Source organism: Triticum aestivum, chromosome 4A (assembly GCF_018294505.1).
Source record: "Triticum aestivum cultivar Chinese Spring chromosome 4A, IWGSC CS RefSeq v2.1, whole genome shotgun sequence".
In the NCBI taxonomy this organism is placed as follows: domain Eukaryota; kingdom Viridiplantae; phylum Streptophyta; class Magnoliopsida; order Poales; family Poaceae; genus Triticum; species Triticum aestivum.
In genome coordinates, this window is record NC_057803.1 from 536,539,322 (window position 1) to 536,611,410 (window position 72,089).

Consider the following 72,089-nt stretch of genomic DNA (forward strand, 5'->3'; position numbering starts at 1 on the left):
TGAGGACTCTCTCTTTTACTTAAAACTTTCAGATCTAAGTGTTTTATTAAAATAGCAAAAAATGACATTCCAATAATAGCACAACTGATGTGAAGAAGCAAGAACTTAGGCTCAACCGATACTAACCGATAATTGTTGAGGAAGAAAGGTGGGATGCCTACCGGGGCATCCCCAAGATTAGATGCTTGAGACTTCTTGAAATATTATATTGGGATGCCTTGGGCATCCCCAAGCTTGAGTTTTTGTGTCTCCTTAATTCCTTTTATATCACCGTTTCCCTAAATCTATAAAACTTCATCCACACAAAACTCAACAAGAACTCGTGAGATACGTTAGTATAAATCAATGCAAAACCTTATCATTCTATACTGTATCAAATCACTAAAATTATTATTTAACATTGAATACTAAATGCCTCTACATATTTAATACTCCTACCCTCAAATAGAATCATTAAACAAGCAAACATATGCAAATATAACATCAATCTGCCAAAACAGAACAGTCTGTAAAGAATGCAGGAGTATTAATACTTATTTAACTCCAACAATTATGAAAATTTACCAAACCGTAGAAAATTTATCAGACTTATTTTACAAAAAAATTCAGCATTTTATCACATTTCGACTTTTCTAGGGAATTTTTTCAACAGCGATAAACTTTCTGTTTTCAAACAGCAACATACAGACTTGCAAAATAAGCATGGAAAAGGCTATACTTGACATTTTTATTGAAATTAAAGATGAAAAACATTATTCTAAATAACATCAAGAAAATCAAAACAAAATAAATTAACGCTCCAAGTAAAACACATATCATGTGACGAATGAAAACATAGCTCCAAGTGAGGTTACCGATAATGTTGAAGACGAAAGAGGGGATGCCTTCCGGGGCATCCCCAAGCTTAGTTGCTTGGATCTTCCTTGGATAATAACTTGGGGTGCCTTGGGCATCCCCAAGCTTAGGGTCTTGTCACTCCTTATTCTCCTCATATCTATGTCTCACCCAAAACTTGAAAACTTCAATCACACAAAACTTAACAGAACTTCATGAGATAGGTTAGTACGATAAAGAGGAAACCATTTAACTTTCGTACTGTCAAAGACAAGATTCATAATTGTTCTCACACAATGACTACTGTATCATATAATTTCCACAATTTATATTGAGCAATATAAGCAACAGAAACTAGAAAACAAGCAGACTATGCATTGAAAACAGAATCTGTCAAAACAGAACAGTCTGTAGTAATCTGTACTCCAACCATACTTATGCTACTCCAAAAATTCTGAAAAATAGGAAAACCTAGGTAATTTGTCTATTGATCTTCTGCAAAAAGAATCAGCATTTTATCACGCTTCTGTTAAAAATGAGAATTGTTTTCCTGAGCGCAAAAGTTTCAATTTTCAGCAAGATCAAATCAACTATCACCGTAAGCCGTCCCAAAGGTCTTACTTGGAACTTTATTGAAAGAAAAGCAATAAAACGTGATTACTATAGTAGCCTAATCATGTGAACACACAAAAACAGTACATAAAAGTGTTGGGTTGTCTCCCAACAAGCGATTTTCTTTAATGCCTTTTAGCTAGGCATGATGATTTTAATGATGCTCGCATAAAAGATAAGAATTGAAGCATAACAAGAGCGTCATGAAACACATGTCAAGCACATTTAAGCTTAACCCACTTCCTATGCATAGGGATTTTGTGAGCAAACAATTCATGGAAGCAAGAATCAACTAGCATAGGAATGCAAAACAAGCATAACTTCAAAACTTTCAACACATAGAGAGGAAACTTGATATTATTGCAATTCTTACAAGCATAAGTTCCTCCCTCATAATAATTTTCAGTAGCATCATGAAGAAATTCAACAATATAACCATCACATAAAGCATTCTTTTCATGACACAAAAGCATAGAAAACTTATTACTCTCCACATAAGCAGATTTCTTCTCATCAATAGTAGTGGGAGCAAACTCAACAAAATAACTATCATGAGAGTGAAAATTAAAATCATAATGACAAGTTTCATGGTTATCATTATTCTTTATAGCATACATGTCATCACCATAATCATCATAGATAGCAACTTTGTTATCATAGTCAATTGAAGCCTCATCCAAAATGGTGGAGTCATCACTAAATAAAGTCATGGCCTCTCCAAATCCACTTTCATCATTATAACCATCATAAATAGGAGGCATGCAATCATTAGATATAACAAATTTCCACATCAAATCTTGGGGGACTAAAAATAGCATCTTCATCAAACATAGCATCTCCAAGCTTATGGCTTTGCATATTATTAGCATCATGGATATTCAAAGAATTCATACTAAAAACATTGCAATCATGCTCATCATTTATACCAAACATTCTATTGAATTCTTCTTCTATCAATTGAGCACAATTTTCCTTTCCATCATTTTCACAAAAGACATTATAAAGATGAATAATATGATGCAACCTCAATTCCATTTTTTGTAGTTTTCTTTTACGAATCAAACCAGTGATAAAACAAGAAACTAAAAGATTCAATTGCAAGATCTAAAGATATACCTTCAAGCACTCACCTCCCCGGCAACGGCGCCAGAAAAGAGTTTGATGTCTACTATGCAACTTTATTCTTGTAGACATGTGTTGGGCCTCCAAGCGCAGAGTTTTGTAGGACAATAGCAATTTTCCCATAAGTGGATGACCTAAGGTTTATCAATCCGTGGGAGGCGTAGGATGAAGATGGTCTCTCTAAAACAACCCTGCAACCAAATAATAAAAAGTCTCTTGTGTCCCCAACACACCAAATACAATGGTAATTTGTATAGGTGCACTAGTTTGGCGAAGAGATGGTGATACAAGTGTAATATGGAAGTAGATATGGATTTTTGTAATATGAACAATAAAAACAGCAAGGTAGCAAGTAACAAAAGTGAGCACAAACGGTATTGCAATGCTTGAAAATGAGCCCTAGGGTCCGTACTTTCGCTAGTGCTATCTCTCGACAATGCTAATATAATTGGATCATATAACCACCCCTCAAAGTGCGATGAAAAATCACTCTAAAGTTCTTATCTAGCGGAGAACATAAGAAGAAATTGTTTGTAGCCGTTCTTTCCGATCAATCTATCCAAGAGTTCGTAAAAACATGACACCAAGTTATTCTTTCTGATCGATCTATCAAGAGTTCGTACTAAAATAATAGTAAGTTATTTTTTCCGATCAATCTATCAAGAGTTCGTACTAAAATAACACCAAAGCAAATTCAGATTCATAATACTCAACCCAACACAAAGAACCTCAAAGAGTGCCCCAAGATTTCTATCGGAGAAACAAAAGACGAGAACGTGCATCAATGCCTATGCATAGATTACCCCAATGTCACCTCAGGAATCCATGAGTTGAGTGCCAAATCATATATCAAGTGAATCAAAATAATACCCCATTGTCACCACGGGTATTCATATGCAAGGCATATATCAAGTGCTCTTAATCCATAAAAGTATTCAATCCGATAAAACAAAATCTCAAAGGGAAAATTCAATTCATCACAACAAGATAGAGAGGGGAAAACACCATATGATCCAACTATATAAACCAAGCCTGCGATACATCAAGATCATGAAATCTTAAGAACACGAGAGAGAGAGAGAGAGAGAGAGAGAGAGAGAGAGAGAGAGAGAGAAAGAGAGATATTAAACACATAGCTACTGGTACAAACCCTCAGACCCGAGGGTGCATTACTCTTCTCATCATGGTGGCCGCCGGGATGATGAAGAAGGCCACCGGTGATGATTTCCCCCTGCAGCAGGGTGCCAGAACGGGTCTAGATTGGTTTTCCGTGGCTACAGAGGCTTAAGGCGGCGGAACTTCCGATCTAGGGTTACCCCGAGGGTTTTTGGAATATTTGGGAATTTATAGGGTGAAGAGGGGGTGCGGGAGGCCACCGAGGTGGGCACAACCCACCTGGGCGTGCGTGGGCCCCCAGGCATGCCCTGGTGGGTTGTGCCCCCCTCGGGGCACCCCCAGGTGCTGCTTTGGCCCAACGGATGTCTTTTGGTCCATAAAAAATTCACAAAAAGTTTCACAGTGTTTGGACTCCGTTTGATATTGATTTCTTGCGATGTAAAAAACAAGCAAAAAACAACACCTGGCACTGGGCACTGGGTCAATAGGTTAGTCCCAAAAAATGATATAAAGTTGCTATAAAATGATTATAAAACATCCAAGAATGGTAATATAACAACATGAATACTTCATAAATTATAGATACGTTGGAGACGTATCAACGCAATGATCTATCCATGGAGATTCATAACAACGAAGGGGAGAGTATGTCTACGTACCCTCGTAGACCGTAAGAGAAAGTGTTTAACAACGCGGTTGATGTAGTCGAACTTCTTTGCGCTTCAACCGATCAAGTACCGAATGTACGTCACCTTCGCGTTCTGCACACGTTCAGCTCGGTGACGTCCTCCGCCTTGTTGATCCAGCAAGACGCGCGAGGTAGTAGATGAGTTCCAGCAACACGACAGTGTGATGACGATGATGGTGAAGTGATCTCCACAGGGCTTTGCCTAAGCACTACGAAAATATGACCGGGTGTAAACGGTGGAGGGGGGTGCCACACACGGCTAGGAAATTGTCTCTTGTGTGGCACCCCTCCCCACACATATATATATAGGTGTGGGAGGGGAGGAGGCAGCCCTAGGGCGCCTCCAATAGGGCCGGCGGCCACCCTAGGGTTTTCCTAGTGGTGCGCCCCTTCCATATAATGCACAAGGGAGAAGGAAAGGGGGGAGGCGCCCCTTCTCTTTCCTTTCTCCCTTCCGGAGATATGGTAGGAGGATGTGGCACCTCCCCCTTCCATCTAATTGGGTGTGGCTGCCTTAGGGGAGCGCACCAGCCCATGTGGGCTGGTGCGTTCCCACTAGATGGCCCAATAAGGCCCAATACTCTCCCGGTGCCCCCGGAACCCCTTCCGGTATTTCGATAACTTTCCGGTGCATTCCGAAACCATTCCGGGGACCAAATAGCATTGTCCTATATATCAATCTTTACCTCCGGGCCATTCCAGAGCTCCTCGTCATGTCCATGATCTCATCTAGGACTCCAAACAACATGTGGTCACCAAAACACATAACTCATACATTACCAAAACGACATCGAATGTTGAGCGTGCGGACCCTGTGAGTTCGAGAACTATGTAGACATGACCGAGACACCTCTCCGACCAATAACCAATAGCGGAACATGGATGCCCATATTGGCTCCTACATATTCTACGAAGATCTTTATCGGTCGAACCGTTATGACAACATACGTAATTCCCTTTGTCCATCGATATGTTACTTGCCCGAGATTCAATCATCGATATCTTCATACCTAGTTCAATCTCGTTACCAACAAGTCTCTTTACTCGTTCTGTAATACATCACCTTGTGACTAACTCCTTAGTCATTTGCTTGCAAGCTTATGATGTGTATTACCTAGAGGGCCCGGAGATACCTCTTCGATACTCAGAGTGACAAATCCTAATCTCGATCTATGCCAACTCAACAAACACCTTCGGAGATACCTGTATAGCATCCTTATGATCACCCAGTTACGTTGTGACGTTTGATAGCACACAAGGTATTCCTCCGGTATCCGGGAGTTGTATAATCTCATAGTCGAAGGAATAAGTATTTGACATGAAGAAAGCAATAGCAATAAACTGAAGATCATTATGCTAAGCTAACGGATGGGTCTTGTCCATCACATCATTCTCCTAATGATGTGATCCCGTTATCAAATGACAACACGTGTCTATGGTTAGGAAACCTTAACCATCTTTGATCAATGAGCTAGTCTAGTAGAATACAATTCTAGCATGAATAATAAACCTTTATCATGAATAAGGAAATATAATATAAAATAGCAACTTTATTATTGCCTCTAGGGCATATTTCCTTCAATAAATGCATTACTTTCAACCACACGATAGCAAACCTGGCGCCCTACAGCTCACACAAAGTTCATCATCATAATGATTGAGTTGGTGGTATGGATCTTCGCAATCACGATCCACCTGGCTTCCACCTTTAAGTTTCTCTACATGCTTTCCAGAGTAATTTACCCATCTTCCTTGCCTTCGAGATGAACATATCATCAATCCTTTATCCGGCCTCTACTGAAGATGCACCGCCCTACGAGCTAGACTTCAAAGTGTTGACATGGGAATCCTTGATCATCTTTCGCTAGAACATGTTGAAGGAAGGCGAGACCAATTTCCTATGAGACCCGAAAGGGGCCTAATGTGGACTAAAACATCGTCGTACTGTAGGAGAACTCTGGTCCAATGTAGGCATGGTGGCCTCACTACAGGATCACCGTAGGAGTAGGAACTCTAAGTAAACCCTATGTATCCTTTCTATGGCGGAGCTAGAAATGACTTACAAATATCTTAATTGAACTTTTCTTTGTACCCAAATCTTAGTTTTTGAGTTTTCTTGTTAGCGTTATATCTTATAATAGAGTAATTAATGAAGTTAGTTCACTCCAAAGTGCAATCGTAAGCAACACGTAAATAATGGTTTCACCGGGAAAAAGCTATGCCTCTCCCGCAGGTTTCTTTGATTCTCAAGATAAAAAAACGTAAGAACATGATATAATTGTGTGTGCAAAAGAAATGATTATGAAAAAATGTGTTCGATTTGAAGTAATAGGAAAGTTCAGAAATCCTTAAAACATAGTAAAACCAAGGTTTAAACATGTGTATCCATAAAAAAAGTTTTTAGCACATGCAAAGGTAAGATTTACATTCTAGTTATGCAACTTATGGTCGTTGCCTTGTTCTCTGCATAGGAATAGGAAAAGGAGGCTTAAGGGAAAAACCAAAGGAAAGTTTTCTTCATTTTTCATACTCCCTCTGGCTAGGAATATTGGTTTGGCACAAGAATTTTAGTCGTTAATTTAACCACCAAAATATGTATAATATGCCAAAAATATATGGGGGACGCTATGCTCGGCCGGCTGATAATGAAAATAGATTAACCACCTCGCTCACCGTTAGATGGAACCGCGAATAGCCATCCGATGTACTCACGTGAGCGGTGCTATCCTTTTGCAACAAGAGTAATGTTGAAGTAGGCCTTCTACCAAAGGTTACTTGTTGCAAATGACCCCGAAACATTATTTCTCTTCTGGAAATATTTGCAACAAAGGTAATGTTGCGGAAATCTTTGCAAGAGAGGATGTGTCACAGAAACATTGCTGACTCTTTCTACCATAATGTTTGCAACATAGCCTGTGTTGCAAAAAACCTTTTGCCGAGGGTGAGCGCCAGTGGCGTCGGTCGAAGAAACGCGGCGAGGCAGTGGCTCCACAAGGAGCTCGATCTCTATGGTCGCACACCGTGTAGAACGCGACCTGCATGTGGACGCTGAGCACATCTGATGCTGCCATCATCGACATGCTTGTCGGCGGCTAGCGCCAGTGGTGGCAGTCCGAGCAGCGTGGGAGGCAGTGACTCGACGGGGGGCTCTGAAGATGCACGAGAGGCGACTGTTCTCGAGGATTCATATTCTGCAACATACCAGTTGTTGCGATGGGGGAGATTGCAACATGAACCAGTTGCAAAACATAGACTATACAATAGGTCGTTCTTGAACCGTGTGTTCAAAATCAGATCCGACGACCATGAAGGCGGCGGACGCGCGCGACGCTATCAGTCCGTTGATGCCTAGTGTTTTCGAAATATATATGTTTAAAAACTTCATTCGATGACGAATTGAAAAATATATTTTTATGATATACAACACATTTCCCCCTAAATCGAAGACCTAAAAATCAATGCCTGATTCATATTTCCATCCGATGGGAGTATATGCGATTGTTTTGAATAACAAATGGATGACGAATGCCACCAAAAGAAAATATTCCCTCTAATAGCACCGAAATGTGTTTAGGTACATTCATTTTAGGGACAACTAACACGGAGGAGTATCCGCCGGGCCCTGCCTGCGCGGCGCTGGTGGCGGCGGGTTGTTCCTCCCCCCCCCCCCCGCGTGCGTTGGGGGGGGGGGGCACGCCCCTCTGACGGCGGCGGTGCTGCTCGGCCGGCAGCGGTGTGGCTCGGCGTCGGCGATCCCGTGGGCCACGGGTGCCCTTGGCGCGGTGGCACTGGTGGCTGGTGGTGCCCGCTCGGCCTAGATCTGGGCCCTTTAGGGCCTGATCTGGGCTGGTGCGGGCCGGCAGCTCAGCGCTGCAGTGTTGCTCCTTGGTGGTGGCGAGGCGTCGGTGGTCTATGGGCGGTGCTGGCTTCGCTGGTCGGCGTGCTGCAGCGTGGGGATATGGACTGTTCGGACCCATGTGGGTCCGACCGGGCCGTTGGGGCCTGGCAAGTCCTTGTCGCCGCGTCCGGTCGGCTCCGCGAGAGCGATGGAGGTTGTCCCTTCCCACCGGTTGAGTTGCGGTTGCCCGCGTGGCCGTTGTCTCCTTTCCCTCCCCCAAGTCTCGTGTCGGCGGCCCCAGTGAGACGGCGATGTTGGTTCGGTGACCGTGGTGGCACAGGTTGGTGGGCGGCAGATTGGGTGGTGCATTTCGGAGGATCCGGGGTGGTGGTTGTTGTTTGGGTCGGGAGAAATCCCTGGCGGCTCGTCCAGATCCGACGCGGTGACGCCTGCTTCCCACTGCCCTCCGCGTACCGGGGAAAACCCTAGGACTCATCCGGGCAACAACGACGGCGCCGTCACATTCCTTCGTGAAGGTGTTGCTTGGTACGCGACGCTCCGGAATGCTAGGAACGCGGTGGTACTTCTCCGGAGGGTGCAGCGGTTGCCGGTCTTCGTCGCTTAGTTGATCTGTCGGCGTCGGCATTTGTTTCTCTTCTCTTTCTCTTCATTTTCCTTTTGGGCTTGTTTGTGTTGCGGCCCCAGCGAGTTGGATGTTTTATAATATAAAAGCGGGGGCTTTATAATATAAAGCGGAGGAAAACCCTTTATCGGGATGTGGAGTTTCTACACCCAGGAGCAAATGCTCCTGGTGTGAACAGTAAAATCAAATAAACTAAAAAACTATTCAAAAAATTCTGAAATTTTTTTGTGCCATACTTTCACAAATGTTTGTTGTGCCTGCAAAATTTCATCGCAAAATCATATTGGTCGAAGGCGTGGTAAAAAAACAAAATCGATGCTCCGAAAATGTTACTTACAAAAGCATTTTGGAGCTCCGATTTTGTTTTTTTACACGCCTTCCACCAATGTGATTTCGCGATGAAATTTTGCGTGCACGACAAACATTTATGAAAGTATGTCGCAAAATAATTTTAGACTTTTTTGAACATTTTTTCTATTTTTTTGATTTTACTATTCATACCAGGAGCATTTGCTCCTGGGTGTAGAAAGGTACTTCCGCCTTTATCGTAACTAATATGGAGGAGTACTATATTCCTATATTTTTTACTTTGCTATTCATGTATATGTGAATCAAAAGGCCTTAACTTATAAAAGCCTAGGGCTTTCTTTGCCTCATGTCCACGCTGTCGTCGGTCCGCCTAGTCTCCGGTGGTTTTAGGATGGCGTGGTGGATCCCGACCCTTGCTTGAAATGTTCTTTTGAGTTTTGTTAGGTTTTGTGTCCTACTCAGAAAGACGAGACGGCGGCGCCTCTCTGAAAATGAAATAAGGTTCTCTTCGTCTAGCCCCCATCCTGATGGCGCGTCTAGCATCGTCGGTGGGTGTGTGGAGATGTGTCTCCAGTGGATCTGTCGTTGGTGGATTTGCTCGAATCTGGTCGTAATTCATCTATGTTTGCGCGTCTTTAAGTTGGATCCTTCCGATCAACACTACTCTTCAACGACAGCGGTTGCTGCTCTAGTACGCTGGTCCTATGAGGCCTTAGCATGACGACTTCCTGACTGTCTATTATAATAAGTTTTGCCCGGCTCCGCGAGGGAGGAGCGATGATGGCGGCACGCGCTCGGCTCGCTTCAGTGTTTGTAGTCGTCGTTAGGTGGTCTACGAATCTGCATGTAATTTTTATTATTTTTTTATATTCATCATATTACCATGACTGAAAATAAATATATCGAAAGTATTTAAAAAAAGCCTCAACTTAGGTGGTCCTACATGATTTCTCCTTCGTGAGTGACGCTTAATACTGCCTTGGCGTCAAGCAGCGTTGGCTCCACCGCGCGCACATACACAGGGAGTGAATCAGAGGGGTATAGTCTCCCTGCGTACGTGTAAGCATAAGCATCTACAATAAATAGTGGGGAGTATAAAAACCAAATGAGATTTGGCCGTAGCAAGTGCATAATTTGCACCTGTGACGCAGACCAAAAGCTGGAATTCTCTGTGGCGCCCGTGTGCAGCTGCCCCCCGCACTGCGTTGCGCTCCCTCTCTCCTCGTATATGTTGTGGCCCGGTTCTTGTGTTGCCCAACTTGCTGCTGCATACCGTCACAAAATTCAAGCATTTCCCACTTTTGGAACCAGGCAAGTGGCCTAAAGGCAACCAACTTGTTTCACCATGATTTTGATGTAACTTTTAAAAATAATTACGATAAAACTTCTGATCTATTCATTTTCAACCATCATATTATACTATCTCGATCCTAGTTTATTAGTCCCTTCGTAATTTATGCTAAATTTTGATCAAATATTTAACTGATAAAATATTAGTGCATGTCAACAAAAATTATATTATTTGATTCGTATTTGAACATAGTTTTCAATGATATATTTTTTGTGACATGCATTAATATTTTATTAGTTAAATTTATGGTCAAAATTTGGCTCACATAACAAATGAGGACCAATAAACCAGGACCAAGGTAGTAGTGATCTAAACGATCTTATATTTATTTATAGAGAGGGTACGATCTAATAAGAGGCAACACAAATTCACAACGTCCATTGCTGTCGCACAACTAGCTTATTTGCTCTCTAAAAAATAGCTTTAGAGAGTTCTGGCTGACAAAATTGTAGATGAGCTCAAGGATTGGAGAAGACAAAAACTATACATTCCAATCAAATGAAGAGAAAAAAGACACTCCAATCTCGAGGGTGAGCTTTTCATGAAGCACTTTGGTAACAATGTGATCATAGAAGCAGCATAACACAAATGAGATGTCTTCAAATTCATTCATGGAAATATTGACGTTGGGTCTCTTATAAATATTCCAGAGAGTTGAGATCAAAGATGTTGCACAACTAGTTTACTAAAATAGTACTCATGTGTCCCAAAAAATAAGACAATTTTCTAGTTCAATTTGAATTGAAAATAAAGTCTTATATTTTGGGACAAAGGTAGTATCGGTTAAAGAAAATGAATGTGCTGCATGAAAAAGGAACAACACAAACACCATGTTACTGCACATGGTGTTTTAGACGTCTGGTTTTGAACTGTTTTGGGAGTTGCCTGAACTTTCTAAAACGTCGTATAAAAGTAAATAGAGAGGGTAGTTTTTATCATTGATAAATACTATTTTTTATAAAGTACATACATATTAATTTTTTTGAAGGGCATGTACGCTTGTAATGGATACTAATGGTTACATTTTTGCAAGGACACTATAATTATTCATTAATCCATGTGAATAAAAACTTGCTACACATAGCTCTTTTTTTGAGAATCACACTACAGACGTAGATGCTAATATTTGCACATATACACTCACCCCAGAGCACATATGAGAGAGTGAGTCGGCGGGTCTTTTGAGATTGACGAAGTCACCACCGACACATCGCTATCGACGAGAACGTCGCCTCCACTAATCTAGTTCCGTATTTGTAGCAACAATCTAAGGTTTGGTTTCCTAGCAAAAGAAAAATTAAAAAAAAAATCAAATTATGGGTAGTACAAAAGCAAAAAATATGAATTCCACTTGTACAACGGGGTAGACATTTGTCACCCTAATACTCTGTGTTTTTACCAGCGAAAATACACTATGTTTTATACGCCTAACTAGTTATTCTTATAGAAAATAATTTTCCGCCCTACAAAAATACCTAAATATGCATACATTTTCCTGGACAAACATAGGCGGGGCCATACTGTGGTTGGCCATAGACGATGATGCTCTGAAAGAGGGCATTGTAATTATTGGAGTGGGCTCCAAAGGTACCTAATGAAAACAGCGGGTCCCGCGTTGAGAGGGACGTGTGTTTGGCGGTGGCCTCTGATGGAAGACGACTCTCACTTTCGTGAGCTGATGAGAGTGAAATAAAGCATGAAAACGTCTCCTCCCAAGTACTACTAGTGTGTGTTATTTATATATTTTCCACCATATATTCTAACCCATCACCTTAATTGCCAAAGGAGACCAAGCACAAATTGATGGAAGGAAACATCATATCACATGATTACAACTTCATTTTTATGCCATAATTAAGGTGGATCAGAAGATAAATACTTTATGGGATTCGTATTATTTACCCATAATATTAATGTGTGCATGAGAACCAATGGTTGGGTGGTTAAGAGTGTGGTGGCACCTCAAGCATACAATGGGATCAAACTTCAAGTTTGACGTTTTAATGTCTTATTATGTGGATTATTCTTTCAATAGAATTCGATGTTCTCGCCCATAACATGTGGTGACTTCGTTATTTTCAAGCTCCCAAACTCAACTCGGGCCTTCGGTAGGGTTGTGTGTATGATAGTGTGAGTGTGGGCATCTACATTGTAATTCATGTTCTAAATAAAAATCTAAGTGTGCACATGTAGATTTGTTAGATGGGTCCTTGACATTATATGCAAATTATATAAATATATAAACATGACCTCCATTTTTCTGCTTGTGACAACAAAAAATAATTAGTTATCATATTTTAATTCTCAAAACACTAGGTACACTCCCTCAAAAAGAAACAACACTAGGTACACATACACACATACTTTTGTAGGTGCTTATAGGGCGTGCATGCTTTTTGTAGGTGTGAGTGTATGTGCGTGCTTGTGAACATCTATGTTTGTACCATGCTAAAAAAGATTTTGCTCCTAGTTTTTCTTTCAAGATATTTTACTCCTAGCTAGCACAATAAGCAATGCACTTATATAAAGATAAAGAAAGCTATAAAGACATAATTTCACCGGTACATACTAAAATTTGCAGATACGCAAATAAGGGTGTAAATGCGAATCTCTCCTCTCATTTATTCAAACAAAGATCGAATCCGGACACACGATTTGTGCAAATATCCATCGATCCGACAACTACCCCCTCACCATCATCACCGAAAAATGGCTCAAACCGATTAATGCGAATCTCTCCTTTCATTTATCCGAACAAAAGTCGAATCCGAACATACGATTTGTGCAAATATCTATCGATCCGACAGCTACCCCCTCATAATCATCTCCGAAAAATGTCTCAAACCGATTAGGTGGTTGAAGCGAGAAATTGTGATTCATCATCACAATAAACACATGCCTTTCAACATCTAAAACCATCCGCAACGAGTGTAAAATGTGAAACAGCAAAATTACCCCGTGCAAGCGTAGCAACAACAAATTTTGCACTGCCAGCAGTGGCTTTGTTCCCCTCCAATAAAACCATGTTTCAATAATGCGTAAAGTACCACCACCCCCGCTTTTCAGTTGGGTTTTCCCCTTTTTAAAAGATTTAAATAGCCCAGAAACGCAGCGCAGGCGAATCCAGCGCCCCCAAAAAATTGCCAGAGAGAGAAGAGAGGCGAGCGTATTTCTTCTTCCCCCTCTCGGAAGAGGAGGAGGGCTCCGTCCGCAGTCGCAGGGGCTTCTCGCGAGGCCAGGCCAGGCGAGGCTCCTCCCACCACCACCCCGTTCACCAGCAGCTCGTCACCGCCACCTCCGGCCGCATACTATTATTACCACCGCCCCCGCAAATCCTCGCTCCCTCCCCGTTCGTCCTCCGGCTGATTGATTGATTACCCCCCCTAAGAACCGAAAATAAGAAATAAAGATCTCCGCTTTGGCCGTCGATCTCCGGTGAGGACCCGCGCCGCCCGCTCTCGATTTGTCTTTTTGGTTTTCTTGCTTTCCGGGGCGCTCGTCCGTCCGGGGATCCGATGCCCGGCGCCGCGCCTCCTTTTGCTCACCCGATTCCGATTTGTGTTCCTGCAGGTGGTTGATTCTGCGAGCGTCTGCTGCTGGTTCGTCCAATCCGTTCGGCCGGCTCCTCTCTTCGGTTTCCTTTCTCAGGTGAGTTGGATTCGCTCTGTTAGCCTCAGCTGTTTCTTTCTTCTCTCCCCCCCTGATTCGTCTGCGTAATTGCGCGCCTGTTTCCGTTTCGCAGGTTGGATCGAGGGCATTAGGCAGGAGATGGACGTGGAGGGCAAGATGAATTTGGAGGTGAGTGGTCACTCTGAATCGGAATTCTCATGAATTATTCCGTTTCTCTTTGAGTTCCAATTGGAAAGCCTGATGGGTGCTCTGTTGATTTGGGAGTAGATTGGATCCAAGGACATGGAGGTGGAGAGCAAGAACCTGAAGCTGGAGGAGCCACTGCCTTCCTCCGCGATGGACATGGACGAGCCTGGTGTTGCTGAGAGTGGCGAGGTGGATGACAGCAATGGCAGCTCCAAGGAGTGCCCCTTGACCCCCAGGGATTCCATGACCTCCAAGGTTCCTCTGGCCAAAGAGCCGAGATCAGTCAGCACCGACTTTGGGGATGAGCTGGACCTTGAGCTTGGGAGTGGAGAGCCAGAGCCCGGCAGGCAGCAGGAGAGGAAGCTCTCAAGGCAAGACCGGATCGAGCTCAGCCAGTTGTTCCAGCATGCCGTGAGCTCTCATGATTGGGAGTGCGCCGATGGCTTGCTGGCCACAGCTGATGCACAGGGACTCAATGATGTGCTCTGCGTGGCGGTCGATGCCATTTGGTTCTTGAGCGACAAGGAGGAGCTGTATGCCATCGTCGCCTTGATCAAGAGGATTGTGTCGGCGGGTGCGAATGATTTCACACGCGCCGCGCTCCGGACATCGTTCCTGGCATCGTGTGTGTCGGCATGCAGGGGGCGGACGACCAGCCTCGCCGATGCCGTGAGCTTCATGGGTCAAAAGTAAGTCTGTGCAAGATGGTTTGTGATCGTTACAGTTTGTCTTGAATCACATGCTTTGCAATTGTATTACTTGTGTCGAATTCGATAATTCCAATTCATGGATTTGATCGTTACAGTTTGTCTTGAATCGCATGCTTTGCAATTGTATTAGCTGTGTCGAATTCGATAATTCCAATTCATCTTTACACCTTATATAGTGTATGGTTGTGACGCCTTTGAATAATTCTTAGGTTGCATGAACGCCTCCAAGAATCCCATGGCGATGAGGTATTGAAGGCAGAGGCAAGTGCAAAGGTACATAAGTTCACAGAATGGGCTCTGAAGTGCATAGGATTACACGCCCGTGTGCGGGCGAGTAGGGGCAAAGGAAACCATGGCACAATCATTGAGGTTCAGCTTCAGCTATCTGCTTTCAAGACATTTCTGGATATTGCTGATAATGATCTTACCGGGAAAGATTTCACTGAGGCCTTTGATGCTGCATGCTTTCCTCTTACACTGTTCTCAAGCACCTTTGACCAAGGATGGGCTGCAGGGATCTCGGCAGCTGCTATACAAGGTCTGTTAGAGCTGTTGGTAGAGGGTGGCGCAGACAATGTGAACCAATGCTTTCTTGAAGCTGCACGCTATGGAAGCACTGAACTCGTTCGCATCTTACTTCAGGTAATGACAAAGCATCATCCTCATGTGCATCTTATTCTTACTTCAGGAGATCATAAAGCATAGTGAGACAATTTAGGTTAATGACACCTGTTGAGCAGATAATGTAGGTGCAACACAACTAAATGGTTGTTAGTTGCTTCCAGCACACAGTAGTCCCCTGGTATACATGTATATGGAAAGTCTGAAACATTTTCTGGCTTACCTTATTTCCTCTGCTAGTAACTGGACCTTTTCTTTTGACTGGGAATCAGACCTTTCTTGTGGAGCTTGCCATCATGTTTGAATGTATTCGGCGTAAACTGCTCCAGTCTTCATGCACAATGCATTGTGAATATACATGCGCCTAAACGACTGAACCTTTAAAAATTGTGTGTAGACCATATAATTATTCTCATGAATCAGTTCATAGACTGCTTACTGATGACGGTCTCATCCAGATCTGTAATGGAACCTACTTCATGTGGTGTTCATCATGGCAATTTAGGTGGAATGGCTCCTGCTTACCTTAGAGAGCCTCAGAAATTTGTGTGTAACTAAGTTGAGTTAGTGCTTTGAAGATATTAAAGTAAATATTTGAAATAGTAATTGAAGATAGTCATCTTGATGGCCAATCTTCCCATTATATAGAAAAATAACTAATTTTATACTTTTACTTGCATGGATGATCAAGCGTATTAGAATGGTGGAAGATATTACAGAGTTGACCTGGAAAGTATGATACAATATTTAGGCAGCTAACACAAACGGAGACATTGATTATTTTTGCAACTCATTTCTGTATTGCATTGCTATTCAGGCCAGATTAAGAAAGCTATGTAGGTTCACTATGTATAAGGCATGAGGCAAAAATGAGCAAAGCTCTGCATACTCCCTCAGTTTCCTTTCTAAGGCATATTCTTTTCCTCGTTTTATTTCACTCTCCTTTTACTATCTCTCCCCCATTTCAATGGTACTTACGACAAGGAGTGGACATTTGCTCATCTTAATATATGGTCAACTTAATCCATTCCCCACCTAAAATATGAATTGTATGTTTGGAATGATGGTAGTAAATTTTATCATTTGTTTTTAAAATTAGAGTAAATTTTATAATTGTTAGGCCATTTTTCAAATATGGCAGGTAGTGATATTAATTTAGCGGCGCTTGTGGATTTAAATCATTTACTTCCTTCCCTTTTCTAAAATATGTAAGAATCCTCTAAAAAAATATTTATGAGGATTAATACTTTCCTCTAAAAGTGTATATAATTTTTTTGAACGATGTAATTTAGAAGCTATATTTCTTTTTAAGAAGATTTTCCTATTTATCTTTTGCTTTCTGACATATGAGAAATTTCCTTTTTCTCTTGGCACAAATGTATCCTCAATCATTGGCAGCATTTAACGTATTTAATGTTTTCACTTTTGTTCAGATTGCTCAAAGGAACAGCTTGGACATTGATGTGGATCTAGCCCTTGGCTTTGCTGCCCACTACGGGAAACTCGAAACCATGGGGTGCTTAGTTGAGGAAGGTAATACTGTCGCCTTCCTTGGCCCTTTAATGCGGGCAGCTGAGCGTGGATGCTTTCAAGTTGTGGAATGGTTTGTGAACCGTGGCTGTCGGGACATGGAGCTTTGCCTGGCCCTTACTGCTGCCACCTCTAGTAGCCAGGTTGAAGTTGCTGCGTATCTCCTGCCTCTAGTCCCCCAACTTGTTCTTGCACCACTCAGCATCGAGATTGTTAAGGCTGCTGGCGAGAGGAGCACAGGTTCCCTCCAAGGTGTGGATTTTCTTCTCCGGTCGGACTTCCTCAATGACCCAGCCGCCACATATGCTGTAGCAGACAGCATAGCAAGATGCGCTGATGAGGCTGTAGATGCGAAGCTTAGGCTGTTCATGCTCGAGCAGTGGTCAGAGGAAGCCTTCAACAAGGGATTCGTGTCTTCACAAGAGCACTTTGTCAACATTACAAGGATAATGCAAAGGGGCGAGTCGCCGGTCGTCCTGAGACAGCTCCCGCTTCAGCTGGTGATCGCCATGGCCTACCTGCCACTGTACAGGGAATGCGTCGGGTCAGGTGGGCGGCTTCTGCCGCAGAGGCTAAGAGGCCAGCTCGTGGAGGCTGCAGGCAGGCTGGAGGGCCGGCAACTGGACAGGGGCATGCAGCAAAGCGAGCTGCTGGCCATCCTGGAGCACCACCTCCCGCGTTTTCTCGTTCAGACTTGAATGAAGGTCGCAACCTGTACTCAAACCGCATCGGCATTGGCACCGTCATTGTCATCGGTCATCGCAAGCAAGTAGCGAAGGGCGTCGCACCCACCATCCATCTTCATCGTACCCTGCTTGTCGACATCCGCAATGATAGCACCACCCTGAGAGGCTCACCCCCCCGACTCTCCCGCAGGCGCTCTTCGGAGAGTATATAGTTTTGGTACAAGGTGTTGTGTTGTGTCGTGTCTCGTGTGTGTGTGTGTGTCGTCTGTGTGTGTCTTGTGCGAGGCGTCTGTTGAGTATTTACCGGAACCGCAACCGTCAGAAAAAAATGATATAAGCGTCGTCGAGAACATGTTTCTCCAGTTTTCGGTAAACCGTACATATGGCCTTGTTTGCTGCTGTTGTTGTCTTCCTTCCCAAACATAAAACTGAAACCAAATGAAAGATGGCTGCTCCTTCAGTTGTCAATCTCTTGATGGGTGGCTGTTCCTGTGACTGTGTGCTGCATCTGAATGTACGCACACACTGCCTGAGTGAGTTAATTTGCTGAAACCAAAACTGATGGAGCCTGAGACATGACACAGCCTGCATTCATTCATTCATTCATTTGGATGTCTTGCAAGTTGCAACCAACAAGTCAGGGTAGTACTGGAACGCCTTCAGACGGGGGGCCCTCGCCCGGGCGTAAATGGTCTTTAGATGTCCTGTCCCTTGGTGCCAACAGAAACCCTGCAATGAGTGAGAGAGAGAGGGAATTCAGAAATTTGGTCAGTTGAAAAGTCCCAAGTCGCCGTGACAGAGAAATGTTCTTTAGGAAAACAAATGATGCAATATTTGATTATTATTGTTGTTATTTTCTGGCGTCGAAGGAATATATATCATGTATGTAGTGGAGCTGAAAAGAGAACAAAAGCAAGCAAAAGGTTAGGAGAGGAAAAATGATAGGTGTCGCAGTCGTCGCGCTTCAGAGATTCCTTTGAGTATTTTGCTTGCGAGTTGGGGTCAGTAACGAGTTCAAATTTGACAGCGCGGGAGAAAAGATAATGAACTTGGGCGGGTGTGTGCTCAGGAGGTGACACCAGTCAAGGGTAGGGCTATAATCAATGGAAGCTAGGAGTACATGTTTATTTAAGCTCTTATATGAGCCCTAGGAGTTTGCCGTATGGCTGCAGACTCTGCAAAGGCTTTTCCTCCGGCAACAGCAGTTCTGGTCCATGGCTTGGCAATAAGAGCATATCTCAAATAAATCATGTCAGTTAACCTAGGTCGTTTGCGCCATCTTCATATGCAGACACATGCTTCCCGGCGTGTTTCGGAAAAAGTTAGCAACGTTTGCAAATTCAGTTTGAAAAGGACTTTTTTCCTCTGTTTTGAAGCTGCTCAACCAAAGAGTAAATTGTACAAAACCATCACTTTGAAGGTAAGGTTTGCGAAAACCACCACAATACATTTTTTTTTGCAGAAAACACCGTGTCTTCGGTAATCTTTTTGCAAAAAACACTGATCAGCGCATCTTACTCTGTTAAGTGAGATTATGATACATGAGTCCCATTTTTCGCTGACGTGGCATCACATTTTGCCAAAGACAGTGTTAGATGGGTAAAAATGCGAAAACACCCGCAAGGTTTTTCCCTGTGTTGTCCAGGCCCTTGCCTTGTTCTGCCATCACAGTCAGCCGGAGCTCCCCATCCCGCGCGCCGTCGCACGTAGCAGCTCGCCGGAGCTCCAACCCTCGACCTCGCCTGCCCCACCCCGCCGTGCTCCCGCCTCTGCCCGGCCCCGCCACGCTCCCGCCTCTGCCCGGCCGCGCCCGCCTCTGCTTGGCTGCGCGCCCACCGTCATGGCAGCCGCGCCACCACCGCCCTGCTTCGCCCGCGCTCACCGCCGCTCTGCCAGCCGTGCCGCCGCCCTGCTCCGCCCGTGCCCGCCATCCTGCCACGCGCCGCCGCTGCCTTGCTCCGCCTGCGCCGCCGCCGCCCTGCTCTGCCAGCCACGCCCGCCGCCACCCTGCTCCGCCTGCTCCCGCCGCCGCTCCGCTAGCCGCGCTGCCGCCGCTGCGCTTCGAGGAGCGAGATGGGATCGAAGGGGAGTGGGGCGTGGGTGGTTGCGGTTGGGGGTGCGCTATTGCGTTTTTCTTTTTGATTTAGGGGTTTCTGTGAAAAACTAAGGGCTAGTTTTGTAAATTCAGAATAAAAGTGATCTGGCACGAAATATTACGCCATGTAGGCAAAAAAGGGCCCCAGCTGTCGTAAACGTGCTCAGTGGAGCCAAATTCGTCGATCAATGTTTTTTGCAAAAAGATTACCGAAGACACGGTGTTTTCTGCAAAAAAAAAGTATTGTAATGGTTTTAGCAAACCTTACCTTCAAAGTGGTGGTTTTGTGTAATTTACTCCTCAACCAAACAATAATAATTCAAGTTAGCAAAAATGGATGGCTTGCGTGGTGGGCCGGTGAGTGATTAGGCCGTGTAAGGTGATCCATAGGAGCTGGTGCACTGTGAAATTTGCTGTATTTTCATTTTGTTTGGGAAGAATCCATTTAACCCTCTCAAGTAGACTAAAAAAACCTCTGAAGTTTTCACTTCGACTTCGCTTCCTGTCTTTCAAAAAAAAAAGACTTCGCTTCCTCAGCTATTCTTGGGGACATCCTACCTTCTGAACATTCAATACTGCTGCAAATAGTCTTCTAGTTCGGATCTGGAGGGCGGTCTGGCCACAGAATTACCAAACAAAGGTTATTCAGAGGGTGAGATGACCCAAATGACAATTGAGGAGGGAAAAGTGACTCAAGAAAAATACTTGAGGGCGTTAAATGGGCTTTTCTCATTTTTATGATAGGCTGAAAAAGAACACGAAGTCACCGGGCCTCGCTGATAGGCAATCTATAATCCTTAGCTCAGTCCATCAGTTACACATTGGTTGCCTAAAAAAAGTTATTGTACATTGGTGGGCACAAAACCCTCAACCTTTCAAGGCCCTGACCACACCACACCAGGCTGGGCTCAAATTCTAGTTTTAAGTGAGAAGAGTTTGGCTCATTTTTTCTTCTTTACTTCTCCTTTTATTTATTTTTTTGCGAAAATGATCCAGATCTATTATCAAAGTTTAGCGGAAGTATAAAGCATCTCGAACATAATAAAAATTACATTGAGATTCCAAGACCCCCAAACAACCACAACGAGCCGCCGACACGCCGCTGTCGCCGCTCCCCTACCAGAGCCGGCTTGACCTTGTCGATGACAGCTAGGAAGTCTTCGTGCACATGCCCCTAAGGACCAGCGCCCTGGAGCCGCAGTCGTCGCCGTTGAACCCTTGCATAGATCTGAAACACCTGACACCAAACCTTGCCACAAGATGAGAAACCCTAACCTCACCGCTCCAAAGATTCGGCAGGAATCTAAGCCGGAGCTCCGTCGACTACGTCCAGGCAGACGTACTCGAGGAGGATCGGAGTCAGGAAGACAAACTCGAAGAAGTAGCGCTGCTATCCGCCCGAGCACCGCACCTGCAAGGACTAAAAAACCCTAACCTAAACTACTAACCAGAGCGGAGGCATCGGGATTCCCCTCCCCACCACCGGCCGTCGGAGCGGCAGGCGGAGGGGAGTCAAATCCACGGGCTCACTGGCGAAGTTTTGGAGAGAAGAGTTTGTCCTAGCCGCCGAAAACTTACTTCTCCTTTTATTGTGTCTAAAAAAAATCCCCTTTTATTGAGCTGTTTTATGCTTCATTACAGAAGGAAAAAAAATCTCCTTATATTGAGTAGTTTACAGATTGGCACAACAGCAATCCCTAATGTCGATGGTTTTCTGAACTTTGATAATGGTGTTTTTTCTATCAAGATCTAAAGTTCAGTTTCAAGGCTCTATATAAATATTTGCGGCAAATGAGTTTAAATTTTACCTACAGCCCTTCAATTGATTTGTCTTTGGGAATTATTCTACTGATCTAATAGATAAACATTACAGTGGATGCAACATCATTGTTGCAAAACAAAATTAAATAATAAATAAACAGTTTTTCCTGAGAAAAAATAAATAAACAGTTGTGGTGCTATAATCAGTTGGTGGGCCGGTGGGTGATCGGGCCGCGTAAGGCGATCCATAGGAATTGTTGTAGTGTGAAATTTGGTAAGCGTCCTCGAGAACATGTTTCTCCAGTTTTCGGTAAACCATACATATGGCCTTGTTTGTTGTTGTTGTTGTTGTGACTGAAACATGGACTAGTCATCTGTAATCTTGCCTTCCCAAACATAAAACTGAAACCAAATGAAAGATGGCTGCTCTCAGTTGTCAATCTCCTGATGTGTGGCTGTTCCTGTTCCTGTGCTGCATGCACGCTTACACTGCCCGAGTTATTTGCTGAAACCAAAACTGATGGAGCCTGAGATCTACACAGCCTCCATTCATTCATTCATTCATTCATTCATTTGGATGTCTTGCAAGCTGCAACCAGCAGGTCGGGGTTGTACTGGAACGCCTTCAGACGGGGGACCCTCGCCCGGGCTTAAATGGGCTTCAGATGTCCTGTCCCTTGATGCCAACTGAAACCCTGCAACGAGTGAGTGTGTGCGTGTGTGTGTGTGTGTGTGTGTGTGTGTGTGTGAGAGAGAGAGAGAGAGAGAGAGAGAGAGAGAGAGAGAGAGAGAGAGAATTCAGAAATTTGGTCAGTTGAAAAGTCCAGCTCGTTGTGACAGAGAAATGTTGTTTCTAGGAGAACAAATAATGCAATCTTTGATTTATTATTATTGTCTGATGTAGAAGGAATATACGTATCATGTAGATGTAGTGGAGCTGAAAGGAGAATAAAAGCAAGAAAAAGGTTAGGAGAAGAAAAATGATAGGTGTCGGTGTCGTCCCCGTTCAGGGATTCCTTGGTTTTCTTTGCTTGCGAGTTCGGGTCAGTGACGATTTCGAATTTGACAGCGCGGGAGAGGAAGAGAATGAACTTGGGCGTGTGCTGATGATGTGACACCGGTCTTGGTGCCTTCTTCTTATGCAAACACATGCTTCCCGGCTTGTTTCGGAAAAAACTTAGCAGCGTCCGAGCACTGAGCATTACCAAATTTATTATAGTGTTATTAACTGTATTCGTACTATAAATTTTTTATTTGAAAATTCAGTTTGAAAAGGAGTTTTTTGCTCTCTGTTTTGAAGCTGCTAAAAAAACAAGTTATGCAAAATGGATGGCCTACGTGGTGGACGGTGGGTGATCGGGTCACCTAAGTCCATCTATAGGAGCTGGTGTAGAGTGAAATTTGTTGTATTTTCATTTTGTCTACTTCGCTTCCTCGACTATTATTTTTGCGGACATCCTACCCTTTGAACTTTCAACACTGTCGCAAATAGTCTCTTAGTATTTTAACACAGTACAATGAAAATCGCTCACATAGAGCACTGAACAAACATCGCCGGAAGCCTGAAATAAATCAAGGAATATTGTGAGCACCAATGTCAAGTTGAGGACTTAAACTCTGATGAGCTACGGATACCACTGTCCTCCTAACCATTCAACCACAGATTGATTTGCAAATAGTCTCTTAGTTCGATTTGAAGGGCGGTCTGGCCGTAGAATACCAAACAAAGGTTATTCAGAGGGTGGACTGGCCCAAGTGACAGTTGAAGGGGCGTGGTGGGGGTGGTGTCTGAAGAATAATACTTGGGTGCCCGTTGTAGGCCATTTTGCAAACGGGCACTGAAGCACACATTTTGTGCTGCGAGCTGGGCCGACCCATCTACTTTTTTTTTCTATTTTTCAAACCGAAAAAGAAGTGCGGGTGAGTACCGCAACATGAACCGGCGACCTGCTGCTTCGAACTAGGTTGCACTAACCACCCCGTCACCAAACCTCACGTGATTACAATCATCTTTCCCTTGTTTTTCTTCTTTCCACTTTTCTTCTTCTTTTTCCCTTTTCCCTTTTCCTTCTTCTTTGTTCTTTTTTATTCTTCCTGGTTCGATGAACTTTTTTCAAATCATGGAATTTTTCTTCAAGATCAATGATTTTTAATCAAAATTGATGAACTATTTTTTTCAAATTCAATGAACTTTTGTTCAAAATTGATGATCTTTTTTTCAACTTTGTGATTTTTTAAAATCAATGAACTTTTTTTCAAATCTAATGATTTTTTTCAAATCCAGTGAACTTTTTATAAAATCCGGTGGATTTTTTTTTCAAAATTGATGATTTTTTTAAAAGTTTGTGAACTTTTTCCCACATTCGATGAACTTTTTCAAATTTGTGATTTTTTTTCTAAAACCTGTGAACACTTTTTAATCCAATTTTGATTTCTCGGCATCAAAATTTTGAATTGTTTTTGAAAATCGATGATATTTTTTGTAAATTTTTGAACTTTTTTAAATGTGTAAAATTTTATTCAAAATCGATGATTTTTTTTAATTTGTGAAATTTTATTCAAAGTTGAAGAATTTTTTTTAAATCGGTGAACTTATTTTCCAAAATCATTGAATTTTTTGAATTGATGAACTTTTTTTCAAAACCGACGAACTTTTCTTTGAATTCCACAAACTTCTTTTTCCATGTTGGTGAACTTGTTTATTGCAAATCTATGATTTTTTTACAAATGATTTGTATGGGTGCAAATTACTATATGTTAATGGTGTCCGAAAAGAAGCATAAATAGCTCTGTTTCCGAATTGTAAACAACTAAGTTGTCTTGGTGCAGTGGTTAGCGTGCTAAGTTGTTGGCCATTGATGTAGGTTTGATTTCCACCTCTCCCATATATTTGATGGTGCCATTTTTTTTTTGCATCTGTTTTTTTCGAAGATTGCTGGGCCGGAGATCCAAGCGGCGTTGAAAGCGCCATATAGGAGCTCCCCAATACTTGAGGGTGCTATAAATGGGCATTTTCCTAGACATTTCTATGGGAGGCCGAAAAGCGTTGAAAGCGCCAAATAGGAGCTCCCCAATACTTGAGGGTGTTATAAATGGGCATTTTCCTAGACATATCTATGGGAGGCCGAAAAAGAACACAAAGTCACTGGGCCTTGCGAATAGCCAATCTATTATCCTTAGCTCGGTCCATTAGACCCAGATGCAGTGGTATTAATACTAGATGTTGTGTTAACATTTCTCAAAAAAAAGGTGTTGTGTTAACAAAAAATATTAGATGTAAGCAGCACTTTGGTCCATTAGTTATTGGTGGTGCACTAAATCCTCAACCTTTCAAGGCATTGACCACACCAAACCAGGTTGGGCTCAAATTCTAGTTTTCAGTGAGAAGAGTTTGGCCCATTTTTTCTTCTTCACTTCTCCTTTTATTGAGCTGTTTTAAGCTTTATTACGAAAGAAAATGTACTTGCTTTTCTGAACTTTGATAATGGTGTCTGTTCTATCAAGATCCGAAGTTCAGTTTCAAGGCTCTATATAAATATTTTGCTGCAAATGAGTTTAAATTTTACCTACAGCCCTTCAATTGATTTGTCTTCTGGGAATTATTCTACCGATCTAATATATAAATGTCACTATGGGTGCAACATCATTATTGCAAAACAAAAATAAATAATAAATAACAGTTGAGGTGCTATAATACTCATTACCAGGACACATTCAGCTGCTGACCATGCAATGATAGTAACACCTTCTGAAATTTCTTCATCTCCACAAAATTTCAAAGGTCGCCTTGTATAGTTCAAAAAAAAAAACAGAATAACACAAAATGTCAAAGTCTTGCAAACCTTATTAAGAGGAATTGGCATGGAAGCCCACAATGTGTATTTTGTCACCATGAGGAGACAATAAAACATTTATTCTTCCAATGCAAATTGGCTCGTTCTATATGGTCAGTCATCCAAATAGCTTCTGGCTTGTATCCTCCCTGTAGTGTTGCTAATGTATTTGGCAACTGGTTATATGGGACTGATCACAGGTTTAGAACTCTTCTCAGGGTGGGAGCGCTTGCCGTTATTTGGCCGCTTTGGCTATGTAGAAATGATAAGGTTTTTAACGATAAAAGTACTTCTCTGTTGCAGGTTATCTACAGATGTACCGGGACTCTTCGTTTATGGTCCTCTCTACAACGCGTGGAGAATCGAGACTTGTTTACGGAGGTGTGTACATGATTGGAGGCTACGGCGAGGGATACTTCTACCCAACATGGGTGGCAGCATGATCTAAGGATTGGCCCCCCTCCACATTAGGCGTTATACGGACTCTACATGTTTCGTTGTAATTTGCCGTTTTATTTTTATTTTGTGTGAGAGGATCTTATTTCGCTGTGTGCATCTTAGTTATGCAGAGGCCGGGTGTAATGCTTAAAATCTTTTAAGTAATAAAGCGCCCCTTTTCGGAAAAAATGCTCCTGGGAGAATATAAAACCTGTGATTTATAATTTATCTCACATGTTCTATTTCTTATAGTGGACCAATTGAAAAGAAGCTTGTCCAACATCGTCTGAGATGGTTTGGGCATATTCAGCGCAGGCCTCCAAAACCTCCGGTGCATAGTGGACGGCTAAAGCGTGCGGAGAATGTCAAGAGAGGGCGGGGTAGACCGAATTTGACATGTGAGGAGTCCGTTAAGAGAGACCTGAAGGATTGGAGTATCACCAAAGAGCTAGCTATGGACAGGGGTGCGTGGAAGCTTGCTATCCATGTGCCAGAGCCATGAGTTGGTTGCGAGATCTTATGGGTTTCACCTCTAGCCTACCCCAACTTGTTTGGGACTAAAGGCGTTGTTGTTGTTGTTGTTGTTCTATTTCTTATAGTGAACCCTACTTATATTGCTTACTGTGATAGCAACCCTCCAGTTGCTTGTAATGGTCAGTCATTATGCGTTCTTGGACCGAAACAGCCCCTCCATGCTTACTTAGGCTAGAATCAACCTCTGAAATGAATCAGTCAGCACTCAACATTGCATTGCCATTTGACACAACCTGGTAGTATTACAGTGACAGAAACTGTTAAGGCAACACAATTCTTTGGGAGCTTGCTGGAGCACAAACTAAGGAACCTGCAATTATGTTTGGTCACTAACAATAAACCACTTGCAGATCGACCTAATAATAATCTAGCCAAGCTAACTTGACGACGCATAATATAACGTTCTAAGCATGCATAAATGCCTCAGCACGTTACTGAAAGTGGACATTTCAAAACATTTGACTAGACGGCCCTGCTGAGTGAAGCCAAATCATGATACAAATATGATTTAGGATACATTGACCAATGAATTTGAAAGAACTATGTGCACTTTGCTGGTCAACATAAGAGAATAGTCACTTATCAAGAACTAATATAAATGGTTAAGTCGAGGTGGATGTAAATCCAATATAGCAGAGGCTGTTAATTTACTCAGTAGATTGGTTCCATGACAGAAAATCTGCACAATCTTGTTCAAGCAATGCACCAAAATTTCCAAGTGCCAACCAATACCCTGTAAAGTTACTAAACTTCACCGTTCAAAATATAATATTCTGATATAAAGATGCTTCATAATATTGCACTCATCTTATGCCAACACACAATCAGAAACAAAAAACACGCAACAAGCCTATTTACAAGTAAGAGGTGGCCATGCTCCGCATATCCGTCGGCATGAAGGCCAACACCATCAACAGGATGAGCAAGCAGACCGGCACGAACAGCAGCAGTGACGGTGGTGGGGGCAATGGAGGCAGCACCAATGGCAGTATGAGCAATGATACGGTAAGGCAGGCGAGCACAAAGAACGCTTCGATGCTGAAGTAGTTCGGCATGACAACCTTCTTGTCAGCAGCATTTGCCCTCTGCTGCTGTATGTGCCTCTTTGTAGTATTTGGTCTGGCTAACACAGGGCTCCTCCTCTGCCTGCTACCTCCTCTTTCCAGTGCACCGAACTGGCTATCCATCTATTCTTTGGCGAGTGCAGATCAGCGGCTATCCAGGAACTGAGATGAATGAGAACTCTTGTGGATTCTGAAGGATTTTTAACAGATCTGAAGTCTCTGTGAGTCTGTGACTGAACTGCACATCATCTGCTTTGGAAGAACTGCACCGCAAGTGGCAATACCTGTGGGGCGAAGAAAATTGTTAGAGAACAAGAAAATCATGTTCACCTATCAACCAAACATTCAGGTACGTTAACATGTTATATGCCATCCAAATTTCCAAGAAATACTAGGTGAAAGGTCATACTTCTCCACGCAAATTTGTATAAACAACCTAGCTACATGAGCCAACGAACCGATGGACCAACCAAAACTAAAATATGGCAACAGCGTGGACAATCAAGCAAGCATAAGAAAAAAAGGTAGTACCTTCGATCCTGAAACTTGCATTTTGGCGATGTCCGTACCACGCATCCACCTCTGCCCCAAGAGCCCCCCTCTCCTCCAAACCAACACCCCCAACCAAGAAAGATACCAAGATCACGAATGGGGGGACGGCAGCGGAAAGAAACCAATACTTCCGTTCCGAACAGGATGCTCTCGGATCGGATTCCGCCGCCCACCAGCAGCAGCCACCAAACGGGATTAGTTTACGGTGGCACAGGGAGAAAGGAGGAGGCCGGCAAAGGCGCGCGGATCCCCCTGACGGCGAAGCAGATATCGTGCGCGGGGGCGGTGCCTCGTGTATCCCCTGTGGCGACGCTGCTTCTGTGGACGGACGGAGACGGAGATGGGGATGCGGATGGGGATGGGGGGAGGAGAGGCCAAGCATGATGACGGAGGAAGCGAGAGAGGGCAGACAATTTTATGAGTGGGGTTTGAAATCTCGGGGGAGCTTGGAGGGGAGGCGAGGAGGGGCGGATACATTGCATCAAGGACCAACTTGAGGGGGCAGGCAAGCTATGCATGCATGATGGAACAGGGGGGTGGGGGTAGGGTGGGCCATAAGCCTTCTTCCTCTCCTTTTGGCAGTGGATGTTACTATTAGTCTTGGTGCCCTTGTTGGGTTCACTTGTCCTAATTGTGGTTAGCATATGTTTATTAGTACTAGAGCATGAAGCATTTTACTCTTAGTGTGAATCTAGAAGATTCTTATTAGTTGTTGGTGGAGGTAGGCCTGGTGATGTGGCACCTACATGGGTGTTCTTGTCGGTGTAAAGCTTAGCAGGTTAGCGGTGAAGCGTCACAAATCATATGTCGACGGGATATTTTCGTCATCGCGGGAGATGGTGGTGGAAGATGATCAAGAGTAATTATGTTAATCCTGAAACTAGCCTTTGAATGCAGTTAGAAATTTAAAAAAGATAAGGAAATTCTGTAATATTTAGTGTGCTATAGGATTGTCATTATGTAATTTGTTACTGATAAGAATTGCATTTGTACTATCTTTATGTTATAGAAAGAATATTGTATAATACTTGGAAGAAGAAAAAGTATTTTGACAATTTTGGTAGAAAACATTGACATAGATTTTTAGGGAACTTTAAAAGACAAGCTTTACTTTGTTATGGTGGTTAGTAGGAGTGTGTTCTATGCATTTGTACTGACCCAGTCAATGGTGTAAAGGGTTAGTGGTGAAGCGCTACAAACCCTATGTCGATGGGATATTTTAGTATGGTGTTTGTATTGTACTGACCCAGTCAGAAATGCAAAGCTTAGCTATGAAGCGTCACAAACCCTATGTTCATAGGATATTTTGTTTGTCAAGACAAATGATAGTGGAAGAGGATTAAGATCATTATTTTAATCCTAAAGGTAGCATTTGAAGTTGAGAAATAAGGATGAATGAGCAAATTATGCTATTTTATAGTGTCTAACAATAATCCCATGTGGTCTACCGTATGTTCTAGAATAATTCATTGCATGTACAATCTTTCAAAGTAATATTTTGACCATTGTGAAGGAAAACATTGAAATAGTAAAAGCCTTCTTCCTCTCCTTTTGGCAAGGGATGTTACTATAGTTGGGTTTATACTTCCCCTAATTGCAGTTAGCATCTAGTATTTGCTAGCACTAAAGCATGAAACATTTTACTCTTAGTGTGAATCTAGAAGATTCTTATTAGTTGTTGGTGGAGGTAGGCTTGGTGATGTGGCATCTACATGGGTCTTGTTGTCGGTGTAAAGGTTAGCAGGTTAGCGGTGAAGCGTCACAAACCTTATGTCGACTCGATATTTTCGTTGTCGCGACAGATGATGGTGGAAGATGATCAAGAATCATTATGTCAATCCTGAAACTAGCCTTTGAATGCAGCTAGAAATTTTAAAAAGGGATGAGGACATTTTGTAATATTTGTAGTGTGTTAGGATTGACATTGTTAATTTGTTACTAACCAGAGTTGCATTTGTACTCTCTTTATGTTCTACAAAGATTTATTGTATAATCTTTTGATGACAAGGGTATTTTGACAATTTTGGTGGAAAACATTGACATATTTCTTAGGGAACTTTACAAGACAAGCTTTACATTGTTATGATGGTTACTAAGAGTGTATTGTATGTATTTGTACAAACTCGGTCATTGTTTAAGTTTAGCGGCGAAGAGCCACAAACCCTAAGTCGACGACATATTTTAGTATGTTCTATGTATTTGTGTTGACCCAATTAGTGGTGTCAATGATACGGTGAAGCCACAAACCCTATGTTGACGGGATGTTTTTGTTGCCGAAACAAATGATGGTGGAAGAGCATTAAGAATTGCTATTATTTTAATCCTATAGGTAGCCTTTGTAGTTGAGAAATAAGGATGAATGAGCGAATTGTGTAATTTTTTTACTGTCAGGATGGATATTATGTAATTTGTTACTAATAAGAATTGCATTTGTCTACCTTATAATCTTGTAAAGTCATTTTTCGACCATTGTGATGGAAAACATTGAGATGAAGATGATAAATATCTTTGTCTTGACAAGACAAGCTTTATGTTACGAGCGATTAGTAGGAGTATCTTGTATGGATTTGTACTGACCCAATCACATGTGTAAAGGTTAGCACTGAAGCACCAAAAACTCTACGTCGATTGAATGTTTTTGCTCTGCTACAATAAGTCTTGTCAAGATAAAATAAATAAATGGTGAAGAGTATCAAGAATCAAATCCTAATGTTAGCCTTTGAGTGTAGTTGAGAATAAAGAAGTCATGGGTAAATTACTTTTATATTTGGTGTGTTAGGATTGATATTGTGTATCCCTCCAAAAAAAAGTTTGACATTGTGTAATTTGTTATGATAACAATCACATTTGGACTTCCATTATGTTCTAAAATGATTTATAATACAATTTTTTTCTCATGAAGAATGTGCTTTTGACAATTATGGTGGGAAAAAGTTGATATACCGATCCATATTAATTGTCGGAAGAAGCATCGACAATTAATATGGATCGGAGGGAGTACCTTTTTTGAGACAACATTTTTGAACCAAGCTATGTGACACTGGCCAGTAGCCGGTAGGAGTATCTCGTATGGATTTGTGTTGACCCCTTCTGGTAATGTTAGACTAGTAAGATCTCTCTTACGAGATTGTCCGTCACATATCCAGTTTCGGAAGCCACAAATGTCAAGTATTTTGCTTGAGGAATATATTCCATAAAATACGATGTCTATATATCATTACAAGTGTAACTAAAGTTCACTCCTGTCTGCATTTGGTCACATGTCTTGTCTCTCCTAGAGTGCGGTACAAATATCATTCCAAGCAATTCCCCTCAGAGAGGCCGGCCTTGATGTGCAAGGGTTCCTCTCCCCTGGTTGCCTTTTTTGTGCACACCCAATGTGCTCAATCCTTTAACTTGCAACATGCAAAGTCTTTGTTCCGGCCACCTTGTCAACTCCTATGAACCTAGACATCACACGTTTTCTTCCTTTTTTTTCCCACTTGAGAAACCTCGAAAAAACAAAGATTGAAATGACTGATTTATCCCGGCCAAAAATTCCTACACCCACACTTGGTTATCCTAGTCATCCTCCAAATTCAGCAACCGAATGATTTCATGCGAAGAAATCTCATAGCAGGTCTTTAAGCGCAGCTGTTAGCTACAGGATAGGAGCTTCCACTTGCCACCTGTTACTATAGACATGCACATTTTACGTAGTTTCCAAGATATTGCTTTCAAAAAAGTTTTTTTTTCGCGAGTGATTTTTTTTTGCGAGTGACTTTCAAAAAAAGTTGGTTCCACGAGACTGCAAAAATCTACATTTGTTTTATGGTTTTGCTGAATGTCAATCGTGTGAGATTTTTTTTAGGTGCTTATTGACTGTGAGAACCACTAGCCCATGTTAAGATTCATGCAAGATTTTACATTTTCTGAACTGTGTACAATTTTATTTCTTTTCTGTTTTCCACTAGGGTACAAACCATTATGGCACAGTGAACAGTTTTCTACTCCCTCCGTTCCTAAATATAAGTCTTTTTAGACATTTCAAATGGACTACAACATACGGATGTATGTAGACATATTTTAGAGTGTAGATTTACTCATTTTGCTCCGTATGTAGTCACTTGTTGAAATCTCTAAAAAGACTTATATTTGAAAACAAAGGGAGTAGATCCGTATGAACAAATTGTAAAGTTGCTTGGAATAAGGTCATATACTAACTATTTACATTGATGAGGAAATTATTACAACATAGTAAGTATCATTTTAGATTTGTATGAACACATTTATAAAGTCGAGTGAGAAATGAGGGTTTTCAGTCCAATGAGATATAGGCAAACTCTTTGTTTTATATTTCTTCTTGGCGTATCTCAAAAAAGACAAAAAACTTGGTGGCTTACCACCTTCTAAGGGATAATTTAGCACTTCCATTGTAAATCGCCAACCCACTTGTAGATTCATAATTTTTTGAGGGAAACCAGCTACCCTTTTTTTCGAGGAAAACTTTCGATCTATTAATCAACTGTCAAGGTAGTACAAAGAATATCAAAAGTAAAAAAATACATCCAACTCTGTAGACCATCTAGCGACGACTACAAACACTGCAGCGAGCCGAAGGCGCGCTGCCGTCTTTGTCCCTCCCTCATCGGAGCCGGACAAACCTTGTACTAGTAGACAGTTAGGAAGTCGTCATGCTAAGACCCCATATGACCAACGCGGCAGAACAACAACCGCCGTCGATGAAGAGAAACGTAGATCGAAAGGATCCGACCTGTAGATAAACATCACGTTTCGGAAATAATTTTCAAGTATGTCTCGGAAACTAATTTGGAAGCAAAATTGAACAGATTTTGATTAGTTTCTGTGGCAACATTTCAACCATGTGTGTTCAGTCTTATTGCGTTCAGCAGAGCCTATGTTTGGAGAGTTCCGTTCAACATGGCTGACTTGTTAAGTTGTCGTTGTCAGAAAGATTGTTCCATAGTGTGCTACTATTTCTTAGGGCAAAATTGGGGATTAATTATCATGCATACCCATACTACTTTGAGTCATCCCTTTGCAATTGGTCAATTGGCCACGTGAGGTTGTGCTCTTAGAAAGGAACATAGCAGTGAGTCATGGCACGGCTCAAGTTGCATTGGCACCACTACAGTTCGCACTGTTGCATTATCCCATCTATGTCATGCATGTTGGTTACAGATCATTAACGAAGCCCGCTGAAAGATACCCCAACCCAACTCACAAAAATTAAAAATAAAATAAACCCCAAGCGCCATTATCAGATCGGTCTCCTCCCCTTCTCTATGCCTCTGACCCTCACTCCGGTACCATCGATTGGTGCCGGAGGGTAGGTGAATCTCTTCTCTCGTCCGTTATATACTAGCTTTTGGTGTCGCAGCAATGTTGCTTCGACAATGATGACAGTGTAGCTCTAATAGAAGTCCTTGGCTTCAATCTCCTTTGGGTCTGACCAACCTACATCCCCGGGCGTTTCCTCTTTTTTTCGGTTGATGCTATCCATTCAACAACCATCAATATTACGTGCTCTACTTTGGCGTCCCTGATTCACTTTCGGAATCATAGCTCAAATCTGATGAAGAATCGCGAACAAAAATAGCTCCGCTATCGGATCCATCTACACATAATGCGAATTCTATGCCATGTGCACAAACATATGAGCCCCTAAAATAAAATCTACAAGAAAAGGTTGGGGAAATTTACCTTCGGGCAAGGGATCGAACACCTTAGGTCGAAGGCGGAAGGGGTAGTGCAGTTGGACGGCGGGAAGAAGGAGCGGCGCTGCGGTGAAGCGTGGGAGGTCTGGAAGGCTCAACGGAGGTGACGACGGCCAATTCACGATGGTCGTGGCTTTGGAGGTGGCAAGAAATGAAGGCGGCATGGGGATATGGGCTATGACCGAAGGGAGCTCGTGTTCTGAAATGCATGTGGCGTCAGTATTTCGGTGGATGAAGGGCACACTACATCGCCTCATCCAGCATCCAAATTTGGAGGCTCGTTGACTGGATTTGAAGCGCCTCCAAGAATTATGACCATCGAGGAGGACAGCATGACGACTCTGCTAGAGTGGATCTTCAGACAAAATTGATATAATGATGGTTATTATGAAGATCGGGCGAGATGAACACTCTACTGAAATTGTTCTTATATCACTGCATGCACAACTACAAACCTCAAAATTACCACAAGTGTGAGAAAAGACGCGACGAGTAGACATCCTCCAACCTCCACCCCATTCTAGGTAGCCCGTGCTGACCCGTGGAAACGATTATCCACCCTACCCTACCCGTCCTAATAAAGGCGACCAGATCGACCAGAAAGGAAAGGAGAGTGTGACGCGAATCAACTAGTTACGCACCTCCGGCTGCAAGGTTCAGTGCACCTCCCTCTCTCTCTCTCTCTCTCTCTCTCTCTCTCTCTCTCTCTCTCTCTCTCTCTCTCTCTCTCTCTCTCTCTCTCATCAAATCAGAATACGATAAAGGCAGTCTGCTTCCGTTGCCTTTCGCCGCTGCTGCTCAGCTCTTGGGCGGCCGGCGTGTGTCCAGGTGCGCGTCATGCTGCCGCCCGGCCGCTTGCGTGCATCACTGGACCTGCCGAGTGTGGTCACGGCCACGAGGGACACGGCCGGCCGGCCGGCCGGCTCGGCTTGCTGCGTGGCCGTGGCTGCTGTCCACGTTAACTGAATTATCTTGTTTCGGGCAAGCTAGACGCTGGTCCTGGCCTGCCACGGTCAAATCTCGGGTGTTGACGTCTTGATGTTCACTAATATGGATTGTTCTGTCAGAAAGGATAAACATGAAGCATTATTTTAGTAGACTATAAGACTAGGCAATACCCGTGGGTTGTAATAGAATATAAATATTTTAGTACGTCAGCTTGTGATTTACTTACCCATGTTAACACGATTGCGTAAATAGATATTTATTGAATCCTGCATGTGATTTACCTTATTTTGATGAGAAATTTAATAAGTATAAATTAAAGTGAAATTAGTTTAGAAAGTTGGACAAAGAAATGAAGGAAAGAAAAGTGAACACGGAACCTTATATTCTTTTTAATCAAGTAAAGATAGGGGAAGGCGACGCTCTTGTCAACAGTGAGGCACTTATGGTGTTTTTTTACCTTGAAACACCACGGGTTTACTTTTCAGCAAGTATTGTGCATTTTTGCTTGCGTGTGATGGTGTGTGGGTGTACATCTACAATGTACTCAATGTTTCTGATAAAACTATATGGCAGCACTAGGTAGGAGACCTTGCTATTAAGGTTAAGGCATCTCTAGCCGATCCGTTATGTCTTAATATGCCTCCTTATAATTTGAGGAGTTAAACGGTGGCAGGGTCTAGCCGAACCCCTATATTAGGAAAAAAATGATCAATTCGCAGGGAATTCAAATAGAAGTGTTGAAGATCATCAAAGAAAGGAAAAAGAGCTCGTAGACAGTGAAGGGAATCACAGTAGACCCAAGATCACATAAAGCATGGAAAGTTTGACTTTCTATCAAGCATGGAATACTGAAACTGGCAGGCTCATCTAAGTTGAGAGGTATCGATTTGATAGATCAGATATTGTTATTCCAAATATTGATCCGATTCAGTATCATCAGAATGACAAAAGCTGACATAGTTACTAGTGGTTCGAGGAGAAATCCTTTCAATCATCAACGCCCTTTTCTACTAAAACTGCTATTCGTGATACCGGTCAAATCGACTATTCTCATCAACTTTGAGTCTCTTCCCTCTCGTATGACTGTCAAAGTGGAGTTCCTTCTCTATAAGAAGAGCTGGTCTAGAGTGTAATTCGGATCAAAACAAATGGATGAGCCTCGTTTTGCTGAAGCAAGTGTACGCTGCACTAAGGAGTCGAGTCGACTTATCCGAACTTTCCTACCAAGTTCGAGCTCTTGCTCGCTCTATTTCGTGAGCTGAGCTATTTATACCGATATATACTATTGAGTGAGATGGAGAAAGACAATGGTGGTATTCCATAGGGAGATCCTGTGTTGGATGATAAAGAGGGTTTGCCTTTCGAGTAAGGGGCTTGTCTATCTCCATCTCCTTGTCGAGTGCTCCCCATAGATTACGGAACACTTGGCATATGTTGATTGAGTCCCGGGTATAGCTCCCTCACTCGCTCTACTTTGAATCACGAATTAGCGAGAGTTCCATAATTGTGAAACGTGGTATATGGTCGTACGCTAACTCCTATTTGAAAGTCGTGTGGCTCTCTAACAAACATGGAAAACAAACCCCGCCGACATCAATGTGTTAAGCACATAGGATATATTTGGGGAAAAGGAAATCCGACGGGTTGGATTGCTCGTGTGTCCACGGGACAAATCCCATTTGAAATGGATGGTATGAGTTTGTCAAATGCTCGACAAGCCGCGATATGTGTTCAATTTAGTACAATACAAACTACAACTAGATCAAAAGCGGAAGGGCCACTCACTATAGAAGCTATAACTAGAAAAGAGGAAAGAAGGGTCCGGCAATAAGCAGTAGAAGAATAACCCGCATAGTCCTTGATATACTAGCAGAAACTCAATACTTGACCGACTGCGTCACAGTGCTCAGGTAAAGTGGCAGTGGTTGAAAGCGAGCGGAAACATTCGCCCTTCTCAAGTCAAGTGCAGAAGCGAAATCCATTGAGCAAGAAGCCAGTGATCCCACAACATCAAACTCCTGCAACAGATATTGACAGAGCATGACACCCTCAACTAAGCTCAATCCAGTTGGTCCAATGGCTAAAGCTCTGCCAGCTTCTTGTAGACTGGCAGTCTCCGAGAGGAACCTTACCCCCACAGGTTAGGCCGAGTGGGATGGTATCTGGGGTCGAGCCAGGGTACTTATCCTCCCATCTATAAATCAATGACCAATAAAAGACCAAAGCGGTGATAAATCAAGGGGCGGACAGGAGCAACATCGTAGCTAGGAACAGGTGCTGCACCGTAGCTAGTAGGAAGAAATAGTCAAAGAAGGGGATGGCTAATTCCAGGTTGATCCCCTTGCCGACTCATTCCATCCTTCCCCCGGTGGGTCATCCTCTTATTCACTCTCGCAAGCAAAGAAGAAGAGAGATATAGATATAAAATAGCAAAAGTACGGTTTGGAGTCTTTTATTTCTTATTTGAAATCCAAATCGAAATGCCTCAACTTGATAAATTAACTTACCATCTATTCAGATGAGGAGACCGAGTAAGAAACCACTAAGCGGAGAGCTCTGCTCGCTTAGAGAAGGGGCTCCACGCTCTATCAGCTATCAGTTAGTTGGCGCTACGCGCGACTTCAGTTGACAAAAGCGAACAAGATAGCGAGCCGTGAAAAAGATTCAACAAAAGACAGAAACAAATCCACTATTGGTTTTATCTTCTAGACTTTGTCAAATACATTTCAAACAATTACATGGTATCAATATCATTCGAAGGATTCAAAATGAACATACACAACAAATCAACCATAAGCATGCATATAGTTCATCTAAACAAGCAATTCAAATTTAAAAATGCATAGTGTTCATCCAAAAGACACCACATCGACCAAGGCTTTGCAACATGAACTCAAGCACTCTCTTGCTCATCAACACCACCATCACCTTCAAGGAAATCATCACCACCCGCACGGCCATGACCATCACCACCACGGGAGACCTCCGATTAGGCTATGATCTCTAAACGAGTGAGCTCCCAAGACTTCCTTGCCATTGCATCCATCGTGCATGGTTTCATGAACAAGATAGCCCGCTCTCCGACCTTCTTCTCTTTTGCAGCTCTCTCCTCCTAGAGAGCAATCTGACGCTCCTCTACCTTCACCTTCCTTTCTTCGGCGGCCAACTTTGATCTCCATTTATTGTCCTCCAAGCACTTAAGCTCATTCCACCTAGCCGTCTTCTCTTCTTTGCGTTCAGCCGCTAATGCTTTTTTGGTCTCAATCATAGCACAAAACTCCTCCTTGTAGGGCGTCGACAACTCCACGGTTCTTCCTGTCTTTTGTAAGGGTTTTTCCATCTGGCCGCCTGTATGGATTTTCATCCCCCTCATCATTGACTTCCACGGATATGCTAATCCATGATCTCTTTGGTATGGTCTCAAATTTCCTCCGGATCCACTTCTCATTGCCAACTAGTTCCTGAAGGAAATATGCCCTAGAGGCAATAATAATGCTATTATTTTATTTCCTTATATCATGATCAATGTTTATTATTCATGCTAGAATTGTATTATCCGGAAACATAATACTTGTGTGAATACATAGACAAACTAAACGTCACTAGTATGCCTCTACTTGACTAGCTCGTTAATCAAAGATGGTTATGTTTCCTAACCATAGACATGTGTTGTCATTTGATTAACGGGGTCACATTATTAGGAGAATGATGTGATTGACATGACCCATTCCATTATCTTAGCACCCGATCGTTTAGTGTGTTGCTATTGCTTTCTTCATGACTTATACATGTTCCTATGACTATGAGATTATGCAACTCCCGTTTGCCGGAGGAACACTTTGTGTGCTACCAAACGTCACAACGTAACTGGGTGATTATAAAGAAGCTCTACAGGTGTCTCCAAAGGTAAATATTGGGTTGGCGTATTTCGAGATTAGGATTTGTCACTCCGATTGTCGGAGAGGTATCTCTGGGCCCTCTCGGTAATGCACATCACATAAGCCTTGCAAGCATTGCAACTAATGAGTTAGTTGTGAGATGATGTATTACGGAACGAGTAAAGAGACTTGCCGGTAATGAGATTGAACTAGGTATTAAGATACCGACGATCGAATCTCGGGCAAGTAACATACCGATGACAAAGGGAAACGTATGTTGTTATGCGGTCTGACCGATAAAGATCTTCATAGAATATGTGGGAGCCAATATGAGCATCCAGGTTACGCTATTGGTTATAGACCGGAGACATGTCTCGGTCATTTCTACATTGTTCTCAAACCCGTAGGGTCCGCACGCTTAAGGTTTCGATGACAGTTATATTATGAGTTTATGAGTTTTGATGTACCGAAGTTAGTTCGGAGTCCCGGATATGATCATGGACATGACGAGGAGTCTCAAAATGGTCGAGACATAAAGATTGATATATTGGACGACTATATTCGGACACCGGAAGTGTTTCGGGTGATTTCGGAGAAAACCGGAGTGCCGGAGGGTTACCGGACCCCCCCCCCCGAGAGAAGTAATGGGTCTTATGGGCCTTAGTGGAGAGAGAGAGGGGCGGCCAGGGTGGGCTGCGCGCCCCCTCCCCCTCTGGTCCGAATTGGACTAGGAGAGGGGGGGCGGTGCCCCCCTTTCCTTCTCCCTCTCCCCCTTCCTTCCCCCCTCCTAGTAGGAGTAGGAAAGAGGGGAGTCCTACTCCTACTAGGAGGAGGACTCCTCCTTGGCGCGCCATAGGGCCGGACGGCCTTCTCCCCTTGCTCCTTTATATACAGGGGCAGGGGGCACCCCTAGACACACAAGTTGATCCACGTGATCATTTTCTTAGCCGTGTGCGGTGCCCCCTTCCACCATACTCCTCGATAATATTGTAGCGGTGCTTAGGCGAAGCCCTGCGACGGTAGAACATCAAGATCGTCACCACGCCGTCGTGCTGACGGAACTCTTCCCCGACACTTTGCTGGATCGGAGTCCGGGGATCGTCATCGAGCTGAACGTGTGCTAAAACTCGGAGGTGTCGTAGTTTCGGTGCTTGATCGATCGGGCCGTGAAGACGTACGACTACATCAACCGCGTTGTCATAACGCTTCCGCTGTCGGTCTACGAGGGTACGTAGATCACACTCTCCCCTCTCGTTGCTATGCATCACCATGATCTTGCGTGTGCGTAGGAATTTTTTTGAAATTACTACGTTCCCCAACAGTTCCTTGTAGCAATGGTGTGATGTGAAGGCTTTGCCGGCGTTCTTATTATTGCGTTTCTTGCAGAAGGATTGAATGATAGGCCCATACTCCGTTATTTGCACCCCACTCAGTGGTGCATGGTTGACTTGATCAATACAACCAGACCACTAGTTGCATTACTCTTTGATAGTGCCCCAATAGTGTCCAAGAGAGCCTTGAGTGCGGTTGGATGAGACGGTTACAAACTCATGGTGTTGCAATAGTAGTCTTCAATTCTACTCCAAAATCTATCCTTGGTTTGGTCTGTGCTAACCAATGCATCAGGTGACACGTTCATCCAAGCATGGCACAAAACAAGTCTTCGTCTTGGGAGTAGTTTTATGTCCTTGATCTCTCGGTGCTTGCTTGAGTATCCACGGGATATTCAACCTCCTCCACACCGGGATCATTGTTCTACTTGGTATCTTCTTCTTGAGCATACTATCACTATCATAATCTAGATCGTCAAGGCATCGAATGTGTGACAAATGCAATTAAGACATGGAGCTTACAACATCCCCCTTCTCCACACTGCAATAAAAAACAATACTCTCAAACCTCACGATCGCAAACCATCATCAATGTGTTGGCTGAAAAAGAAAAGGCACAAAAAATAACCTCTTCGGCATATCAAGCACTTGACAGACATGGTCCTCGACTACGACTGTAGCGGCTAAACGCACAGGAGGAGTGTAGGGGTTACCGGGCCTGGGTTGTGAGCCACCGAACAAGAAGAAGGTGGTGTAGGCATCGGTCTGACCACCTTAGTATTCTTCTTCTTCATCACCGTCGGTGTCAAAACCGGCGGATCTCGGGTAGGGGGTCCCGAACTGTGCGTCTAAGGCGGATGGTAGCAGGAGGCAGGGGACACGATGTTTTACCCAGGTTCGGGCCCTCTTGATGGAGGTAAAACCCTACGTCCTGCTTGATTTATTCTCGATGATATGAGTATTACAAGAGTTGATCTACCACGAGATCGGAGAGGCTAAACCCACGGACTAAAACCCTCCGGTTTATATAGACACCGGAAAGGGCTAGGGTTACACAAGGTCGGTTACAAAGGAGGAGATATACATATCCGTATTGCCTAGCTTGCCTTCCACGCCAAGTAGAGTCCCATCCGGACACGAGACAAAGTCTTCAATCTTGTATCTTCATAGTCCAACAGTCCGGCCAAAGGATATAGTCCGGCTGTCCGGAGACCCCCTAATCCAGGACTCCCTCAGTAGCCACTGAACCAGGCTTCAATGACGATGAGTCCGGCGCGCGGTATTGTCTTCGGCATTGCAAGCGGGTTCCTCCTCCGAATACACCCCGGAAGAATTTGAATATAAGGATAGTGTCCGACCCTGCAAAATAAGTTCCACATACCACCGTAGAGAGAATAATATTTCCACAAATCTAATATGCTGACACGTTTTGGCAACATGACATTATGCCATGGCCCGGTGATTATTCGAACCGTTTCCTTTAACTAGCCCCGCACATAACGTGAGGCAGTTTTTTGACATGTCTTGTCAAAGCAGAGATAGTGTCCCCCTTATTACGGGATTCTCATCAATACTGGTGTGGGTAACCCAACCGCGCCATCGATTACAGCGCTTGGGGGATAAGCGAGTTTTATCAGGCTAGTGGGGGCGCATGGTTTCGGCCGCCCTTATAAAGGGACAAGGTCTAACCTTTTTCTACCCACACCTTCTTCCTCCTTGCCTATCCATTCTTGCGCACTCGAGCTCCAACACCCAAGTCCACATCCTTCCCCTCAACCTTCTCCAATCATGTTCGGAGCGGGAGGTAAATGGATGGCTTCCTCCGTTACGGAGGGACACATCAAGAAGCTGCGCGGAGACGGATACTTAGCCGCGAACATTACACATCGGCTGCCCGCTGCGGGGCAGATCATTCCTACCCCTGAACCTCACAAGAGGGTAGTCTTCCTCCACCACTTCCTCCGTGGACTGGGGTTTCCCCTCCATCCATTCGTCCGTGGTCTCATGTTCTACTACGGGCTGGACTTCCATGATCTGGCCCCGAACTTCATCCTCAACATTTCGGCGTTCATCATCGTGTGTGAGGCTTTCCTCCGCATCCGGCCCCACTTCGGCCTATGGTTAAAGACCTTCAATATCAAGCCGAAGGTGGTGGGCGGCCAACAAGCAGAATGCGGCGGAGCCATGGTGGGCAAGATGTCCAACGTCATATGGCTTGAAGGCTCCTTCGTGGAGACCATAAAGGGGTGGCAATCGGTGTGGTTCTACATCACCAAGCCGCGCGACACCAACTGGGTGGCTGCCCCTGAGTTTCGATCCGGAATCCCCACGCGGCTCACCTCCTGGAAAGAGAAGGGCATGTCCTGGGGTTCATCGGTGGAGCTGGACGGACTCCAAAAATGTATCCAGAATATGGCGAGCAAGAAGCTCAAGCTTGTCAACATAGTCCAGGTCATGCTCATCCATCGGATCCTCCCGTGTCAACAACGGGATTTCAACTTGTGGGAGTTCGACCCGGCCCAACACCAGACTCTGAGGGAGCTCTTTGATACGACACACAAGGACGTCTGGAGGGTGCTGTTCAAGGGCGCCGAGGTCCCTCCCTCTCTCACCGAGGACCGCGGGCTAAGCGCGAAGCGCCGAGCACATTCGGTGAGTTCTATACATCTGGTATGATATTTTATTTCCCCTAGCTTAATCATGTGCGGGGTCTGAGCTCCATGCCTTTGACAGGACTGGGTGGAGACGTCGGGGCAGATTAACTGTCCGGCCCCTCTGCCCGAAGACACCGCGGACGCTCTCCTAATGGAGATGCTGACTCCGGCTCCTTACAAGGTGCTGGAGAAGACCAAGAAGGCCAAGGGAACCCGAAAGAGTTCCCGACGCCAGGTGTTATCGGATTCATCATTCGATAACTCCGCGACGCACTCCTCCCCCAAAGACGAGGAGGAGGATGAAGGTGCTCCCCCTCCAGTTGGGGGAGACAAGAAAAGGAAGGCCGCCCCAACCGGGGGGGCCGAAGGGTCCAAGAAGGGAAGGACCCTCCTTCCGGACTACTCCACCACCGCCGCCGAAGGCAAAGACGAGTGGCTGCTCAGGGCCAAGCCCCTGGCGAAGTCGTAAGTATTCGGATGCCAAAGTAATTCATAGCATACCTTTGTCGCACTCCTTCTCCTAACGCCGAATTATGATTATGCAGACCGCCACGAGCCCGTATCGACGTATCGTCAGACGGCTCCCTGGGCTCATCGGATATGGATAGCGATCCACTTCCGACCGCCACCTCCCCTTGCCCGATGGACAATGCCGAGGTATTGTCTCAAGAGGCACCGGGTCGAGGGGAGACAGTCTCGAAGGCGCCTCGAGGCGACCTCCTGGATTCTGGGTGCAGAGGGAGCAAGGCTCCCGAGGGCTCCGAGTTCGGCCCTCAGCCGAACACCGCGCCGGAACCTTCGATGGTTCCGGACTCAGGCAGGCGGTCTCCTTCCAAAAGGAGCAAGACGCTTGTGCCGGTGACCTCTGTCCATCCAGAGGCACCAGACAATCTGCTGGGAGCGCTTCGCAGCGCTTCCATCGACGAAGAGCACCGCACTATTATGAGTATGGTGGTCCAGAAGGTTCAGTCCGCCAAGAGCGAACTGACTGAAGCCTGTGCCAGCCTTCTAACAGGCTTTGAGGTAAGTTTTTGAAATATAGGAAAAATATTACCGGATAGACAGTAGCCCCTGATGCTCTGTTCGGTGTTCAAAAAAGCCGAACAGAGGATCAAACAATATCGCAGGAGTCTAATATAAGTATGTATATATGCGTATGCAGGCTTCGCTGTTGGCCTCTGCCGCATTGACTGCGGAGGTTGCCGCACTGAAGGAGGACCTTAAAGGGTCCAAGGACGAGCTCGGCCTTGCCAAGAGGCAGCTCGAGGAGAACAAAGGTAAGTAGTACCTAGTCTATGGATATGTATAAAAAGAATGCGATTGCAAAATGACAGGATCATCATAAATTTGCCAGGGGCCATGACCGAGGTGGTGACCCTGAAGCAAGCACTATCCGAGGCCGAAAACAAAGCGGCCAAGCAGCGCACCGAGCGGGAGAGGCATGAGGCTCGGGTGGGCGAGGTGCAGCAAGAGCTCCACGCTCTCGTGACGAAGCACGAGGCGTTGGAGCTTGACTTGAAGACGCGAGAGTCCGAGCTTGCCGCGGCCCTCGAGAGCACAAAGAGTGCCAAGGCCAAAGCCCAAAAGGCCCTCCAGGAGATTGATGCAATGAAGAAGATAGCGGCGGGTAAGGCATTCTATATGCAAAGCAAGCATGTGAAAGTGAATTACTTGTTATTTACCCGAATCCGGAGCTCTCGAGGAGCATTCGCAGATTTGCCCCGCAGCGTGTTGGATGCCGCACAGTTTTACCAGGCCGAGGAGGGAAGCTCAAAGGAGAAGCTGTTCTGGTCTCAGTATACTGGGACCGAACACCCGATGCCTCTGAGCGACCAGCTGAAGCAACTAGTCGAGCTGCACAAGGCGGCTGAACAGGCCATGAAGGGCTTTATAGTACGGATGTGGCCTGGCGATGCCCTTCCCAACAGCTACTTTGGCCTAGTGAGGCGGCTTCTGGATGCCTGCCCACGGCTTGAAGTCATCAAGCGGTCCGTCTGCATCGAAGGTTCATGCCAGGCTTTCGTTTGTGTAAAGGTGCAATGGGCCAAGATGGACGTCGTGAAGCTGGTGAAGGAAGGGCCGCCGCAGGGCAAGGAGCATCGCCACCCCGAGATGTACTATGAGGGTGTTCTGAAGGGTGCTCGTCTCGTAGAGGACGAGTGTACGAAAGATATAATATTCGAGTAAACTCGCTCGTGTAATCATGTACTTATGAAAACTTGTTCATATGCGCTATGCAACGCTTGTTTGAATTTAAAATATTACCTTCTGTTCGGTTGTTTATCAAATTTGAGAGATGGCTAGTCGTCGGCTTCTGCCCCCATGCCACGAGTGCTGGGGTGTTCGGGATAAACCTGAGCACTCTTGTTCCCATTGTTGGGTCCTTCGAGGGAGGTTCTCAGCACAATGAACAAGGCAATCGGACTATAATGCGTTTTCACTCTCACTTAGCCATAGAATTCTATAATTTTAAATTTCGGCGAAGCCCCTAGTACTCGGAAGGCCGAATTTGGGGCGTGATACACGCCTTAAGCCGGACAGGGCCGACTCCTCGCTCTAAGTGGCATGAGCCTTTAGGGACACGAAATCTCTCAAACAGCGACCAGTCTCTCGCCTTATCATGACAGTCAATTTTAGCTTTCTCTACTGAGGTGGTTAGCCCAGCAGAACCGGGGCATAATCACAGTAGTTCTCCCAGTGCTACCTTAGCCGATATAGCGGAACGTAAGGTACCAAAACATGGGAGCCGGGCAAACCCAACTATTGACCCAAGACATGATTCGGAGCTGATGCATATAATGCTATAAGTTCGGGGTGCCGCACTGTCGAAAGTGTTCGGACTTCTCACGCCGTATTATGGGGTATGCTTGAGCCCCTAGCGTATTGGACGTACCAGAGTGTACGGGTGCTGGATGTCATGAATGAACATATATATATATATATAAAGAAGAATGCAATGATAGTCTTAATGCTATGCATTTTTTATTCAAAAAGGTGCGTTAAGGCAAAATGATACAAGTAGTGCGATAAGCAAAAATTAGGACTGTTTGACATGTCCCTTCCAAGGGCAAGCTGAGGAATAGTATTAAAGCAAATATTTCACTCATTATCGTAATCCACCTGGGAGTTCCGTGGTGTGACGTAGCTTTCTGCCTCCTTGGATGCTGCATCATGTGTTTGGCAATCGCGCTACTGGACAGGGTTTCCAGAGATTGAAGTCCTGAAAGAGAAAAATAACAAAGCGGAAAGCCCCTAGTGTGGTTTAAGCCGCGACTTGGGGCGTGCCGCCGTCGTGCCCCCCTCCCCGCCTGTGCCCATGGGATTTTTAATGCATAATTATGTACGCGTGGCACGGATTTCGCCGTTTGGCTGGGACCGGGGTGGAGGCCGCATTGCTATGCGAGCTCGGAACGTGCCAAGCGGTCCTGTTGCCGATTACTTCGGGCGCGCTTGAAGGTGTTCGGGTCCTTAATCGCCGAACTAGTGGATTGTCTTAAGAGGCTGCTTTGTGCTTCTGCTGCGAGGGCCGCAGTGTGCTCCTCCGTGCGAAGAGAGCGCTCTGTGTTTCCATTGACTGTGATGACCCCCCGAGGTCCTGGCATCTTGAGCTTGAGATATGCATAATGCGGTACCGCATTGAATCTTGCAAATGCGGTTCGCCCGAGCAGTACATGGTAGCCACTGCAGAACGAGACTATGTCCAAGATTAACTCTTCACTTCAGAAGTTATCCGGAGATCCGAAGACCACTTCTAGTGTTACTGAGCCTGTGCAATGGGCCTCTACACCTGGTATGACGCCTGTAAAGGTCGTGTTAGCGGGTTTGATCCTTGAGGGGTCTATACCCATTTTGCGCACTGTGTCCTGATAAAGCAGGTTCAGGCTGCTGCCGCCGTCCATTAGGACTCGAGTGAGGTGAAATCCATCAATGATTGGGTCTAGGACTAGTGCGGCGAATCCGCCATGACGGATGCTGGTGGGGTGGTCCTTGCGATCGAAGGTGATCGGACAGGAGGACCATGGGTTGAACTTGGGGGCGACTGGCTCCAACGCATATACGTCCCTGAGCGCACGCTTCCGCTCCCTCTTGGGGATGTGGGTTGCGTATATCATGTTCACCGTCCGCACTTGTGGGGGGAACCTCTTCTGTCCTCCGGTGTTCGGTTGCCGGGGCTCCTCCTCGTCATCGCTATGTGACCCCTTATCTTTGTTTTCGGCATTTAACTTGCCGGTCTGCTTGAACACCCAACAATCCCTGTTGGTGTGATTGGTTGGCTTGTCGGGGTGCCGTGTATTTGACACAAGCGATCGAGTATACGGTCCAAACTGGACGGGCCCGGGGTGCTTCTCTTAAATGGCTTTTTTCGCTGATCGGGTTTAGAGCCTTTGAATCCGGCATTGACTGTCGTATCCTTGGTATCGTCGCTGTTAATGCGGCGCTTATGTTTGTTGCGACGTGGCCTGCCATTGTCGTCCTTGGTATCCGAAGTACCATGGTTCTTTGATATGTTATTACTGCGAGCCAGCCAGCTGTCTTCTCCCGCACAAAAGTGGGTCATGAGTGTCGTGAGGGCTGCCATAGATTTCGGCTTTTCCTGACCAAGGTGCCGGGCTAGCCACTCGTCGCAGATGTTGTGCTTGAAAGCTGCAAGGGCCTCTACATCCGGACAGTCGACGATTTGATTTTTCTTTGTTAGGAACCGTGTCCGGAATTGCCTGGTCGATTCCTCTGGCTGATGAATTATGTGGCTCAAGTCATCGGCATCTAGTGGTAGTACATAAGTGCCCTGAAAGTTGTCGAGGAATGCGGCTTCCAGATCTTCCCAACAGCCAATGGACTCTGTTGGCAAGCTGTTGAGCCAATGCCGAGCTGGTCCTTTGAGTTTGAGTGGGAGGTATTTGATGGCGTGTAGGTCATCACCATGGGCCATGTGGATGTGCAGGAGGAAATCCTCGATCCATACCGCAGAATCTGTTGTGACGTCGTATGATTCTATATTTACGGGTTTGAAACCCTCTGGGATTTGATGATCCATCACTTCGTCTGTGAAGAATAAGGGGTGTGCGGTGCCTCTGTACTGGGCTATATTGCGACGCAGCTCGAATGAGTCTTGCCCGCTGTGTTCGGCCCGGCCGGACTTACTTTTACTGTATCCGACCTGACGATTATCATCTCGCATAGTGGCGCGCCCTCGTGATCCGTAGATCGATCTTGCATGTTTTGCTTTGTCCTCCAATACGTCTCGTAGGTCTGGCGTATTTCCCCCTGCCTTTTTATTTGAATGACGTCGGGGTGCGGGCTGAGCTTTTGGCTGGAATGTCTCTCTGTCGCGGCCACGAGGTGGCCGATCAGTCGCGTCATACGCCGGGGATGTAGGTTTCGGTGCTTCCTCCTCCAGTCGGGGTAGCAACCTGCACTTTGGGTAACTCTTGGAGGGGCGTTCGAGTTTGTACTCCTCGACCGCCAGGACTTCAGTCCATCTATCAGCTAGCAAATCTTGATCAGCTTGAAGTTGCTGCTGCTGCTTTTTCTTAAGGCTATTTGCCGTGGTTATAAGCCGACGCTTGAAGCGTTCTTGTTCGACAGGATCCTCTGGCACGACGAATTCATCATCGCCGAGGCTTGCCTCGTCTTCGGAGGGAGGCATGTAATTATCATCCTCCGCCTCTCCATCTGGCGCCCTCTCAGGAGGGCTAGCTCCTCCATCCTCCTGCTCTAAATCTTGCTGGAGGGGATTGTTGTTGTCTTCGGCACTATCCGGAGTGCTATTATCTCCGGTGCCGGTATCGCCACTTTTACCTTGGCGGGACTTAGAGCGGCGCCGCTGACGCCGGCGCTTGGGTTGCTTCTTGGAGGGGTCATCCTCCGTTGTCTCGTCGCCATTGCCTTCTTTGGGTGTGTCCACCATGTATATGTCGTATGATGAGGTGGTTGTCCAGTGCCCTGTGGACAGTGGTTCCTCTTAGACTCCCGCATCGTCGTCCATACTATCGATGTCTTCGGAGTCGAAGTCGAGCATGTCGGTTAAGTCATCGACAATGGCTACTAAGTGGGTGGTGGGTGGGCGGCGAATTTCTTCGTCATCCGCATCCCAATCCTGCCAGACGTGGTTTGGCGAGGATCCTCCTGACAAGGAGAGAGACCTTAATGAGTTCAGTATGTCGCCGAAGGGCGAGTGCTGAAAAATATCCGCAGAGGTAAACTCCATGATCGGCGCCCAATCGGATTCTTCAGGAGCGGGCGCAGGCGGTTCGGAGTCCGTGGCCGGAGAAGGATCCGGCAGTTTGGCAACACAGCTCTCGTGAAGGATAAGGTCGATATTCGGCTCGATCGCCGCTAAGGGTCGGCCTTCGTGACGGGGTCCATCCACCCGTCCATGGATGGCGTAACTGGCTCCGAATTGAGGCTCGGAGCGGCTGTCGGTGCGATCTTCTGGATACGGTCCGATGGTAGAGCTAAATCGTACTCATCGTGACCGCGTGGCGCATAAGGCAGGGGCTCGAATCCATCGAAGATCAAGTCTCCGCGGATATCGGCCGTGTAGTTTAAGCTTCCAAACCTGACCTGATGGCCAGGGGCGTAACTTTCGATCTGCTCCAGATGGCCAAGCGAGTTGGCCCGCAGTGCGAAGCCGTCGAACACAAAGATCTGTCCGGGGAGAAAAGTCGCACCCTAGACTGCATCGCTATCGATGATCGTAGGAGCCATCAAGCCTAACGGCGACGACATAGAGGAACTCTCAATGAAAGCACCAATGTTGGTGTCAAAACCGGCGGATCTTGGGTAGGGGGCCCGAACTATGCGTCTAGGCGGATGGTAACAGGAGGCAGGGGACACGATGTTTTACCCAGGTTTGGGCCCTCTTGATGGAGGTAAAACCCTACGTCCTGCTTGATTTATTCTCGATGATATGAGTATTACAAGAGTTGATATACCACGAGATCGGAGAGGCTAAACCCTAGAAGCTAGCCTATGGTATGATTGTCTGTTGTCCAACGGACTAAAACCCTCTGGTTTATATAGACACCGGAAAGGGCTAGGGTTACACAAGGTCGGTTACAAAGGAGGAGATATACATATCCGTATTGCCTAGCTTGCCTTCCACGCCAAGTAGAGTCCCATCCGGACACGAGACGAAGTCTTCAATCTTGTATCTTCATAGTCCAACAGTCTGGCCAAAGGATATAGTCCGGCTGTCCGGAGACCCCCTAATCCAGGACTCCCTCAATCACCTTGGTGAGCGTGTTCATCGCCTCCATTGGCATTCTTGCCCGCTTGCCGCCAGTCGGAGCAGCGGGAGGGTAACTAGGCGTCATCGCCCCCGCTACGGCCTTTCCACCAGTCTTTGATGATGGAATATCTGTTCGGAGCATGTTTTTGTCCCCTACATCTTCCTTCACGTAGGCGGCGGTGGAGGGTTGATTATGGCGGCGGCCAACAGGGTAGAGGAGTTGGCTTCCAGTTCCATTTCGATCGAAATCAAGGAAAGTTGTGGCGGCGACGATGAGGTTGGGTGGTGGTGGCGGCGTGAGAGGGAAATGGCCGATAATACTCATATGTGGTGCGAGTCAAGTATATTTGAGAGATTTGGTATGCCTTTTGGGGATAACTCCTTAAAAGTTTACTACTCTAAACATTTAAGAGTTCGACCTGATGCGGTTAGCTTCTTATTTTGCCCCTCTAAAGGTTTTTAGGGATCACCTAGAGATGCCCTTAGGTCATGGTTATTGTGCATAGAGTAGACGAGGAGAGTGTAACCATTCGGTCCATTCTTAGATGGTGTGCATTCCTCCTAGGGCACTTGTGTGCTTCCCTTCATGCACCATCCGATCTTTCAATTGTGCTATGGTTTACTTTGTTGTCAATTTACTAGCCGGTGCTTTGTGTGTCACATTTGTGCTCTACCGAAGTATATGATTGATGGACCTTATTAAGCGTGGGGTCCAAAAATAAGGTGATTTTGCTCCTGTTTGGCGTATGCATGGTCTCGAAACTTAAAGTTGCCAGTGATAAAAAGTGACGGGCTTAGATGATGTGCATTAGAAAACCCCTTCTCTCTCCTCATTGCTTCTATTGAAAGTCGCTCGTAGATCCCCAGCTCCTTTCCCTTCTTCTCTAACGTTCTAGCCGACCGAAGTGGTGATGGGAGATAAGGTTGGTCACCATTGTAAATAGTAGGTCTAGGTTTAGTTTTCCCCTTGTTGCGCCTGGTGTTATGATGCCATGAAGCTTTTCTTAGATGCCCGCATGCAGCATTGGGTAGCTGCATGGTTATGCTTTCGACAATTTTTCAATGTGAACGTTATTGCGTGTTAGTGCATCCATTTTCTAGACAACTGCTGCTAGAGGTAGATTTGGCGGGAGCTTCAAGAATAAACTCGGTAGCCCATTAGATATGAAGGAAATATACCCTAGAGGCAATAATAAAGTTGTTATTTTATATTTCCTTATTCATGATAAAGGTTTATTATTCATGCTAGAATTGTATTGATCGGAAACTTAAATACATGTGTGAATACATAAAAAATACCGTGTCCCTAGTGAGCCTCTACTAGACTAGCTCGTTGATCAAATATGGTTAAAGTTTCCTAACCATGGACATGTGTTGTCATTTGATAACGGGATCACATCATTAGGAGAATGATGTGATGGACAAGACCCGTCTATTAGCTTAGCATAATGATCGTTCAGTTTATTGCTATTGCTTTCTTCATGTCAAATACATGTTCCTTCGACTATGAGATTATGCAACTCCTGGATACCGGAGGAATAGCTTGTGTGCTATCAAATGTCACAACGTAACTGGGTGATTATAAAGATGCTCTACGGGTATCTCCGAAGGTGTTTGTTGGGTTGGCATAGATCAAGATTAGGATTTGTCACTCCGAGTATCAAAGAAGTATCTCTGGGCCCTCTTGGTAATACACATCATAAGCTTGCAAGCAAACGACTAAGGAGTTAGTCACAAGGTGATGTATTATGGAACGAGTAAAAAGACTTGCTGATAACGAGATTGAACTAGGTATGAAGATACCGACGATCGAATCTCGGGCAAGTAACATACCGATGGATAAAGGGAATTACGTATGTTTTCATAACGGTTCGACCGATAAAGATCTTTGTAGAATATGTAAGATCCAATATGGGCATCCAGGTTCCGCTATTGGTTATTGACCAGAGATGTGTCTCGGTCATGTGTACATAGTTCTTGAACCCGTAGGGCCCGCACGATTAACGTTCGTTGACGATATAGTATTATATGAGTTATGTGATTTGGTGATCGAACGTTGTTCGGAGTTCCGTATGAGATCACGGACATGACAAGGAGTTTCGAAATGGTCGAGAGGTAAATATTGATATATATATATATATATATATATATATAGGACGATAGTATTCGGACACCGGAAGTGTTCTGGAGGTACCGGGTACATATCGGGTCACCGGGAGGGGTTCCGGGCACCCTCAGCAAAAGATATGGGCCTTATGGGCCAAGAGGGGAAACACACCAGCCACAAGGGGCTGGTGTGGCCCCCATATGGGCCGAACTAGAGGAGAAGGAAAGAGGGGAAGGGAGAAGGAAATGGGGGATTCGGTCTCCCCCTTCCTTCCCTCCTCCCTCCTCTTTCTTTCCCCCTCTGGTAAATAAGGAAGGGGGCGCCGGCTTAGGAGGAACCCAAGTAGGATTCGGTCCTACTTGGGACGCCTCCTGGCCTCTCCCATCTCCCTCCCACCTATATATATGTGGGGGGTGCCCCTAGCACACCCAGACAATTGCCTAGTCGTGTGCGGCGCCCTCCTCCACCCTTTACACCCCCGGTCATATTTTTGTAGTGCTTAGGCAAAGCCCTGCGGAGATCACTTCACCATCACCGTCACCACGCTGTCGTGCTACCGGAACTCATCTATTACCTCGACGTCTTGCTGGATCAAGAAGGCGAGGGACTGAAAGCACAAGTGCTCCCTGGGTGATTTTGGTAATTAATGTCAACATATCTCTTGTTGGACTAATGCTTCTACCTAGTATGTTTCAGATAAGTTCAACAATGGAGTGGCATGGACTAGAGGATGTGGAACCCCTTCAAGATGCTGAGGACAAAGGATTGGCTCAAGCTCAAAGCTCAGGACTCTACATTTTATTTTAGTGATCCAAGATCACATTGAGTCCATAGGAAAGCCAATACTATTAAGAGGGGAAGAGATGTTGCTTGATAGCTTGCTTGCTCAAAGTTCTTAGTGATGTGCTCCAAAGCCCTCAACCACTTTCTCATATCCACATATGTCCCAAACCAAAAGTCAAACTCGGCCCCACCAAAACTTTCTATCCGGCGCCACCGAGTTCTCCTGACATAGCCACTGCCAGAAACCCTAATTAATTCGGCCTCATCAATGGGATCTCGGTTTCACCGAGATGGGCTTGCAAACTCTCTGTTGCCTATTGCAATAATTTTGGTCCCACCGAGACATGCAATCGGTCCCACCGAGTTTGCTCGGCCAACTCTCTGTTTTGCTTATTACCCAAATTGATCCCACCGGGTTTGTGTAATCGGTCAAACCGAGATGAGGCTTTACCCTAACCCTAGCACATCGGTCCCACCGAGTCGATTATGTCGGTCCCACGAAATGCCTAACGGTCACATTATGAACTAAATCGGTCTGACCGAGTTTCATGATTCGGTCCCACTGAGTTTGGTGATTTGTGTGTAACGGTTAGATTTTGTGTGGATGCTATTTATACCCCTCCACCCACTCTTCATTTGTGAGAGAGCCATCAGAACATGCCTATACTTCCAACATACATTTTCTGAGAGAGAACCACCTACACTTGTGTTGAGGTCAAGATATTCCACTTCAACCACATAAATCTTGATCTCTAGCATTCCCCAAGTTGCTTTCCACTCAAATCATCTTTCCACCAAATCCAAATCCTGTGAGAAAGAGTTGAGTATTGGGGAGACCATCATTTGAAGCACAAGAGCAAGGAGTTCATCATCAACACACTGTTTGTTACCTCTTGGAGAGTGGTGTCTCCTAGATTGGTTAGGTGTCACTTGGGAGCCTCCGTCAAGATTGTGGAGTTGAACCAAGGAGTTTGTAAGGGCAAGGAGATCGCCTACTTCGTGAAGATCTACCCGAGTGAGGCAAGTCCTTCGTGGGCGACGTCCATGATGGGATAGACAAGGTTGCTTCTTCGTGGACCCTTCATGGGTGGAGCCCTCCATGGACTCGCGCAACCATTACCCTTCGTGGGTTGAAGTCTCCATCAACGTGGATGTACGATAGCACCACCTATCGGAACCACGCCAAAAATCTCCGTGTCTCCAATTGCGTTTGCACACCCCAATCCCATCCCCTTACATACTTGCAACTTGCATGCTTTACTTTCCGCTGCTCATATACTCTTGTCATGCTTGCTTGATATGTATTGTGAATGTTTAAACTTGTTCCCAAACTCTACTTAAACCTAAAGAAATTAAAAACTACAACTTTTCTTAAGCAGAGTCTATTCACCCCCCCTCTAGACTCCAGTTCTCGATCCTTTCAATTGGTATCAGAGCTTTGGTCTCCATTTCTTTGATTTAATCACCATTGGAGGAAGATGGATGAGTCTACGTTGGGGAGTCTAGGACGTAGAGTGCCTATTCTTGATGGAGAGTTCTTTCATGAGTGGAAAAATGAGATGCTTGAGATTTTCAATGAATATCATTTGACCAAGTACATTACTACTCCTTGTGCTCGCATTGTTTATCCTTTGCATCCTACCCTTGATGAGTCTATTGACATGATCCGTAATCTTAGAACGGTCAATTTAATCACTAGAGGGTTGTCTAAAAACTTGCTTGCTAGCTTGCCTACTTTTGATTGTGCCTACACCTTATGGAGATTCCTTGAGGAATGATTCCAAAATTATTCCTTGAAAATTCTAGATGAGATTCTTCATAAGTCTATTACCTTGAGTAAGATGAGTTCTAATGATCCCAAGTTTGGTGATTGCTTATTTGAGCTTACTAATCTTATGAGTGCAAAAGGAGATGTTGGAATTATTAGCAATATCATTTCCGAAGTCATCAGAATCCATAGAGATGAACATTGTTATGGTCATACTTATAATGAATTACCCTCTCTAGGAGTTGATCCATCACATGACGATGTTGAACATGAATACTATGACGAGGATGATGATAGCGACCATGATCTTGATGATGCGATGAGACACTTTGGTCTTATGGCTAATCTTCACGGCTACATGGCTGGAGGAAAGGAATGGGTCCTTGATAGTGGATGTACTGATCATATGACCCGAGACTAAGATATGTTTCGTGAGCTTGCTGAAAACGACGGCCCTCGAAAGTATGTCACTTTTGGTGATAACTCAAAGGGTAAGGTGGTTGGCCTCGGTAAGGTGGCCATCTCACATGATAGCTCCATACAAAATGTCATGCTCGTTGAATCTCTTGGGACAATTTACTTTCAGTATCTAGACTTGCTGATTTCGGTTTCAATGTCCTATTTACTGAAGTAGATTGCCAATTGTTTCGAAGAGACAATCATAAAATGGTCTTTATCGGTATACGTAGAGGTGATCTCTACATTGTTGATTTCACTAAAAAAGGCTCAACCTAGAACTTGCTTAATTGCTAAATCTTCTAAAGGCTGGTTGTGGCATAGAAGGCTAGGTCATGTGGGCATGCGAAATCTTGATAAGCTTATTAAAGGTGATCATATCCTTGGAGTAAAAGATGTTATATTTGATAAGGATAGACTTTGTAGTGCTTGTCAAGCAGGAAAACAAGTTGGAGGGAGTCACCCCATGAAGAACATCATGACCACGAGAAGACCGCTCGAGCTACTTCACATGGATCTCTTTGGTCCCAATGCCTACAAGAGTCTCGGTGGTAACTCATTTGGTCTAGTCATAGTCGATTATTTTTCAAGATTTACGTGGGTGTTCTTCCTTGATGATAAATTACAGGTCCAAAAGATCTTCAAAAACTTCGCTAGGAAGGCCCAAAATCAATTTGACATGAAGATCAAGAAGGTTCGAAGTGACAACGGAACGGAATTCAAGAACGCAAATGTGGATACCTTTCTTGACAAAGAGGGGATTTCACATGAGTTCTTGGCTACGTACACACCTCAACAAAATGGAGTTGTTGAGAGGAAGAACCGGACTCTTATTGAGATGGCAAGAACGATGCTTGATGAGTACAAGACTCCAAAACACTTTCGGGCGGAAGCGGTTGAGACAGCTTGTCATGCAACAAATCGCTTGTATCTTCACAAGCTACTCGGCAAGACGGCATACGAGCTCCTCACCGGTAACAAACCCCAAGTTGGATACTTTCGAATATTCGGCTCAAAGTGCTACATTCTTGATAAGCATTGTCGTTCTAAATTTTCTCCTAAATCTCATGAAGGTTTCCTACTTGGTTATGGCTCAAACTCTCACACTTACCGTGTCTAAAACAATTTCACCCGAAAGGTTGAAGAGACAGTAGATGTGAAGTTTGATGAATCTAACGCCTCGCAAGTAGAGCAATTGCCAATTGATGTAGGAGACAAAGGCCCTTCGGAAGCAATCCAATACTTGTCTATTGGTGAAATTCATCCAACGGAGGTGAAGGAGAGTACCTCATCTGTCCAAGTGGAAGATTCCACCTCACGGCAAGGTGAACCAAGAGTTGATACGGAAGCATCCACAAGTGGGACACACCAAGATGAAGAAACGAGTAAGTACACCAAGATGAACATCAACAACCTCCTTCTCCACCACGACAAGAGAACGACAATGTCAACGATGAAGAAGGCCAAGAAGAAGAACAAGATGAAGAGGATGTTCCACCCCGAGCCAAGCAAAAGCTCCCACGATTTCGAGCAAGAGTCGCCAAAGACCATCCCGTCGAGCAAATCTACAATGATATCCAAACCGGGAGAATCACTCGCTCTAAAACTCATTTGGCTAACTTTTGTGAACACTATTCATTCCTCTCTAGCATTGAACCTATTAAGGTTAAAGAAGCATTGGAAGATCCAGATTGGATAAACGCCATGCATGAAGAGCTACACAACTTTGAGAGAAATCAAGTGTGGACATTGGTTGAGAAGCCCGACAACAACCACAACATCATCGGTACCAAATGGGTGTTTCGCAACAAGCAAGATGAAGATGGACAAATTGTTTGCAACAAAGCACGTCTAGTCGCCCAAGGCTACACTCAAGTCAAAGGTATGGACTATGGTGAGACATATGCCCCCGTTGTTAGACTTGAGTCCATTCGCATCTTACTTGCTTATGCTAATCACCATGATATCACCTTGTACCAAATGGACATCAAACGTGCTTTTCTAAATGGTGAAATTGAGGAGGAAGTTTATGTTAAGCAACCTCCCGGCTTTGTCAATCCTAAGAAACCTAATCATGTTTACAAACTTCACAAAGCTCTTTATGGTCTTAAACAAGCTCCTAGAGCATGGTATAAATGCTTGACCAAGTTCCTTATTGAAAAAGGCTTCGAAATTGGAAAAATAGATTCTACTATTTTTACTAAAAGGGTTAATGGAGAACTATTTGTGTGCCAAATTTATGTTGATGATATAATAGTTGGTTCAACTAACCCTCATTTTAGTGAGAAGTTTGGAAAGCTAATGTCGAAAAAGTTTGAGATGTCTATGATGAGTGAACTCACATTTTTTTTCTTGGTTTGCAAATCAAACAAACTAAGGAAGGTACCTTTGTCTCTCAAACAAAGTACACTAAGGACTTATTCAAGAAGTTCAACATGCAAGAATGCAAATGTATGACTACACCCATGCCTACTAGTGGACATCTTCACTTGACTAAGGACGGTGAACCGGTTGATCAAAAAGTTTACTGCTCTATGATTGGTTCATTGTTATATCTATGTGCCTCTCGTCCCGATATTATGCTAAGTGTGTGCATGTGTGCACGATATCAAGCGGCTCCTAAAGAATGTAATCTTAAGGCTGTGAAAAGGATAGTGAGATACTTAATACACACACCAAATTTTGGCATTTGGTATCCTAAGAGGTCTTCTTTCAATCTTGTTGGTTACTCCAATTCGTACTATGCCTGAGACAAGGTTGATAGAAAGTCCACTTCGGGTACTTGTCAATTTCTTGGTAGATCTCTTGTGTCTTGGTCTTCCAAGAAACATAACTCGGTATCCGTATCCACCGCCGAAGCGGAATACATTGCCGCTGGTTCATGTTGTGCTCAATTACTTTGGATGACCCAAACTCTTAAAGATTATGGGATATATGTGAAACATGTTCCATTGCTTTGTGACAATGAAAGTGCTATCAAGATTGCTCACAATCCCGTTCAACATTCTCGAACTAAGCATATTTAAGTTCGTCATCATTTCATTCGAGATCACGTTGCCAAAGGGGACATTGATCTTAAGCATGTTCGCACCGATAAGCAATTGGCGGATATATTCACCAAACCGCTTGATGAGAAAGTCTTTTGCCATTTGAGAGGTGAATTGAACATCATTTATGCTTAAAACTTGGAGTAGAAATTCCATTACATGCAAGGCATGAGCCCTTTACTAATCCTTGATATTTCTTCATGTTGCCATTTATATTTCTTGGATATATTTGCACCCTTGCATGCTATCTAACCCTTGTAGGTACTTGGATGAATCTAAATCTATGAGATTGCAACCCACTCACATCATGAGCAATTTATACATCACCAAGTCTCTACACAATGGTGGTTGAAGACAAGGAAGCACGAAACCCTTCAAACATATCCTTTGACAAATTCTACATTAAGTTTTATGATTGTCATCTTGGATATACAAGTGCTCTTCCTTGCAAAGCTAACCCATGTAGGAAGATGAACTCAAATTCCAAGTGGTGCTCCCAACTCTTGATGAGCTACATCAACCTTGAGAAACCCACACAAGTGTTGGAAATATGCCCTAGAGGCAATAATAAAATGGTTATTATTATATTTCCTTGTTCATGATAATTGTTTATTGTTCATGCTATAATTGTGTTATCCGAAAATCGTAATACATGTGTGAATACATAGACCACAACACGTCCCTAGTGAGCCTCTAGTTGACTAGCTCATTGATCAAAAGATAGTCATGGTTTCCTGACTATGGACATTAGATGTCATTGATAACGGGATCACATCATTAGGAGAATGATGTGATGGACAAGACCCAATCCTAAGCATAGCTCAAAGATCGTGTCGTTCGTTTGCTAGAGCTTTTCCGAATGTCAAGTATCATTTCCTTAGACCATGAGATTGTGCAACTCCCGGATACCGTAGGAGTGCTTTGGGTGTGCCAAACGTCACAACGCAACTGGGTGACTATAAAGGTGCACTACGGGTATCTCCGAAAGTGTCTGTTGGGTTGGCACGAATCGAGACTGGGATTTGTCACTCTGTATGACGGAGAGGTATCTCTGGGCCCACTCGGTAATGCATCATCATAATGAGCTCAATGTGACCAAGTGGTTGATCATGGGATCATGCATTACGGTACGAGTAAAGTGACTTGCCGGTAACGAGATTGAACGAGGTATTGGGATACCGACGATCAAGTCTCGAGCGAGTAATGTACCGATTGACAAAGGGAATTGTATACGAGATTGATTGAATCCTCGACATCGTGGTTCATCCGATGAGATCATCAAGGAGCATGTGGGAGCCAACATGGGTATCCAGATCCCGTTGTTGGTTATTGACCGGAGAGTTGTCTCGGTCATGTCTGCGTGTCTCCCGAACCCGTAGGGTCTACACACTTAAGGTTCGGTGACGCTAGGGTTGTTGAGATATTAGTATGCGGTAATCCGAAAGTTGTTCGGAGTCCCGGATGAGATCCCGGACGTCACGAGGAGTTCCGGAATGGTCTGGAGGTGAAGAATTGTATATAGGAAGTCCAGTTTCGGCCACCGAGAAAGTTTCGGGGGTCATCGGTATTGTACCGGGACCACCGGAAGGGTCCCGGGGGTCCACCGGGTGGGGCCACCTATCCCGGAGGGCCCCATGGGCTGAAGTGGGAGGGGAACCAGCCCCTGATGGGCTTGTGCGCCCCCTTTGGGCCTCCCCCTGCGCCTAGGGTTGGAAACCCTAGGGGTGGGGGGCGCCCCACTTGGCTTGGGGGCAAGCCACCCCCCTTGGCCGCCCCCCATCTAGATGGGATCTAGAGGGGCCGGCACCCCCTGGACCCCTATATAAAGACGGGGGAGGGAGGCTGCACACCCTAGCCCCTGGCGCCTCCCTCTCCCTCCCGTGACACCTCTCCCTCTCGATGAGCTTGGCGAAGCCCTGCCGAGATAACTGTTGCTTCCACCACCACGCCGTCGTGGTGCTGGATCTCCATCAACCTCTCCTTCCCCCTTGCTGGATCAAGAAGGAGGAGACATCTTCCCAACCATACGTGTGTTGAACGCGGAGGTGCCGTCTGTTCGGCGTTCGGTCATAGGTGATTTGGATCACGACGAGTACGACTCCATCAACCCCGTTCTCTTGAACGCTTCCGCTCGCGATCTACAAGGGTATGTAGATGCACTCCCCTTTCCCTCATTGCTAAATAACTCCATAGATTAATCTTGGTGATGCGTAGAAAATTTTAAATTCTGCTACGTTCTCCAACAGTGGTATCAGAGCCAGGTTTATGAGTAGTTTCTATGCACGAGTAGAACACAAAGCAGGTGTGGGCGTCGATATTGTCAATTTACTTGCCACTACTAGTCTTATCTTGATTCAACGGCATCATGGGATGAAGCGGCCCGGACCGACCTTACACGTACGCATATGTGAGACTGGTTCCACCGACTGACATGCACTAGTTGCATAAGGTGGCTAGCGGGTGTCTGTCTCTCCCACTTTAGTTGGATCGGATTCGATGAAAAGGGTCCTTATGAAGGGTAAATATAAATTGGCATATCACGTTGTTGTTTTGGCGTAGGTAAGAAACGTTCTTGGTAAGAAACCTATAGCAGCCACGTAAAAACTTGCAACAACAATTAGAGGACGTCTAACTTGTTTTTGCAGCATATGCCGTGTGATGTGATATGGCCAAAAGGATGTGATGAATGATATATGTGATGTATGAGATTGATCATGTTCTTGTAATAGGAATCACGACTTGCATGTCGATGAGTATGACAACCGGCACGAGCCATAGGAGTTGTCTTAATTTATTTATGACCTGCGTGTTAACATATAACGTCATGTAATTACTTTACTTTATTGCTAAACCGTTAGCCATAGTAGTAGAAGTAATAGATGACAAGACAACTTCATGAAGACACGATGATGGAGATCATGGTGTCATGCCGGTGACGACGATGATCAGGGTGCCCCAAAGATGGAGATCATAAGGAGCAAAATGATATTGGCCATATCATGTCACTATTTGATTGCATGTGATGTTTATCATGTTTTACATCTCATTTGCTTAGAATGATGGTAGATTAAATAAGATGATCCCTCATAATAATTTCAAGAAAGTGTTCCCCCTAACTGTGCACCATTGCGAAGGTTCATTGTTTCGAAGCACCACGTGATGATCGAGTGTGATAGATTCTAACGTTCGAATACAACGGGTGTAAGCCAGATTTACACACGCAATACACTTAGGTTGACTTGACGAGCCTAGCATGTACAGACATGGCCTCGGAACACGGAAGACCGAAAGGTCGAGCATGAGTTGTATAGAAGATACGATCAACATGAAGATGTTCACCGATGTTGACTAGTCCGTCTCACGTGATGATCGGACACGGCCTAGTTGACTCGGATCATGTTTCACTTAGATGACTAGAGGGATGTCTATCTGAGTGGGAGTTCATTGAATAATTTGATTAGATGAACTTAATTGTCATGAACTTAGTCTAAAATCTTTACAATATGTCTTGTAGATCAAATGGCCCACGCTAATGTTGCCCTCAACTTCAACGCGTTCCTAGAGAAAACCAAGCTGAAAGATGATGGCAGCAACTATACAGACTGGGTCCGGAACCTGAGGATCATCCTCATAGCTGCCAAGAAAGATTATGTCCTAGAAGCACCGCTAGGTGACGCACCCATCCCAGAGAACCAAGACGTTATGAACGCTTGGCAGCAGCGTGCTGATGATTACTCCCTCGTTCAGTGCGGCATGCTTTACAGCTTAGAACCGGGGCTCCAAAAGCGTTTTGAGCAACACGGAGCATATGAGATGTTCGAAGAGCTGAAAATGGTTTTCCAAGCTCATGCCCGGGTCGAGAGATATGAAGTCTCCGACAAGTTCTTCAGTTGTAAGATGGAGGAAAATAGTTCTGTCAGTGAGCACATACTCAAAATGTCTGGGTTGCACAACCGCTTGACTCAGCTGGGAGTTAATCTCCCGGATGACGCGGTCATTGACAGAATCCTTCAGTCGCTTCCACCGAGCTACAAGAGCTTTGTGATGAACTTCAATATGCAGGGGATGGAAAAGACCATTCCTGAGGTATATTCAATGCTGAAATCAGCGGAGGTGGAGATCAAAAAGGAACATCAAGTGTTGATGGTGAATAAAACCACTAAGTTTAAGAAAGGCAAGGGTAAGAAGAACTTCAAGAAGGACGGCAAGGGGGTTGCCGCGCCCGGTAAGCAAGCTGCCGGGAAGAAGCCAAAGAATGGACCCAAGCCCGAGACTGAGTGTTTTTATTGCAAGGGAAGTGGTCACTGGAAGCGGAACTGCCCCAAATACTTAGCGGACAAGAAGGCCGGCAACACTAAAGGTATATGTGATATACATGTAATTGATGTGTACCTTACCAGTACTCGTAGTAGCTCCTGGGTATTTGATACCGGTGTGGTTGCTCACATTTGTAACTCAAAGCAGGAGCTGCGGAATAAGCGGAGACTGGCGAAGGACGAGGTGACGATGCGCGTCGGGAATGGTTCCAAGGTCGATGTGATCGCCGTCGGCACGCTACCTCTACATTTACCTACGGGATTAGTTTTAAACCTCAATAATTGTTATTTAGTGCCAGCTTTGAGCATGAACATTGTATCAGCATCTCATCTAATTCGAGATGGCTACTCATTTAAATTCGAGAATAATGGTTGTTCTATTTATATGAGAGATATGTTTTTATGGTCATGCCCCGCTGGTGAATGGTTTATTCTTAATGAATCTCGAGCGTAATGTTACACATATTCATAGTGTGAATACCAAAAGATGTAAGGTTGATAATGATAGTCCCACATACTTGTGGCACTGCCGCCTTGGTCACATAGGTGTCAAACGCATGAAGAAGCTCCATGCAGATGGACTTTTGGAGTCTCTTGATTATGAATCATTTGACACGTGCGAACCATGCCTCATGGGTAAAATGACCAAGACTCCGTTCTCGGGAACAATGGAGCGAGCAACCAACTTATTGGAAATCATACATACTGATGTGTGCGGTCCAATGAGTGTTGAGGCTCGCGGTGGCTATCGTTATGTTCTCACCCTCACTGATGACTTGAGTAGATATGGGTATGTCTACTTAATGAAACACAAGTCTGAGACCTTTGAAAAGTTCAAGGAATTTCAGAGTGAGGTTGAGAATCAACGTGACAGGAAAATCAAGTTCTTGCGATCAGATCGTGGGGGAGAATACTTGAGTCACGAATTTGGCACGCACTTAAGGAAATGTGGAATAGTTTCACAACTCACGCCGCCTGGAACACCTCAGCGTAATGGTGTGTCCGAACGTCGTAATCGCACTCTATTGGATATGGTGCGATCTATGATGTCTCTTACCGATCTACCGCTATCATTTTGGGGCTATGCTTTAGAGACTGCCGCATTCACTTTAAATAGGGCTCCGTCGAAATCCGTTGAGACGACACCGTATGAATTATGGTTTGGGAAGAAACCTAAGCTGTCGTTTCTAAAAGTTTGGGGATGCGATGCTTATGTCAAGAAACTTCAACCTGAAAAGCTCGAACCCAAGTCAGAAAAATGCGTCTTCATAGGATACCCTAAAGAAACTATTGGGTATACCTTCTACCTCAGATCCGAAGGCAAGATCTTTGTTGCCAAGAATGGATCCTTTCTAGAGAAAGAGTTTCTCTCGAAAGAAGTAAGTGGGAGGAAAGTAGAACTTGATGAAGTATTACCTCTTGAACCGGAAAGTGGCGCAACTCAAGAAAATGTTCCTGAGGTGCCTGCACCGACTAGAGAGGAAGTTAATGATGATGATCATGAAACTTCAGATCAAGTTGCTACTGAACTTCGTAGGTCCACAAGGACACGTTCCGCACCAGAGTGGTACGGCAACCCTGTCTTGGAAATCATGTTGTTAGACAACGGTGAACCTTCGAACTATGAGGAAGCGATGGCGGGCCCAGATTCCGACAAATGGCTAGAAGCCATGAAATCCGAGATAGGATCCATGTATGAAATGAAGTATGGACTTTGACTGACTTGCCCGATGATCGGCGAGCCATAGAAAATAAATGGATCTTTAAAAAGAAGACAGACGCAGATGGTAATGTGACCATCTACAAGGCTCGACTCGTCGCTAAGGGTTATCGACAAGTTCAAGGGGTTGACTACGATGAGACTTTCTCACCCGTAGCGAAGCTGAAGTCCGTCCGAATCATGTTAGCAATTGCCGCATTCTATGATTATGAGATATGGCAAATGGACGTCAAAACGGCATTCCTTAACGGCTTTCTTAAGGAAGAATTGTATATGATGCAGCCGGAAGGTTTTGTCGATCCTAAGAATGCTAACAAGGTGTGCAAGCTCCAACGCTCAATCTATGGGCTGGTGCAAGCATCTCGGAGTTGGAACATTCGATTTGATGAGATGATCAAAGCGTTTGGGTTTACACAGACTTATGGAGAAGCCTGTGTTTACAAGAAAGTGAGTGGGAGCTCCGTAGCATTTCTCATATTATATGTGGATGACATACTGTTGATGGGAAATGATATAGAATTCTTGGAAAGCATAAAGGCCTACTTGAACAAGTGTTTTTCAATGAAGGACCTTGGAGAAGCTGCTTATATATTAGGCATCAAAATCTATAGAGATAGATCGAGACGCCTCATTGGTCTTTCACAAAGTACGTACCTTGACAAGATATTGAAGAAGTTCAATATGGATCAGTCCAAGAAGGGGTTCTTGCCTGTATTGCAAGGTGTGCAATTGAGCACGGCTCAATGCCCGACCACGGCAGAAGATAGAGAAAAGATGAGTGTCGTCCCCTATGCCTCGGCCATAGGGTCTATTATGTATGCCATGTTGTGTACCAGACCTGATGTAAACCTTGCCGTAAGTTTGGTAGGAAGGTACCAAAGTAATCCCGGCATGGAACACTGGACAGCGGTCAAGAATATCCTGAAGTACCTGAAGAGGACTAAGGATATGTTTCTCGTTTATGGAGGTGACGAAGAGCTCGTCGTAAAGGGTTACGTCGATGCTAGCTTCGACACAGATCTGGATGACTCTAAGTCACAAACCGGATACGTGTATATTTTGAATGGTGGGGCAGTAAGCTGGTGCAGTTGCAAGCAAAGCGTTGTGGCGGGATCTACATGTGAAGCGGAGTACATGGCAGCCTCGGAGGCAGCACAAGAAGCAATCTGGGTGAAGGAGTTCATTATCGACCTAGGAGTCATTCCCAATGCGTCGGGCCCGATGACTCTCTTCTGTGACAACACTGGAGCTATTGCCCTTGCCAAGGAGCCTAGGTTTCACAGCAAGACCAGGCATATCAAGCGGCGCTTCAAATCCATTCGTGAAAGTGTTCAAAATGGAGACATAGATATTTGTAAAGTACATACGGACCTGAATGTGGCAGATCCGTTGACTAAACCTCTCCCTAGAGCAAAACATGATCAACACCAGAACTCTATGGGTGTTCGATTCATCACAATGTAACTAGATTATTGACTCTAGTGCAAGTGGCAGACTGTTGGAAATATGCCCTAGAGGCAATAATAAAATGGTTATTATTATATTTCCTTGTTCATGATAATTGTCTATTGTTCATGCTATAGTTGTGTTATCCGGAAATCGTAATACATGTGTGAATACATAGACCACAACACGTCCCTAGTGAGCCTCTAGTTGACTAGCTCGTTGATCAAAAGATAGTCATGGTTTCCTGACTATGGACATTAGATGTCATTGATAACAGGATCACGTCATTAGGAGAATGATGTGATGGACAAGACCCAATCCTAAGCATAGCTCGAAGATCGTGCAGTTCGTTTGCTAGAGCTTTTCCGAATGTCAAGTTTCATTTCCTTAGACCATGAGATTGTGCAACTCTCGGATACCGTAGGAGTGCTTTGGGTGTGACAAACGTCACAACGTAACTGGGTGACTATAAAGGTGCACTACGGGTATCTCTAAAAGTGTCTGTTGGGTTGGCACGAATCGAGACTGGGATTTGTCACTCCGTATGATGGAGAGGTATCTCTGGGCCCACTCAGTAATGCATCATCATAATGAGCTCAATGTGACCAAGTGGTTGATCACGGGATCATGCATTACGGTACGAGTAAAGTGACTTGCCGGTAACGAGATTGAACGAGGTATTGGGATACCGACGATCGAGTCTCGGGCGAGTAACGTACCGATTGACAAAGGGAATTGTATACGGGATTGATTGAATCCTCGACATCGTGGTTTATCTGATGAGATCATCAAGGAGCATGTGGGAGCCAACATGGGTATCCAGATCCCGCTGTTGGTTATTGACCGGAGAGTCGTCTCGGTCATGTCTGCGTGTCTCCCGAACCCGTAGGGTCTACACACTTAAGGTTTGGTGACGCTAGGGTTGTTGAGATATTAGTATGCGGTAATCCGAAAGTTGTTCGGAGTCCCGTATGAGATCCCGGATGTCACGAGGAGTTCCGGAATGGTCCGGAGGTGAAGAATTGTATATAGGAAGTCCAGTTTCGGCCACCGGGAAAGTTTCGGGGGTCACCGGTATTGTACCAGGACCACAGGAAGGGTCCCGGGGGTCCACCGGGTGGGGCCACCTATCCCGGAGGGCCCCATGGGCTGAAGTGGGAGGGGAACCAGCCCCTGATGGGCTGGTGCGCCCCCTTTGGGCCTCCCCTGCGCCTAGGGTTGGAAACCCTAGGGGTGGGGGCACCCCACTTGGCTTGGGGGGCAAGCCACCCCCCTTGGCCGCCGCCCCCCCCCCATCTAGATGGAATCTAGAGGGGCCGGCGCCCCCTGGACCCCTATATAAAGAGGGGGGAGGGAGGGCTGCACACCCTAGCCCCTGGCGCCTTCCTCTCCCTCATGTGACACCTCTCCCTCTCGCTGAGCTTGGCGAAGCCCTGCCGAGATCACCGTTGCTTCCACAACCACGCCGTCGTGCTGCTGGATCTCCATCAACCTCTCCTTCCCCCTTGCTGGATCAAGAAGGAGGAGACGTCTTCCCAACTGTACGTGTGTTGAACGCGGAGGTGCCATCCGTTCGGCGCTCGGTCATCGGTGATTTGGATCACGACGAGTACGACTCCATCAACCCCGTTCTCTTGAACGCTTCCGCTCGCCATCTACAAGGGTATGTAGATGCACTCCCCTTTCTCTTTCCCTCGTTGCTAAATAACTCCATAGATTGATCTTGGTGATGCGTAGAAAATTTTAAATTCTGCTACATTCTCCAACAACAAGTTCAACTACATGATCAAGATCAACACCACCACCCAAGGTATGTTATTCCATCTTAGATAAGCTTTACTCCAAGACATGGATCAAAACAACTCAACAAGGTGTGAATACATCAAGATGCTTAAACGAAAAATGGTAACCCCATTTTGAGCTTAAATGATGAGAATGACCTATGATCAAGTGTCCTCACTTGACTCCTAAGTCAATATACTCTAACATAGGTGACTTTGTCGCCGACCAATTCTAGATGAAGTTCTCTTGTGTTTTTTCTGTGCTCTTGCATTTGTCTCATGCATTTTTGTTTCCCCTTTCAAAAACTTCATCTAGATTTCTTTTCTTTTCTTGATTTCCCTGCATCCAATTCATTGCAAATCTTTCAGCAAATTCCTTGCAAATCCTTGAGAGATCTAAATTGCCTAGTGAGCTGAGGTGACAAGTGTTTTCTCTGTGATGGACTCGGTCACACCGGTTTGTTTCCTTCGGTCCAACCGAATTATTTCGGCGCCACCGAAGTACACAACTCGGTGCCACCGATTTCACTATAGGAAAGACAGCTTACCACTTGATTATGCATTCTTTTTGCTCCAGCTCCACTCTATGATTCTTGTCGTCTACCAGCATCACATTCGACTTGCTGCTTTGCTTTGTGACTCAAGGACCAAACCCATTTGTAACAAAAAATTCAGAAGAACCCTTCTTGGAAATTGATGTCAAAGGGGGAGAGAGAGAGATCACATCAAAGCCTAATCATCTCTATAGGGGGAGAGAATACTCAGGGGAGAGTGTAAGAAACCCCAGATGCTTGGTGTTCAAGAGGAGAGAAGTCACATGTCTTTAAGAAGGGAAAGACATGTTCATAGTTGATTGTTTGCATTAGCTCTGTGTCTTTTATTTGCTTTTCTTTGTTCTGATTTTCTGTTCCCTATCTTCTCCCAGTATCCCATGCTAAATTGAAGGGGAGCAAGACATCTAAGGGATGGAAATCCTTGAATTCATTGCACATCTTTACCTTTGGGGACATGTCTATATCCAATAGAGTACTAAGTACTCACTCTCTACATGTCATCCCAGTCTTGGTACTCTTGTGGTTTCTTCTGTTCGCTCTGGCTAGTAGGTGTATTTGTGTTATCTAACCTTGTTTACTCAAGTCCATTCCTTCCTAAGCCAACTCAAGACCACAAGGTAAGTATATTTATCACAGTCGTGTGTATGAGGATTTTCTTGCTGATGTACATACTGTTTGCAAGAAGGACTCATGAGCATGAAGGTACATTTCGTATATTCACATCATTTGCTCTGATGCATATAGCCAAGATACATGTAACACATTGCTTACTCTGTCATGCTTATGCATTCACATGCTCCTATATTCCATATTTACATGATTGCATACATGTAGGGGGAGCCTATTCATGTTACATGTCTTTCCAAAGCTTTACTTGTTATTCTCTGTATCTTTATCTAAAGCTTTGATATATGTTGTCATCAATTACCAAAAACAGGGAGATTGAAAGCACAGGTGCTCCCTGGGTGATTTTGGTAATTAATGTCAACATATCTCTTGTTGGACTAATGCTTCTACCTAGTATGTTTCAGATAAGTTCAACAATGGAGTGGCATGGACTGGAGGATGTGGAACCCCTTCAAGATGCTGAGGACAAAGGATTGGCTCAAGCTCAAAGCTCAGGACTCAACATTTTATTTTAGTGATCCAAGATCACATTGAGTCCATAGGAAAGCGAATACTATTAAGAGGGGATGAGATGTTGCTCAATGGCTTGCTTGCTCAAAGTGCTTAGTGATATGCTCCAAAGCCCTCAACCACTTTCTCATATCCACATATGTCCCAAACCAAAAGTCAAACTCGGCCCCACCGAAACTTTCTATCCGGCGCCACCGAGTTCTCTTAACATAGCCACTGCCAGAAACCCTAATCAGTTCGATCTCACCGATGGGATCTCGGTCTCACCGAGATGGGCTTGCAAACTCTCTGTTGCCTATTTCAATAATTTCGGTCCCACCGAGTTTGCTCGGCCAACTCTCTGTTTTGCTTATTACCCAAATTGATCCCACCGAGTTTGTGTAATCGGTCAAACCGAGATGAGGCTTTACCCTAACCCTAGCACATCGGTCCCACCGAGTCGATTATGTCAGTCCCACCGAAATGCCTAACGGTCACATTATGAACTAAATCGGTCTGACCGAGTTTCATGATTTGGTCCCACCGAGTTTGGTGATTTGTGTGTAACGGTTAGATTTTGTGTGGAGGCTATTTATACCCCTCCACCCACTCTTCATTTGTGAGAGAGCGATCAGAACATTCCTACACTTCCAACATACATTTTCTGAGAGAGAACCACCTACACTTATGTTGAGGTCAAGATATTCACTCCAACCACATAAATCTTGATCTCTAGCCTTCCCCAAGTTGCTTTCCACTCAAATCATCTTTTCACCAAATCCAAATCCTGTGAGAGAGAGTTGAGTGTTGGGGAGACTATCATTTGAAGCAAAAGAGCAAGGAGTTCATCATCAACACACCATTTGTTACCTCTTGGAGAGTGGTGTCTCCTAGATTGGTTAGGTGTCACTTGGGAGCCTCCGTCAAGATTGTGGAGTTGGACCAAGGAGTTTGTAAGGGCAAGGAAATCGCCTACTTCGTGAAGATCTACCTGAGTGAGGCAAGTCCTTCGTGGGCGACGGCCATGATGGGATAGACAAGGTTGCTTCTTCATGGACCCTTCGTGTGTGGAGCCCTCCGCGGACTCGCGCAACCGTTACCCTTCGTGAGTTGAAATCTCCATCAACGTGGATGTACGATAGCACCACCTATCGGAACCATGCCAAAAATCTTCGTGTCTCCAATTGCGTTTGCACACTCCAATCCCATCCCCTTACATACTTGCAACTTGCATGCTTTAATTTCCGCTACTCATATACTCCTGCCATGCTTGCTTGATATGTATTGTGAATGTTTAAACTTGTGCCAAAACTCTACTTAAACCTAAAGAAATTAAAAACTGCAACTTTTCTTAAGCAGAGTCTATTCACCCCTCCTCTAGACTCCACTTCTCGATCCTTTCAGGGACGTCATTGAGCTGAACGTGTGCAGAACGCGGAGGTGTCGTGCGTTCGGTACTTGATCGGTTGAAGCGCGAAGAAGTTCGACTACATCAACCGCGTTGCGAAATGCTTTCGCTTACGGTCTACGAGGGTACGTAGACACACTCCCCCCTCATTACTATGCATCTCCATGGATAGATCATTGCGTGCGAATAGAATTTTTTTTATTTTCCATGCAACGATTCCCAACAAGATCAAGCTGAATCATATTCCCCATCCCCTTTTTTCTTCGTCGTCATGGAGACGAAAGGTGATACTAATGCAAATCCTCGTTCCAACCCTTCCGATTTGGAGCATTGCGGGTATAAGTAATTTGGCATGGATGTTGTTCATCTCTCTTCGAACTCTGTAGCGACCTCAATGGTCAGAGTTGATCAACTCATTAAGTATCTTTGTGTATTTATTGGCATGCTAGGGTTGATCACTGTCATCCTACCCTTTGTGGCCGCCATTTTCAACCTTCATTCTAGGGAGGCTCGCCTGCCAATGGCATGGTTTTTGGTCAGAGATGGTGGCCAAAACATTTTTGACGAGGTCGCAGTTTGCGTCGAGACTGGATTGTCTTTTTCTATTGTCTTTGGGGTCATGTCTGCAAACATGAAGAGCTTGATCAGAAAATTACTTTCTTTGGTCCTTTGTGCAGTGTTGCAATGATTTGCAATATTAATGCCAGCCTTTGGAACCTTCAGCCCCCCCCCCTATTTTTTCAAAAAAAAAGGTTTCATCTAATTTTGAATGTAACGGACGTTAAAAGTACTTTTCTGCATTCTTTGAAGGATGTGTTCTTTTCTTGGCACGACTATCACTGTATTTTTACTTGATGGCGTAGAATCAATGCCAGCAAATTTATACAAACATAGTTGCCAATAGTTATGAAAATGTATGGATAGGCTATGTTGTACTCCCCCCTTCACAAGTATAAGATGTTCTAACTTTTTCCGAATTGAATGTATATAGACATGTTCAATGTGTTTGTTCACTTATTTCAATACGTATGTAGTTCATATTAAAATATCCAAAAACATCTTATATTTGCGAATGGAGGGAGTAACTAACTTTTCCATCCTGATCCTGCTCCACCGCCAGACGAAGCCCACGCGGCCGACAGTGAAGGCGGAGGGTCTTCTCATGACCTTCCTATGGTTGGGGCGGCGATTCCTGGCGGAGATCGGCGGTGCCTCGTGCGCGTGTGGCAGGCATGCGGGGGCGGGGCTTTGCAAGCGCGTGTTTGGCACGGGTGGAGGCGCTAGGAAGTGCGGCGGCATGAAGGTTCGCCTGGTGATGCGGTGCCTCTCACTAGCTGGGTACTCGAGGCCATTGTGGCTGCTTCACGTAGAGCGGATCGGGCCCGATCCGGTGTTTCGTAACATTGCTCCGCGGGTGCAACCTATGGAGGATGGCTTGAAGCATCAGACATTGATATGTAGTGGCAGCGATGGATTGTCTGGCCGAGTTGGTAATCTCTGGTCATGAGAGTCGGTCGCTACGATCCCATCTGCAGGTACGCCGGTGGCAGCGTCAGCCTGCTACGTCCTGATATGGTGGGTCTCTACTCGGGCGCAGGTGACGGCATGGTCCTGCGTTGTAGCTAATTGTTGAGATGGAGCCGGGGATCTTGGATTTTCATGTCTGGTGGCAACG

General features: G+C 44.9%; 1 protein-coding gene and 1 long non-coding RNA gene across 3 annotated transcripts; one reads left to right on the plus strand and one right to left on the minus strand.

Moving 5' to 3' along the window:
- The first annotated feature begins 13,629 nt into the window (after positions 1-13,629).
- Positions 13,630-18,257, plus strand: LOC123086772 (ankyrin repeat protein SKIP35). Of its 2 annotated transcripts, XM_044508564.1 has the most exons (6): positions 13,630-13,948; positions 14,084-14,161; positions 14,256-14,311; positions 14,411-15,018; positions 15,249-15,681; positions 17,094-18,257. In XM_044508564.1, exons 3-6 carry the CDS (start codon positions 14,282-14,284, stop codon positions 17,886-17,888), a joined length of 1,866 nt encoding a protein of 621 aa, XP_044364499.1. In that variant the 5' UTR covers positions 13,630-13,948; positions 14,084-14,161; positions 14,256-14,281; the 3' UTR covers positions 17,889-18,257. The 2 variants fall into 2 exon arrangements, with proteins under 2 accessions (XP_044364499.1, XP_044364500.1); XM_044508565.1 differs by lacking the exons at positions 13,630-13,948; positions 14,084-14,161 and having other exon boundaries at positions 14,239-14,311.
- Positions 18,258-27,294: 9,037 nt separating this feature from the next.
- On the minus strand, positions 27,295-28,681 carry LOC123086773 (uncharacterized). Its single transcript, XR_006441121.1, has 2 exons — positions 28,133-28,681; positions 27,295-27,885 (listed from the first exon to the last, which is right to left on the minus strand). It is a non-coding gene; the product is annotated as an uncharacterized lncRNA (long non-coding RNA).
- Positions 28,682-72,089: the final 43,408 nt, after the last annotated feature.

Coding starts and splice junctions, on each gene's coding strand:
- LOC123086772 (XM_044508564.1), top strand. CDS start 14,282: ATGGACGTGGAGGGCAAGATGAATTTGGAG. Junction 14,312..14,410: donor AGGGCAAGATGAATTTGGAG/GTGAGTGGTCAC, acceptor ATTTGGGAGTAG/ATTGGATCCAAGGACATGGA. Junction 15,682..17,093: donor TCGTTCGCATCTTACTTCAG/GTAATGACAAAG, acceptor ACTTTTGTTCAG/ATTGCTCAAAGGAACAGCTT.